Source organism: Helianthus annuus, chromosome 15 (assembly GCF_002127325.2).
Source record: "Helianthus annuus cultivar XRQ/B chromosome 15, HanXRQr2.0-SUNRISE, whole genome shotgun sequence".
NCBI lineage: Eukaryota > Viridiplantae > Streptophyta > Magnoliopsida > Asterales > Asteraceae > Helianthus > Helianthus annuus.
Genome location: NC_035447.2, coordinates 10980895 through 11051576, shown reverse-complemented (window position 1 = coordinate 11051576; position 70682 = coordinate 10980895). Strand labels below are relative to the sequence as shown.

At 38.5% G+C, this 70682-nt stretch overlaps 4 protein-coding genes and 1 long non-coding RNA gene across 9 annotated transcripts; 3 read left to right on the top strand and 2 right to left on the bottom strand.

The window, feature by feature from the left end:
* The first annotated feature begins 4150 nt into the window (after positions 1 to 4150).
* Positions 4151 to 11308, top strand: LOC110910602 (threonine--tRNA ligase, mitochondrial 1). Of its 2 annotated transcripts, none has more exons than XM_022155229.2 (19): positions 4151 to 4310; positions 4548 to 4689; positions 4786 to 5029; positions 5113 to 5172; positions 5788 to 5877; positions 6004 to 6078; positions 6403 to 6531; positions 6619 to 6708; positions 6799 to 6887; positions 6975 to 7158; positions 7233 to 7317; positions 7394 to 7488; positions 7570 to 7602; positions 7688 to 7774; positions 9033 to 9125; positions 9210 to 9524; positions 10259 to 10330; positions 10452 to 10523; positions 10971 to 11308. In XM_022155229.2, exons 2-19 carry the CDS (start codon positions 4574 to 4576, stop codon positions 11064 to 11066), a joined length of 2025 nt encoding a protein of 674 aa, XP_022010921.1. In that variant the 5' UTR covers positions 4151 to 4310; positions 4548 to 4573; the 3' UTR covers positions 11067 to 11308. The 2 variants fall into 2 exon arrangements, with proteins under 2 accessions (XP_022010921.1, XP_022010920.1); XM_022155228.2 differs by having other exon boundaries at positions 4153 to 4310; positions 4544 to 4689.
* Positions 11309 to 12042: 734 nt separating this feature from the next.
* LOC110910601 lies at positions 12043 to 13179 on the top strand. The gene is made up of 2 exons (XR_002576286.2): positions 12043 to 12428; positions 12873 to 13179. It is a non-coding gene; the product is annotated as an uncharacterized LOC110910601 (long non-coding RNA).
* A 3011-nt stretch (positions 13180 to 16190) lies between these two features.
* On the top strand, positions 16191 to 38369 carry LOC110910600 (lipid transfer-like protein VAS). Of its 3 annotated transcripts, XM_022155227.2 has the most exons (3): positions 16199 to 16253; positions 37739 to 38075; positions 38171 to 38369. In XM_022155227.2, exons 1-3 carry the CDS (start codon positions 16242 to 16244, stop codon positions 38185 to 38187), a joined length of 366 nt encoding a protein of 121 aa, XP_022010919.1. In that variant the 5' UTR covers positions 16199 to 16241; the 3' UTR covers positions 38188 to 38369. The 3 variants fall into 3 exon arrangements, with proteins under 3 accessions (XP_022010918.1, XP_022010917.1, XP_022010919.1); XM_022155226.2 differs by lacking the exon at positions 37739 to 38075 and having other exon boundaries at positions 16191 to 16590; XM_022155225.2 differs by lacking the exons at positions 37739 to 38075; positions 38171 to 38369 and adding an exon at positions 16686 to 16886 and having other exon boundaries at positions 16192 to 16590.
* LOC110910597 (sodium/hydrogen exchanger 8-like) lies at positions 17888 to 30277 on the bottom strand. The gene is made up of 23 exons (XM_022155219.2): positions 29920 to 30277; positions 26995 to 27045; positions 26811 to 26902; positions 26033 to 26110; positions 25799 to 25956; positions 25625 to 25726; positions 25438 to 25555; positions 25298 to 25350; positions 25150 to 25215; positions 23466 to 23510; positions 23274 to 23329; positions 22622 to 22806; positions 22461 to 22508; positions 21600 to 21707; positions 21247 to 21478; positions 20840 to 21142; positions 20028 to 20125; positions 19823 to 19954; positions 19525 to 19743; positions 19252 to 19458; positions 18900 to 19164; positions 18542 to 18819; positions 17888 to 18452 (listed from the first exon to the last, which is right to left on the bottom strand). Exons 1-23 carry the CDS (start codon positions 30074 to 30076, stop codon positions 18111 to 18113), a joined length of 3393 nt encoding a protein of 1130 aa, XP_022010911.1. The 5' UTR covers positions 30077 to 30277; the 3' UTR covers positions 17888 to 18110.
* Positions 38370 to 39679: 1310 nt separating the features above from the next.
* Positions 39680 to 63197, bottom strand: LOC110910599 (sodium/hydrogen exchanger 8-like). 2 transcript variants are annotated; one of them, XM_022155221.2, is made up of 23 exons: positions 62795 to 63197; positions 48846 to 48896; positions 48667 to 48758; positions 47433 to 47510; positions 47198 to 47355; positions 47024 to 47125; positions 46819 to 46936; positions 46679 to 46731; positions 46531 to 46596; positions 45268 to 45312; positions 45076 to 45131; positions 44425 to 44609; positions 44262 to 44309; positions 43362 to 43469; positions 43009 to 43240; positions 42620 to 42922; positions 41847 to 41944; positions 41642 to 41773; positions 41348 to 41566; positions 41075 to 41281; positions 40722 to 40986; positions 40362 to 40639; positions 39680 to 40241 (listed from the first exon to the last, which is right to left on the bottom strand). In XM_022155221.2, exons 1-23 carry the CDS (start codon positions 62949 to 62951, stop codon positions 39900 to 39902), a joined length of 3393 nt encoding a protein of 1130 aa, XP_022010913.1. In that variant the 5' UTR covers positions 62952 to 63197; the 3' UTR covers positions 39680 to 39899. The 2 variants fall into 2 exon arrangements, with proteins under 2 accessions (XP_022010913.1, XP_022010914.1); XM_022155222.2 differs by having other exon boundaries at positions 48667 to 48769; positions 62795 to 63108.
* Positions 63198 to 70682: the final 7485 nt, after the last annotated feature.

Sequence of the window (70682 nt, the reverse complement as noted above, 5' to 3'; positions counted from 1 at the left end):
GATTATTATAGATACTCCACATAATACAACTAAAGTACACAAATTATAGGATAGATTACATGTCAAGGTGCACAATCAATAGTTAAGTAAGGAGTGATAGATCGCAATTAGCAATCTTTTATTCCTTTGACTTCCAGAACGCGGGTTGTTACACATGTGTTATAACCTACATGTGTAAAGTGAATGCATGCACGAAAGTGCCACAAAATCATAAAGATGTATCTGAGAAAGTTAACGGTGTTACATGAAAATGGGAGTTGTCACACTTGTGGTTCACCATTAATAATCAACTATTTTTCTATTTGCCTCCGCAGTTCGACCCTGTATATCCGCCAGCCCTACCTTGGGACGTGAAGGAGCATGCGCCTGATATGGACATTCCAGACCTGCCACGGCCGCGTGGACCGCCCAGGTCGCCTCAGTGTAACAACCCGGCTTTTTAGAAAGTCAAAGTACAAGTCAAAGTCAAAGTCAGGTTGTTATTCAGATCTGTCTTTCTTGCTTAATTATTGCCTTGTACTCTCAAACTTTGATAATCGATATACGTTAGTAACGCTATTTTATGCTACGATTTGTTAATATGTGAAGTAACAATGCGATAAACGCAACTAAACGCTATTCTACTTAATGCTAATCACATCACTATCGCATCGCAACTCAAAACGCAGTTAATGGTATTGTTATGTGTGTGTGTTATTATGTGCTTTACTTGTGTGTGCCTTGTATATGTTTAAAGGTGTTATTCGCAAACGCAGTCGCAACGCAATCTCATCGCAAACTCTAAACGCAAATTTACTTACTTTTATGTTGTTATATGTTAGTTATGTTATTTGTGTAACTATTGTTTAATACTATCGCATCGCTTACTCGTAATTCGCTTAAACACAATGCAACGCTCAATGCACGAAACAAAAGTTGGAAAACTAACCCGCACGAGCCAACAGATCAAACGACCATTCAATCGAATGGGCATCCGACCGGATGACCATCCGATCAGATGGCCATCCGATCGAACGGTCGTCCGACCCACTTAAACCTACACCGCCTTTCAGCCTCTCACACTATAAATACCCACATATCACATCAACTATTCATTGATGTGACAGCTCCGTCCGACCCACACACTCTCAAGCTCTTTTCTCTTGATTCTTCGCAATTCTTGTAAGTTTTCTTCCTAAATCTTGTACTTCCATCTTCATTACACACTTTCTCATCATCTTCTCCATCAAATCTTACTTTTCACCATGAAATCACCTTATTTGAGCTACTTGAAGGTGACGTCATCTTGGTTTCTTATGAACACTGAAGTGTGACATCATCTCATCAAGAATCGCTCAGATCTAAAGGATTTCTACTCTATTTTACACAAGCCTCACAAGATTAAAAGAGTTGAAAGATGTTTTCATACTTTTCTTCCACATTCTTTTACACTCTTCCATGCAAAACCGATGGAATCTAGGCTCGTTTAGGTTCTCTACCCATTCTCTAGTGAAGAACCGGTCTGAGAATGGATTTCCACCTAAGAGACGACCGGTTGTCGGGTTGAACATGAAACTTCACCTTGAACAGTTGAGTCTCGGATCGAATGGGGTGATTCCCGTCCGATCGACTGAGTTGGACTTGGTACGGTTTCCGTTGTTTAACACGTCATCATACCGTCTCGGTTAAACCACAAAACTTTTCAACTTAGCTGATTTTACAAAGTTCTCAAACGAACAGTTGCTCGATCGAATAGCCGTCCGATCGGATGACCATCCGATCGAACGACTTTCGACCAGGTGACTTGTAAGTTCTACACTTAATCAATTTTGCAAACTTCAAAGAATATCAGCTTTTTAATCGAATAGCCATCCGATCGAACGGCCATCCGTCTGGATGACCATCCGATTGAATGACTTTATTTATACTACAACAAAAACTTCAAAAGTTCAACATTTTACAAATGCACTTCCTCAATCGAATGACCAACCGACCGAATGGTCATCCATCCGGACGGTCATCCGATCGAACCACCATCCGATCGCTTATCTCACTCGACGCATTGTTACACGTTGTTCAACGCTTACACTATCGTTCTGTGATCAGGCTAATCCCTCAAGCGCTCCCTTCAATCCAAGACTGTGTTTATTTATTAAACATGCTCTGTGAGTATACTCGATCCCTTTTTGCTTAACGCACTTTTGGGTGTTACATACGTTACCTATATCAAATCACATCGACACACAACGCAAACACTTTTATACGCTAACCGCTCTGCATGTTATACATGTTTTCGATGAATGCATGTATGTTATGTTTACACAGTGATTGTTGCCTGACACCTTAGCAACGATAGTACTATAGTGTGGACTCAGCACCTGTCGTGGACAGGGGTTGCTAAGGGTTCTACTTCACATGGTCACAGTGGTGATATTGTGTTGCGCATTCTACAACTCGCAATCATGTCGGTTGCATCTTTCATTGTCGATATCTTACTTGCTTCACATTTCTACGTGTTACATGCTGGTTATGCATAAATCGCTTTCGCTACTATATGCTATTAAACTTGTGTACTCACCTTTACACTATGTGTATTGACCCTATTTTAATGTATGTGATAGGTGGTTAGGATGCTATGTTTGCTGATCGTTATGGAATCAAGTTAGGTGGTCTAGAAACCCACGAATAAAATCCGTGTTGTCGGAACAATTATTTGTCTTTGAGAAACAATGTTTGTAATAACTATTTATGCTCTATATATTTATGGTATGTGAAATGAACGTTAAATATATTGTCACTAATAGTGTTATGGATTCTCTTGGACAAGCTGTTTTGCTCAGTGCCTCACCCCCGATATTTTCGCCATCGGTTGGGGTGTGACACACAGTTTCCACAACACTTTGTCCCCGGTCCAGCCTTAGGAGCAACAGTGTATCAGCAGTTACGACACGATGTTGACATCCTTACTAATACGGTCGGCACGATGTCGTATGCGCTGCAGTGGTTGGTTGAGGAGGCGCAGTAGCGTCGACATCGTGAGGGATTACCTCCCCGGCCGTAGCGTCCGCCTCCAAGACGGCATCAGCAGCAGCATGATCCGCAGCCAATGACGAGCGTGTTATTGTTTTTGTATTTTAGTATTCAGTTATATTTTATCTTTTGTTATGTATGTACAAACTTATGATGTATATATCATATTCAATCGTATTGAAACGGTATAATATATTTCAAACCGTACCTGAGTATTTCAAAATAATTAACGGTATGATATTTTAAACGATATAATATTCGAACCGCACCTGAGTTTATCAAACTCCGTTTTTAAACGATATAGTATTGAAACGGTATATATTCGAACCGTACCCGAGTATTTTAAAATAATTAACAGTATAATATTCGAACCGCACCCGAGTTTATGAAACTCCGGTATTGTCGTAAATTCTAAATGATATAGTATTGAAACGGTATAATATATTCGAACCATATCGAAGTTTTTCAAAAGATGTTAACGGTATAATATTTTAAACGATTTATTGTTCGAACCGGATGGGAATTTATAACACCAAATTACCAAATTCACAGATCTAAATTTTGTTGGGTTATATACGTTGCGAATAACTCTATCCGCAACATATATAAACCCTGACATTCCGTGCTGATTGTTGTCAAGTCAATATACTTCCACACACGCTGCGTATATAAGCCTTCTAAAAAAGAAAGTGTTATTATTATATTATTGTTATTATTATAGATATTTACAATCACTTGCCTATAAAAATGCAATCTCATCAATCAAGTAATAGAAGAACCATCACTAGTGCTCTAGTGGTGGTCACGGGTATTTAAGTTTCACCTATGGTGGGCTCGGGTGAGTTTTCCCCTTCAGGTCTCAAGTTCGAATCTGGGTGATAGGGGTTTCTCATTGAGATGTTTAAACTGGGAATCTATTGTGTGAGGGAGCTCTCTAGCGCGGACCCGGCTAAGACAACATATGCTAGATCTCCCAACATTCGCGAATAATTCACATCTTCTAAAAAAAAATCAATCAAGTAATAGATTTCTTTGTGCTCAAGTAATAGATTTCTTTGCCGCACGTTGATGTTGGTCGTATTTAAGGTTTAGTTATCCTATAGAATGGTGAATGTTATTTATATGCAACTTATTAGGGTTCAACCTACCCTGAGTTTTAAAAACACACGGAAAACAAGACCCAAAAACCCTCGCCCTAATTCATCAAACTGCACACCCTCACAACCCATCATATTCTTGTCACGCTGCCACTGTCTCCCGAACAACCCTCACGCCGGAATCAGTTGCCGACGATACAACAGGTATGCTCAGTTTTATTATTTCCGGTGTACGTGTTGGTTTACGTGTTTTGTCGAAATATAATAACGAACGAATCACATGAATCTTTCGTCTGGCATGTTTCATCGAACAATTCTGTTTCTTTATATCATGATATTCTATTTGTGTTATATATATAAAATATTGTATTTTATATATAAAATATTTAATTTATTTACTCTTCTTCTTCACGTTACTCATCTTCTTCACGTTGTAGCTAGGTTTACTTCCGTCACCGCAACAACAAATGGCTAAAGATGAAGCATATCTTCAATCAGTCATCCCTAAACGAATCCAACTGTTTGAATCTTACAAAGCTGAACAAATTGCACATCTCCGGTCAATTTCCGGTGACCCCATTAAGTAAGTTTTGATCTTGACGTTGTTTGACTGGTTTGTTCTTTCAAGCATTTTGTCCCAACCGTTGGTGTGCGTTATTTAATTGGGTTTGTTTGTTAGGGTTACATTGCCTGATCATGATGGGATTGTGAAGGAGGGAAAGAAGTGGGAAACAACTCCTTTGGATATAGCGAAGGAATTACCGAACCGTTTGGCGTCAAATGCTTTGATTTCTCAGGTGGATGGTGTGCTGTGGGACATGTCAAGGCCTTTGGAAGGTGATTGTCAGCTCAAGATATTCACTTTTGAGAGTGATGAGGGTCGCGATACGTTTTGGCATTCGAGTGCTCACATTCTTGGGCAGGTAATGATGTGAATGTGAATTTGGTATTTGGGGATTGAGGTGTGAATGGTGATGTTATTTGATTTGTTTTTGTTTTTCTTTAGGCTCTAGAGCAAACATATGGATGCAAGTTGTGTATTGGGCCATGCACTACAAGGGGAGAGGTATGTTTTTATCGTTTTCAAGGTTCTATAGCTATTAGGGTTGTAATAAGATTTTATATTGTATAGTGTAGATTGGTTGCTTAGACTGAGTGTAGTGGGGCAACCTTTTGAGTGGGCGTCTTGTGACACGTGGCGCCACGTCACATAAGAGGATTTTGACCAAAAAAGGGGGAGTGGGGCAACCTTGCTGGGTGGGGCGTCTTGCGACACGTGGATTGATATGGGGTATTATTTATAAAGGTTGGATTTTAAAAAATAAAAATAAAAAAGCTTGGCCAAACTATCCGTTGGCAACGGATACATTGTGGGAAAGTGTGAGAGTTGGGCGACGTGATTGAGTCGGGCAAGAGGGGGTCGCCACCCAAGTCGCCCCCGGGGGCGGTGTTCCAGGCGATACCAGGCGATCTGGGGGTGGGAGTCACCCCACTCCCCTCAGTCTTAGCCTGTGTAGATAGATGTATGAACATGCTTTTACTTCGTTTATGGTTGTGTTATTAGGTATAAAATTCACTAAAACCATTGCAGTTCTTGAGGTTTAATATTTTTGGTAGTTTTGTCTAATATGTAACGGTCTATGCAGTAACAATAGGTCTTATGAAATTGTTGTTGTAACAGGGTTTCTACTATGATGGTTTTTATGGTGAACTCGGCCTAAATGATGATCACTTTGATCGAATTGTTTCTGAAGCAAAGAAAGCTGTTACGGTACTTTATATCTCAATATATTACAAGTTGATTTTTAGTTTGTTATATACGAGATATATGTTTTTGTTGTTTCATGATTTCATCTATTACACATGCTAAAATAAAACGCTCTTATATTTTCTTTAGGAAAAACAACCTTTTGAACGAGTTGAAGTTTCACGAAAGCAAGCACTTGAGATGTTTTCTGAGAATAAGTTTAAGGTGAATTTCTATCTAACATATTTTGGAGTTTTAGGGGCTGTTTGGCTAAGCTTTTCAAAATGACTTATTTGCTTATTTGCTTTTCTAAAAAGCAAATAAGTCAATAAGCTGTTTTGAAAAGCTTTAAAATGGAGCTTTTCAAAATGACTTATTTGCTTATTTGCTTTTCAGAAGGCAAATAAGCAAATAAGTCATTTTGAAAAGCTTAGCCAAACAGCCCCTTATTATACTGATGAGTGCATTGGATTTTATTATTATTATTATTATTATTATTATTATTATTATTATTATTATTATTATTATTATTATTATTATTATTATTAGGTTGAGATCATTAGCGACCTACCTGAAGACAAGACTATCACAGTTTATAGGTGTGGGCCATTAGTTGATTTGTGTCGTGGACCCCACATACCAAATACGGCATTTGTCAAAGCAATTGCTTGCTTAAAGGTGGGGTTTGTTAAGATTAAATATTCCTCGGCAAATATGTATGACATTGTATGTATATTTATCTTTGTTTTTATAAATAAATATTAGGCTTCAGCGGCTTACTGGAGGGGAAACAAAGATCGTGAGAGCTTACAAAGAGTTTACGGGATATCTTATCCTGACCAAAAGCGTCTAAAGGTTATTTTGCTGAATGTTGAATTATTGTTTCAACGCATTATTAGTCTTTATGAATAATTATTTATTTATTTTGGGTGATATATATTTCAGGAATACATTGCCCTGCTAGAAGAAGCGAAAAAATATGACCACAGGGAATTGGGCAAGAAACAAGAGCTTTTCTTTTTCCATCCACTTAGGTTTTGGTTTTTTTTTTTTTTTTTAAAAAGTTTTATTTGCAATCTCTAGCTTGTCGTGCTAATTTCAGTTTATATGTTGCGTTTCAGCCCAGGAAGCTGCTTCTTTCTTCCCCATGGTACTCGAATAACCGAGAAATTAATGGCATTTATACGAACAGGGTACCGTAAACGAGGTTATCTGGAGGTTACCACCCCAAATATATACAACATGCAACTCTGGGAAACCTCAGGCCATGCTGCCAATTACAAGGAGAACATGTTTGTATTTGATGTAAGTAATTTTCATACATGTTATATTTAAACAATAATAAAAAAATAATGTTGTTGCATGTTATATTTATGCAGATAGAAAAACAAGAGTTTGGGCTTAAGCCAATGAATTGTCCAGGACATTGTTTGATATTCGATAACCGAGTTCGTTCTTACAGGGGTTAGTTTTATTATAATACCGTTGTTAAAACTATAAGGCGTCTATTACAACAACTCTCATGATTTCCATTTTACAGAACTTCCACTCCGTATAGCGGACTTTGGAGTTTTGCATCGCAATGAAGCGAGTGGTGCCTTGACTGGTTTGACCCGTGTTAGAAGATTTCAGCAGGTAATGCGATAGTATTTTTATCATTTTGTTATTGCTTATTGTTATTCTTACAATCTAAGCGTGTGTGTTTTCATGTCTTAGGATGATGCTCATATTTTTTGTAGAGAATCCCAGGTAAGATGGAATATATTCGATTAGCTAATACTTGTCGTCTAAGGCTTCTTTCTTGCATTTTTAAATTATAATTTAATTTTTACAGATAAAAGAGGAAGTGAAGAGTGTGTTAGAGTTCATCAACTACGCCTATGATGTATTTGGTTTCACCTTTGAACTAAAGCTATCAACAGTATGTGCATCCCATCCTATTTTAGTCATATTTTTTTACAATTTGTTTTATGTATAATTAGAGGGGGCAATCTTGACCCAAAGCCTTCTAAATGGGTTAGTTTGGGTTGCTTTTAAAATTATATGGGTTGGTTTGGGTGAGATATTTTAACTAAATGGGTCACAATGGGTCATTTGAAATTCCATCTTGTTATTTTCGGGTCAAAGCGGGTCGATAACATTAAAGAAATGGGTCGATGTGGGTTAGTGTCTTAAAAAAAGTGGCAGGTTTCGGGTCGGGACGGGGTTCGTACCGTTTCGACGCGAACCGTTTTGACGTGAATCGTTTCGTCCCGTACCGCTTCGACCCGTACCAGTTCGACCAGTACCGTTTCGACGCAAACCTTTTCGACACGTGCCGTTTTGATGCGAACCGTTTCGACCCGTACCGTTTCGAACCAAAGCGTTTCGACCCGAACCGTTTCGACCCGTACCGTTTCTACCAGTACCATTTCGACGTGAACCGTTTCGACCCGTACCGTTTCGACGCGAACCGTTCAAAATGTTTTTTAACGTGTACATTATAGTAAACAAAGTAGCATAAAATGTGGTTAAAGGACTCAATGCGACAAAAATAGGTTATCTAACAGACTTTGTAAATCTGGTTGATATCATTCATTTTATCATTTATATTCCCAGTTAGTATTGGCAGTTAATTAACTGCAGTTTGTGGCTTTTCGTTGCTTGGTGATGTTGTCAATGGTCATGGATTTCTAAATTCCTTTTGTAGCTTGGTGCTGAATTTACTGGTAGTTTCGACCCGTACCTTTTCGACCAGTACCGTTTCGACGCGAACCGTTTCGAAGCGAACCGTTTCGACTCGTACCATTTCGACGCGAACCGTTTCGACGCGTACCGTTTCGACGCGAACCGTTTCGACCAGTACCGTTTCGAACCGGACAAAATTGCCCCTTGATGTACAATCTCTTTAAAAAAACATTTTTAACCAACAAGACCCGAAACCCGTTCTGACCCGAAACCCGTTCTGACCCGAAACCCGTTCTGACCCGAACCCGTTCCGACCCGAACCCGTTCCGACCCGAACCCGTTTCGACCCGAACCCGTTTTGACCCGAACCAAAACAACCCCTTTTTTAATTGACCCGTTTTGACCCAAACCCGTTTTGACCCGAACCCGTTTTGACCCATGACCCAACCCGACCCAACCCGACCCGTTTGCCAGGTCTATGTATAATTAGTTGAAAAATTGTTTTATTATAGAGGCCAGAAAAATATCTTGGAGACATGGAAACATGGGATAAAGCCGAGAAAGCGCTTGAAGATGCATTGAATGAGTTTGGGAAACCATGGCATGTACGTCAAACACCAAATTTATTATAATTTTTAAGAATTTTATTTAAAACAGGATTTTAAGAATTTATTTAATTTTGTTGGTAGATCAATGAAGCAGATGGGGCATTTTACGGCCCGAAAATTGATATATCAGTTTCTGATGCAATGAAAAGGAAATTTCAATGCGCAACTTTACAATTGGACTTCCAACTCCCCCAACGCTTCAACTTAACATATTCCGCAGAAGACGAGACTAAAAGAGAGAGGCCTGTTATGATACACAGAGCTGTTCTAGGGTCGGTTGAACGAATGTTTGCTATTCTTTTGGAACACTACAAGGGAAAATGGCCTTTTTGGCTTAGCCCTCGTCAAGCAATTGTTTGCCCTACTTCTGACAAGTCCCAAGACTATGGACAACAGGTACTTCATTTTGGTTGTGCTTTACCAACTTGATTTTTTTTACCTGTTAAATAAGTCTTAACTCTTTTTTTATGTTATAATTAACAGCTTAACGCATTTTTTCCTATTTTTTTAAAGAGTTAAATGCCATTTTAGTCCCTGTGGTTTGGGTCATTTTGCCGTTTAGTCCAAATGTTTCATTTTTAACATGTGGGTCCAAAAAGGTTTCACCGTTGACATTTTAGTCCACTGGGTTAACTCCACCCATTTTTTCTGTTAACGAGAAGACCAATTCGGTCATTTTATATGGCTGAATTGCCCTTTTAGTTAACAGAATTACATACAAATTTACCGAATTGGCCTTCTCGTTAACAGAAAAAATGCATGAAGTTAACCCAGTGGACTAAAATGGCAACTGTGAAACCTTTTTGGACCCACAGGTTAAAAATGAAACATTTGGACTAAACTGACAAAATGATCCAAAACCATAGGGACTAAAATGACATTTAACACTTTTTTAAAAAGTGACAAAAAAATTGTTTGCGGGTCAGTTAACCACCTGTTACCTCGACTTGCCTATCTTGCCACCTTTTATCATCCACTTTCTTAAGTTTCCATTGGAATTTTTTTTGAGAATCATAGATAAATTACATGGCTATACCAAAACAATTGTCATTAAATTTTTTGGTTTTTTTTTTATAAATAAACGAGCTTTAAGATCATTGGTCTTTATTTTTTATGTATTAATCTGGCAGGTAAAGAGCCAGATTGATGAAGCTGGTTATTATGTTGATATTGACTCGTCTGATAGAACAATCCATAAAAAGGTATTTTGGAAATTCCTTTCACTTATGAAAAAACCTATTGTTGTGCTTATTGTTTTTTTTTTAACATATTCAGATAAAAAAGTTCATTGTGTGGTTATAGCTTATTATTTTTGTTATATAGATACGAGAAGCTCAGTTGGCACAATACAACTATATACTGGTTGTTGGTGAAGAGGAAGCCAATAATGGCAAGGTATGTATGTATATGTGTGTGTGTTGTGTGTGTGTGTCTTTTCAGATTATTAAATCTTGTAATGCAACTTAGTTGTATGTGTTGGACCAAAATACCCTTTCAGCATACAAGAAACCTGTGTTCTAAAAGCGCAATTTGTAATGTTTATTAGAGATATTATTATTATTATTATTATTATTATTATTATTATTGTTATTATTATTATTATTATTATTATTATTATTATTATTATTATTATTATTATATGTGGAGGTTACCCATTCGTCAGTTTTTAAGGGCACTCATAACTTATCGGTTAACTAAGTATAATAATCCCTATGTTTCCATATATACTATGGTAAAAGGTCTAAGAGCAGAAAGGATATCTTATATTGATGCTTTTTTTTTTTTTTTGTTATATTGTAGTTATACAAACAATTATATGACTTGACCAATATTTATTTGCAGGTAAGCGTGCGAGTGAGAGACAAGCAAGAACATTCAGTCAAGACAATTCCAGATCTCCTTAAACATTTCAAACAAGAAGTTGAAGCTTTTCATTAGTAATACCAAACATACGGAACACTTTTGAATGCTAGATTTTAAACGTACGATTGGATTTTGTAAAATTTTCACACTTGTCACAGAAATTTATGACTGTGATTGTTACAATGGTTATTTAGGAATATGCAAAATTAGTATGTAGAGTAGTATCTACAAAATGATTATGATTCGATAAACTTTAGCATGTAAAAACCAGTGTTTACAAAATCAGTTATTGATTGTAAGCTGACGCTTGAATTGTTTTTTTAGATCGACTCTTAATCCTAATCTACTCCTATTAACTATGGCTATATTTACACTTTGTATAATTTGAATTCTTCACCTCTAGAATACATAAGAGACACCTTACCACCAGGGGAATACCTGTCGGAAAAAAGCGGTTATTATGACTTTAAAGTGAACCAGATAATTGGTTCTTCAAGCTTTGTGTTATTCATTTTTTTTCTGAACGGACAACAAATGAAAAGCCCGGCTACTTGGGGTTACCCAATGACAAAAGACGACTTCATAAAAGGATTTATCTTATTAAAATAGTTGTCTTCAAACAGTTTCATAACTTCTTTGAAATCTAACATTTTCTTCAATCTTGGGGTTTGAAGCCACGAAATCAACCGAACATAAAATTATTGATATGGCTTACTCTAAATAGAACTGGGTGGGACTTGCATACGTCTAGATCAAGGGTTTAGCTTCACATGTTGACCAGTCTCTTTTTATAATGTTTTTAAAAGGTATTTATGTGATTATGTCACAACTTAAATTGATTGGGTGGTTATTTATACTACCTTATTAAGCAAACTAGGTTTTCTACACTTATAGTAATTTTACATTGTGTACACATTTTGAAGCAACATGTACAAGAGAGCCAAACTATTTTAGAGGGGGTAAACTTACGCATTGTCAAAAAATTTAAGACATTTAGGGGCATTTTAGGGATTTTAGCATCTTTGTAACCTATAATTAATTTCTTCTCTCTATATTTGTTTCCCATCCATGCCCCTCCTTCAGTTCTTCTCTTCAATCAGCGAATCTCTTGTTGCCCTTCCGTTCTCCGATTCAATATCTGCACCTCAGTGGTCTCTCTTTCAATGTTAATAACCCTGGAATTCCCTTATTCATAATCACCACCATTAAAATCCCCAATTGAATGTGAGATCCGTTTCAATTCCCCTCACCCTTTCTACCCCAAATCATTCCCAAATAAATTGTATTAAATCGCACCAGCACCAGCAACCGTAAGCGTTCCCTTCTCTTCTCTAACAAAAGCATCACCATCATGAAGAACAACCTGAAGAATCAAAATATCTTCATCTATGCAAACGTCATCGCTCAAAAGCGAACATCTGAATGTCAATTTCAAAGGTACGGTTACTCAATTGTTTCATCGCTTATGTCGATTATGTTGTGCTTTTGTTTTTGTTTCTGCTCCAACTAAACCCATGTCAATGTATTTTATCAAATTACACATACCCGGGTTTGGATTTTTTTCAATATTGCACTGTCCAAATCTCATGTGGAGTCGTCATTGTATTTCCAAAAGAAAGAAAAAAGTCTTTATACCTTTATTATATTTTTGGTGGCATTGGCTTAGATTTTTCTTTGGGTTAATTTTTATTTTTGTTGATGCATATATGGATGGATGCGGCTCGATTCGGTTCGGTTCGACTCGGCTCGGTTCGAGACCGAAGTTGACGACGTTCCTCTGTCGTACGACCCGACATTCACGATACGAGAACGAAGATAATGCGAGATGACCTCATCATGATGATGTCACTTACGAATATAAATTGAACTTTGTTTGTACAGGCACTAAATGTCACCAAGAATCATACTTCACGAAAGATAGATGTTTCGCAATATGAGTGTCACGAATAACCTATTCTTCGTGTCCATAGTTGTTCGCTGGAAAGGTCCATGAAGGACCCCTTGCTTCGTGGGCCTGACAGACTTTCGTGGCCCTGTAAGTTCTTCGTGGTGTTAGCTGGGTCTTGGCCTATAAATACCCACACATGTTAACCAGGTTCTGTGAGAGTGCATAGAGAGATAAGTAGTTTGTTCAAGAGTGTATGTACTGGGTCTCTCTACAAATCAATATAGTGAATCTTTGAAGTTATTTCTTTTGTTATATTGGTTGTGCTCTTTCTTTGGTTTGCATATACACTTGGATTCCGCACTCGTGTGTGTGTTAAACATTAAGGAAGTAGGTTATCTTGATCCTCCGAGAGGGACCTACAAGTGGTATCAGAGCTTTGGCTCTCTTCCTTGTTTAAAACCAAGCATATTGTTGTGTTTGAGCAAGTTGTGAAGCTTACTGGAAGTGTTCTTGAACTTAAAACAAGAAGCTTAAGTTTTTACAAGTAAAATAGGTTAAAACTTAGGAAAACCTTGTTGTTTGTAGATAATTTTTACAAAAACCTTGTTAAAACACATGGAGACATGTTAAAATATGGTTTTTCTTGAAATTTCTAGCAAAATTTTAGTTCGACATCTTTTCTGGTGAAGTGTTTTGGCCAGAAAAGTCACCAGAGTCTTATTGGTGAGATAAGATAATCTTAAGATTTGACTGAAAAGTGAATTTTGAATGATTGTTTTTTTACCAAATCTGGATAACCAGCTACCAACTTTCTGAAAATCAGAAACTAGATTCTTCTATGAAAGGAAAGATTTCACCTACCTTTTCACGAAAAACCAGTTCTGCGAACAACTACCATTCACGAAGAAACAAAAAACTTTTTCGTGAAAACCAATTCTTCGTGGCCAATTCTTCACGAAGAACATTATTTTAAAGTCTTTGAAGTTAAAACCCATTTTTCGTGATCTAGAGTTTTTCGTGAGACAATGAGACAACTTGAAGGTTTTTCGTGAAAGTTGAGACAACTTCAAGGTTTTTCGTGAACTTTGTTTGGTGCCCAAGGTTTTTCGTGAACCAAAGGACCTTCTATTGAACTTTTTCATGAATTGTGTTTCATGAAAAGGCATAGTGTTTCGTGACTACCATAGTGTTTCGTGGGAACTATTCTTCAGTTCTTCGTGGCCATCCTTTGTTGTTTTGTGTTGTGACATTCTTCGTGACTACCACTAGCAAACACTTTTGATTAAACAACTAAAATAGGTTCAAACCCGTGGGATTGGTCAAAGGACGCAAAATCTCTACAACAATTCGATTCTCCAACATGGGGTTAAGCACTTTTAGGATCTCAATCTTCAAATGCTCTTTCTCATCAAAGTAAACCTGACATGTCTTGGGTTCAGACTCTTATAGTGTCAAATAACCTTCCACCACCAAAAATCATTGGTAGGGGTGTTCAAAAAATCTGGATCCGAAATCGAATCCGAAATATCCGAAAATCCGTATCCGAAATATTTGAAATTTTGGATATCCGAAAATTTGGATATCCGAAAACCGGATAATCCGAATTTTCGGATTCGGATTCGGATATGAATTTCAAAAATTTCGGATAATCCGATTATCCGATATTCGAAACTAATTATTTTTTTTATAAATATATATAGTATATGAGCATTATATTTAGTTTGAAGTATTGTAAAAATTAGTAAAAAAGTAGTAAATAATTGTATTCGTGTGAATTTATGATTGTTTTTAATTTAAATGTTGGAAATTTGGAAAATCAAATATAGATTTAGTTTTAATCTATATACGAAACAGACTTTTTGATTTCTTTTTATAAATTCGCATATTCGTTTGGATATCCGAATCCGTATCCGAAATTTCGGATATCCGATTCGGATATCCGAAATTTCGGATACGGATTCGGATATCAATATTCACTATCCGAAATTTTCGGATATCTGGTTTTCGGATATCCGAAAACCGGACAATCCGATCTTGAACACCCCTAATTATTGGGCTAAATCTACTGTCAATTATGGTCCGACCTTAAAGTTGGGAAACGGTGATCAAACAAGAACTGCGTTTTATGCTGAAATTATCAAGAATGTCAATGACGGTGAATATTCGGGAAATGATGACAGTTCGGGATACGACAGTAGTTCATATGAAGATGTTACAAGTTCAAGCGAGGATGGAACCGAATATCCATCAAGGGAGGTTGTTAATTCTGAAGCAGATGGATTAATGTCTGAGGGTGAATCCAGTCAGGTAAGTGTTGACAACTCTGTTTGTTGTGAGTCTATTAAATGTGATAAATGTTCTGATTTAGAAGGTAAATTGTCTGAGTTAGGTGCTAAGTTGTCAGAGTTGGAAGGTAAATATGACATGACATTTGACGGGTAGTCCGTAGGTTTAGTCACTTTTGCCACTTTAGTCTAAATTTCAAACCTTTTAAATCTGGGTCTCTATGGTTTCACTTTTATTGCCATTTTGGTCCAAAAATGAAATCAGATATTTGGCTAATAAAATCCTGTTATTTTGTCCTTTTCCTCAGGGGCAAAATGGTCAATATAATTTTATTATAACACATTATTAATTAAATTAATGAAATCGGCTGATATTTTGCCATTCTGCCCCTGAGAAAAAGGACAAAATAACATGATTTTATTAGCCAAATATTAGCTGATTTCAGTTTTGGACCAAAATGGCAATAAAAGTGAAACCAAAGGGACCCAGATTTAAAAGGTTTGAGTTTTGGACTAAAGTGGCAAAAGTGACCAAACCTCATGGACCAAAATGGCAGTTTACCCTTTTTAATATTTCAAATTATTTTGTCATGTCTTGTCCATTTTATAAACCTGTAAAACCGTCCGGTCATGAAAAATCGCATATTAGTTAGGGGCGGATATAGAGTTTAGCAAGGGGTAACCTCTGTTGTCCCTTAACACTCCGTCGATAGTGTAAATTTTACAAATATTTGATTTTTTTTTAATTTTGTTATCCTTTAGATTTTTTTTAAATGTTAATTTTTTAAATCCGCAACTCATATTAGTAGTAATTACAGAAAATTAGAAAAACTGAATGAAATAGCACTCTATTGCGTCACCTAAACGTGATGCACCACCAACATGACAAAATCATTACATTTATAAAACAACTAATTAAATGAAATGTAACACACCACATACTCCCTACACGTATAATCCCACACCAACCCCACTAAAACACTCGTTCACACCTCTCTAGTCATTCTCTTATTTAACTTCACCAATAACCATTCATCTTATTAAACCAAAACACAAAACAATTCTACTTACACTCCAATGGCATCCAAGGCATATTTTCTCTTTGCACATTTGATTGTGTACTTGTTAGCTACAAAGACTTTGATCACATATGTTAATGCCGCAGGCGGCCCATGTGGAAAAACGCCTATTCAGTCAGCTGCCCTTAGCTTGAGCCCGTGTTTGACTGCGGGCGGGAATGCTAAAGTTAAGGTGCCACCCATGTGTTGTACCAAAGTTAACGCTTTGATCAATACCGCACCCAAGTGTCTATGTGCGGTATTGCTCTCACCGTTGGCTATAAAGGCTGGGATCAAGCCTGCAATCGCAATAAGCATCCCTAAGCGATGTAACATCAAAAGGAGGCCAGTCGGAAAGAAGTGTGGAAGTAAGTTATTATTTTTATTTCTATAACGCGAAGAGAACTAATAGTTTTGAAACTTTTAATATAGTTATGTGTTTATTTGTTTATTTTTATTGTAGGGTACATTGTGCCATGAAGATGATATATGATGCATGGGAGGAAAACTATGGGAGTTAAGATGGCATACTACGAATAAATTATTTATGGATAAAAGTTGTTAAACTTGTTATAAACGTACTTTTCATAGCATATATATGTACTTTTCTGTGTACGGAGTGCTTTAGTGGAATTTGAATAAAATCGTTTATGTTTTATTTCAATTCATCTTTCAAAAATCATGATGTGAAGATCGATAATACCTAGTGCCTTTGAGATATTCTTCTCCTTGCATGATTCGGTCACCCATGCATATCTAAAAGTCGATCACTCATAAACCCTACGACATCAAGCTTGTCGGCCACCACCTTGGTATCATGGCCTACTCAACCTTTTTAAAGACCCGAATTTAAAATCAAAGTATTTTATGTAAGAAAAATATTTTTTTTCTTAGAATCCTAACACGTGGTGATAACACAATATTAGTATGTCATTTCTAAAAGGTAGATAACACTACATTGTTTGTTCTCTTTGTCAAAACTTAAACAAACTTAACCATAAATCACATGTTGAAATCTAGATATTACCACATCATCACTATCTTTTACAAATTTTTATGACCAATATTTATATATATTAATAATGCATTTGTGTCTTAAAAACATAATAAAAAGTAAACATAATAATAGTACAAGATATGAAAATATATATTTGTTAATTATTTAAAGTTACATAATAAAAAATACTAAAAGTAAACTAGTACAAAATTATAAAATAAAGTTCACACCAAAATGGCTTATAAATAGCCGATATAGGGTCATAAAAATCATACGTCTATGGTCGATTCAATCGTAATCGTGGTGGTCGGAATGTCAACCGGTCTCCTGGTGGTCGTGGTTCACAATGGACAAACGACGTGCTTGGCCCGAATTAGATCCAAGAGAGTACAAGTGTTGTTGACGATGATGGTTGTGGCTACGATAACTATTTAAGATAAGAAGAAATAACGACGGTGATAATTTGCTTTGGAGTTTTCGATCGCACCTCACAAACTTCATGGAGACTGAAGGCATGGCTTGTTTACGGTGAGATGTGATACACGTAGTTGCGTGGGATAGTATGTCAATGTGAACGGTAGATACTTAAATAACACATAATTAAACTAGCGTAGGACTACAAATACAGATACACCTAATACATCGAATATGATCCTCGGATACATAAATACACATAATAAAATATGATTATATAAATAAAAAAATCTTTTGGTATGTGGTCCACCTCTAATCCTAGCTACTTGTTACATGGGCATAGTATTAGAATACATGGGACTACATATATTACAATGCTTCAGTTTTAACCACACTACAAAACAAATTTTATTGTACAACAAACAAACAAACAAACAGGCTGTGGAATAAACTAGGAATACATGAGAGAGAGAGAGGTTACGGAGCTCGGAACGAGAGTGTACTCGGTGAGTCGATTCTGACAATATGTTCATCCTCACCACCAGACTCGTCACTCGAGTAATCCATTTCATGACCATCATTTCTGTTGTCCGGGGCTACAAGAGATTCACTTCCCACGTTCACCGTTTTTCTCACTGTAGTAGACCCTTCTGATCTCACAGAAAGCAGGCCCCGCCTCTCGGTTGGTGGGACCCTTGGATAAGACTTGCTATGTGATGGCTTCTCCGTTGGTGGGACCCTTGGATAAGACTTGCTGTGTGATGGCTTCTCAGATCGTTTCACCCCTCCGTTATGCGGGCTATGTCTTTCGTTGGATATCTGATCATTAATCAAATATAATGCAGTCAGCCAATGGAGAACCGAAAAACCATAATACCATACAACGCTGCGAGATTTACGGGACATACCATGCTGCCATACATGCTTAGTTGCATTGCGCGTGCAGATAAGTTGTTATCAATCGCACTGGAATGTTGCCTGGACTTAAACGGGCCCTGTGGCCAACTCATTAGACCGCTATGTTCCCGGGCCGGGGACGGGTTATCCCCTCCCCCGCCATGTGATATTAACGAAGACGCCCTCCTCTGAAGGGTTCTAGTTCCTTCAAATCCACTAATCTCAAACATCATCACCCGTGACCTTGTCTCAACTACGTACGAGGTTGCATGGTGACAAAAGCTTCCGGCTTATAAAAAAAATACACACATTATAATTCGCCTTACGTAGTTTCAAACTTCAAACTATAAAAGGCTGCTTTTTTCGTACCTGCTGCTATTTCTGACACTCGGAAACTGCGGTCGCCATATGACGGGAATAGTGCAGCTGGTGCGGTAATAAGTTCTAATGTACCCTGCGTTTTAATGAATCCTTCTAATAACAGACCGATCATATTCTGAGGCAAATCAAAACTCTCTCCGCTTATATATGTGTTCATAGTTGATCTTTCTGCCACAAGGGTCCGTAGGTCATGCATCGTCATTTTCTCAAAGATTTGCGGGACCAAGAGTTTCGAGAGTATGATTGAGCTTTCCTGTTATGAAATTATTAAATTAGTATCATATAAAAATATAACGTTATGAATTATATCCGAAACGTGTACTTATAAGTTATAACATACCTGCCACAAAAAGTCATCAACTGCATCATCGGTTCCGAGCACCGACAGTATCTTTTCGGCTTCAATGAAGAAACCAAGAACCACAGAATCCGTAATAATGTCACACATGTAACGCTTTCCGGTCAGGACCTCGTATAAGCCCAGAGTACTTCCGTGTGCGAATGTTGGATGCAAGGAATACCTTTTTTTGATTTTCGTGCTATCCCACTGTCGAAAGATTCATAACAACTGAATACTTCATCACAAACTCTAGAACTTAACACTGTCAATTACCTTTACGACACCGTTAGATATCAGCCAGACGCCGTTTGCTTTGGAGTCCTCGCGGTATAGAGTCACTGCGCGTAGTTTCATCGTCTCCTTGGTGGACCCCGCGATTTTCTCACGCACGGTTGATGGAAGGGCTCCCAGTAGCGGATTGGCGCTAATTAGATCATGCGCTTTGGGAATCTTAACTAACGGAGGATTTCTTAAAAGTTTCTTCAAGTCGGTCTGCGTTAAAATCGGCGTAACTTATTTCGACACTACACACAAGGCTAACTAAACTACAAGATGTATTAGTGAGGAATACCTGGACACCATCATGAATATGAACCAATTCCTTCTCCTCTAATAATCCAGACTTCTCGAGATCTTGAACGTATTCGATTAGATGATTGAGCACCGAATATGTCACTTGCCTTGTTTTCAAAACACGTAAAACCTGTGGAAATTGTAGTGAGTGTAAGCTTACAAGTTTGGGGGTCTTAGAATGAGAGTTTGTGACTTTAACGAACCTGTGGAAAAGTAGTGCGAACGTCTTCCAGAAACTTTTTTGCTTCCTCTCCTTCGGTCTCACTCTCGTTAATTATTGCCAATGCAATTTCACTATCCCCTACAGTAGAGTTGCAGACATAATAAATTATAATATTAGTTCTTGTAGACGCTTAATATTGATGATGATGTAATATATAAAATCAAGAGTAAAGTGCATTTTACATCCTCTAAGTTTGAGTAAAATTGCAGACGCTATCCTTTAACAAACGAAATTACACTAGATAACCTTTATGTTACAATATCTCTTCATGCGGTGTCCTTTTGCCCTAACCCAGTTAGTTATTTATGTTAACTTTTAATATGTGTCACTCACATGAGGGTATAATGGTCATTTTCACTTAAAATATATCTTCCTCTTGAAGTTTCACGGATAATTAATATTTTTTGTTTTAGTTATCAAGTGAAAATGGCCATTATGCCCTCATGTGAGTGGCACGTGTTAAAGAGTTAACGGGAAAAATTAACTGGGTTAGACAAAAGGACGCCGCATGATGAGAAACTGTAACATAAAGAACATTCAGTGTAATTTCATTAGTTAGAGGACAACGCCTGCAATTTTGCTCAAACTTAAAGGACGTAAAATGCAATTTACCGTAAAATCAATCCAAACATGTTTTTTTTTTTTCTCATCAAAATTGTATACATTAGAATTTATGTATTTTTAAAATAAACAAGTACATATACATTTTCTTAAGACCCTTGCCTATACATAGATCAACCCATGCATATGCATGTAGCAATTTATATAAAGATGATGAAGAGTGAATGTTACCAATAAAGTCGTGTAGTTGCTGTCGCGCAATTCTATGGGCACGGAGAAAAGCAGCCGAAATGTAACATGCAGATTCCAACCTTTCAACTGTGAAGTAAGTTACAAGCTTGCGTGGAATCGTGGTTGATTGCAGAAACTTATAATAATTAGGGAAACGAACATTAGCTTTTAACCCATTCCAATCACATAGCGGTTGTGACGACACCAAATCAAGCGCTTCATCCACGGATTGCATCAAAATGTTTGCGGTAAACTGTGTGATCCTACCTTGCTCTAGCATCACCCAATAAGCAGCTTGTACACCTAACCAAAAAAAAAAAAAAAAAAAAAAAAAGAAACGGTTTAACCAATAAGATAAGGAGTACACAGTGGCAAATATATTAACACATAGAATGGTTATAGCCTACCGTTTAAAAAACGTATACGAATATCTGATAGATGCATGTGGTCCACATTGTTGTCATCCTCTAATGCAGTATGAGGGTGCATACGCTCTCCTTCAGAGTCTTGCAAGCTTGTGATGTATTTCTTGACGGTAGACCAATCAGCAGGTCCTAATTCCTCATCATCTACAAGATCACCGAAAGCTTCTAGCGCTTTACTCATCATTTCATACTTGGTGTACTCCAGTATACGTGTCTACCACAAAGATTAAAAGCGACTTAATTATAAAAACATGTTCAATATCAGATATTTTGAGTTTTAAAGACCATTGTTACAATATGCATGATTGCATATCATATATGGTTCATAAATGTACCTTAGCTGCTGACAGCTTATCCATTTGTAGCATCCGCAAAACAAATTGAGTAGTTGACCCGTTTATAATGAGTGTTAGAAACACAATTCCGCCGGTGAAGAACACAAACTGCATACATGAACAAAGTCACAAACAATGAGAATTACAATCATTCTATCAGTTTTTCTGTATAAAATTTACTGGTATTTTGACCCACTGCGCGTTGCGGCGTCGAAACTTAAAGTAACCCGAACTTATACCATCGAACATATGACCCGGCTCGTTTTCGAACAAAATTTATGTCAAGACGAAGACCGACTGAAAATTCACATGAAAATAAGCACGACATCGTATCATATTTGACCTGACTCATTACCGAAAAAATTACGTCGAAATGTAAACCAACTTGGATTTATAACAAAACGTGCTTAAAAATAAGCATGTAAGAAAATAGCCACGTTGTGGCGGAGTCGAAACATAAAGTAACTCGAATTTATACCGCCTAGTGAAAACATATTATATTTGACCTGACTCGTTTCCGAACAAACGTAGACCAACCAAAAAAATTCATAAAAAATAAGCACGAAAACGTATTATATTTGATCCACGAACATAAAAATAAGCACGTAAAACTAGAGGGCGTCAATGTGACATTTTACTAAGTTTTTAGAAAGCTAGGGGGGGTGTCAGTGGCAATGCTAAAAGTTGAAGGGTTGAAAACACACAAAAAAAAACCCTTGGGTTGGATGGCATTGTTGTAAATTTGGCAAAGAAAAATAACAAAAGATAGAGATTGTGTCTTAGGTACTATTCCTAAGACACCCTCTTTTGTCAAACGTAGCACCAGTGATATTACAACGTCAAGAAGCTAAAGAAGCGTACCAGGGTTCCTGTTTCACGACTTATGTATGATGATGTGTCACTAGATTGCTGAAAGAACAGCATTGGAATTAGTTAGTAAAAATAAGATTCTACATACGACGATTCATGGATTCAGGGCTCTCATCCATGATTTTTTTCTATAAGTATCAAGGATAACTTACCTTAACCGACAGAGAAAGTGACAACGCGACAGCACCTCTCAAACCGGACCACACAAGTACAGTAGCTTCTTTCCAGTCCAAGCCGTAACCGCAATAACTGAGCAAGGGATATAATGACCCAACCACTATGGCCCGTGAAACTTGTAGCAGCACGTATAGGAGGATGAGATACCCCCACACATTTTCTGTAACAGATACATGTGTTGACATGTAGGAGTGTGTTGTATAAGAGAAAAAATTAAAGAGTTAAATGTCATTTTAGTCTCTGTGGTTTGGGCCATTTTGCCAGTTTAGTCCAAAGGTTTCATTTTTAACCTGTGGGTCCAAAAATGTTTCACAGTTGCCATTTTAGTCCACTTGGTTAACTTCATCCATTTTTTCTGTTAACGAGAAGGCCAATTCGGTCATTTTATATGGCTGAATTGCCCTTTTAGTTGACAGAATTACATACAAAATGACCAAATTGGCCTTCTCGTTAACAGAAAAAATGGATGAAGTTAACCAAGTGGACTAAAATGGCAACTGTGAAACCTTTTTGGACCCACAGGTTAAAAATGAAACCTTTGGACTAAACTGGCAAAATGGCCCAAACCACAGGGACTAAAATGGCATTTAACTCAAAAATAAATTAACAAGAGAGATTAGAGCTTACCCTCGTGTTTAAGAATACTGTCACCTCCGAGTATACCTTCCGCTATCACTACTCCACTGCAATATGAATAGAAAAAAGAACTATTAAGTTAAGTATTTCTCATAGTTTAATCACAAATCATGACATTCCTCTGCTAGTAACTTTTCTCTCAAAATAGTGAAATACGGGAAGTTTTAATCTAGGAGAACATACCTCAAGATGAAGATCAGTGTATTAGCGATATATGCCACCATTTCCCTGAAGTTTAACATGAGCAAGGGCTAAAAGAGTATTACAAAGAAATGGTATTTTATAATTTTAATGCGTGTTGGTCGAAGAAGACAATAAATAGTATTAAACAGCTAGAACAAGTATTAGAGGTTTTGGTTCATAAGCTGTTGGTACCGGTTAGGGGTGTCGATGAGCCAAGCCACTCGTGAGCTACTTGAGATCGGTTAGCTAAAAGCTCAAATCGAGCCGAGCTTAAAGAAGCCCGAGCCTAAAAAAGCGTGTTTAATAAACGAGCCCGAGCTTCACTTATTGAGCTCGAGCCGACTCAGAGCCTAAACGAGCCTATCATTTATACAACTTGTGTGTAATATCTTATATGTATAATTGTGATAAAAAAAAACTAATAATATAAATTGATTTAAATACAAAAGTTAAAAATACAAATATATACAAAAAAGATGATGAACGTATATAAATTACTTAATAAATAATAACCAAGCTGACCTCCAGCTGAACTCGAGCTTGAAAAACTACTCACGACTGCCGAGATCGAGCTTAAACGGGCTCGGCTTGGCTCTATTAGACTATGGGCCCACGGGCTTAGTTAGGTTTATAGGGTTACTCGTAATCCCTATATAGTGTAACCTACTCATTCAATATAATCAATCAAGTCTTTTACCATCTTACATGGTATCAGAGCCAGCCTAGGCTCTATACCGTTTCCGCCGTGCCACGCACAAATATACAAACCCTAGCCGTCACCACCTGAGAAAAACCCTAGACAGGGCGGCGTGCCGCCACTGCCGCCCTCTCCGGTCTTTGTTCGTTTTCCGTTTCCGTTTTTTTCAGTTTTGTGTTCAAATAAAGTTTCGTCTTCGGTTCTAGATTCACCGGTCTTCTTACGGTCTCTTACCACACAGATGATACTACGGCTCATCCTGTTGATTTCGCATCTCCGTCAAGCCGCCCCTTGCCGCCGCCGCTCATTAGACTACGGTCTTCGCCGCGCCACCTGCAGGATTACGATCTGCCACCACGCCGCTACCAGCCGCTGCTGCACTACCGTATTGGTTGCCTCTTATAGGATTACGAGATCATTCAAAACTATGTATCGAAGATTATGGATTGAAGATTGCAAGATTATGGAATTTTGGCCGAAATCGAATACAGTTTTTTAGGGTTTATTATTGTTTTTGTTTTCAGTCTAAGCTTCTAGTTCCATCCGCTACGACTGCGGGGGAGTATTAGACTATGGGCCCACAGGCTTAGTTAGGTTTCTAGGGTTACTCGTAATCCCTTTATATTGTAACCTACTCATTCAATACAATCAATCAAGTCTTTTACCATCTTACAGGCTCGTTTACACCCCTAGTTCCAGTACTTTCGCATAGCCTTTATCACTAAGTTAAACAACAAGTACCATTTTCTGTGTTAGATGATTTAACAGTTTAGTGTATTTGCTGCAACGTTCTTTTCAATTCAACTATAAAGATAATAAGATAACTGAATGCAAGATTTTGCTAAACGTCGTTTCATTTAATAACTTGCAACTCTTTAAATCAGATCAAAGAGCTCTAAACTTAACAGATAAAGTTCCTTAGAATTCTGTGTTGTCCTATAGAGTTCAATCCCATCATTATAACAAGACAAGAAAGTAAAAAAATACCAGAAATGATGCAAGCTTTGTTGCCCTTCACCTTTGAAAGCCGTTCTAGCAACAGCAGCATAGAACCTGCTCGATTGTTTTGACGGATCAGATTCGTATATAACTATATATTCAGTTGATGGTAGACTATTCAAACATTTGAACTTACATTCCCAACGTCATCACTGTTAATACTCCAGATATATCAGCACCTTCTTGAGACTATCGCAACGGAGACACAAATTAGCTTATTATACAAAACGTATATAGGGAACAAATGTAGTTTCGCGAGTTTAAAAGGTAACATACCACGAAGTAAGCAAGGTAGCTCACAGCAAGAGTCAATGTAATTTCTATCACAGTATCGTTGAATATAAACCCAAGCCACAAATAAGACACCAGACCAAACGCGATACCCATTCCTACACTGGACCAAGGAAACTATTTTATCAATCAAATATAACCGCCATATTACAAATCGAAGGTAAAAACTTACGCTCCAAGAGATACTTGCAACAAGAACTTGATGATGGTACCCCAGCTGAACGTCGATCCCGTTACCATTCGGAAAAAAAGTGTATACACAACGATTGCCGTCCTGAACGTAAAGTACTAAACCTTAATTACGATGTCATAGAAACTTCTATAATATGTCACAGAAAATAGATACCCGTCATTCATTAATGATTCTCCTTCGATAATCGTACTCAGTTTTTTGCTTGCCCCGAGCTCTTTTAACAATGCAACTACGGCAACAGGATCGGTAGCGCTTAAAAGTCCTCCAAGAAGCAATGATGTTTTCCAACTCCAGTTATATGGAAAAATTAACTGCAGTTAAGCGTTTTAGATATTCTTAAGAACAGAACCCGATCAGAAAAACCAAAAGAGACGTGTGTAGGCAAACCTTCAATGCTGCGCCGAGAATGAATGTGGATATTAGAACCCCAGGCCCGGCAAGAAGTACCATTTGAGCCATACATTTCTGCAAAGACAAGAAGGTGGATTTTTTGTTTCTATTTTGAGAAAACAATAATTTAACATTAATTGTACATATCACAAAGCTAGGGGAGTAAACGAGCCAAGCTGCTTGTGAACTACTTGAGATCGGCTCACTAAAAGCTCCAATCAAGCCAAGCTTAAACGACCCCGAGCCTAAAAATAAGCTTGCTAAAGAAATGATCCGAGCTCAAGCTTCATTTTTCGAGCTCCAGTCGGCTTGTGAGCCTAAACGAGCCTGTTATCTATATAATTTTTATTTAATATACTATATATATATATATTTATATAATAATAATAATAATAATAATAATAATAATTATTATTATATATAAAGTTATGATAAAAGTAACAAGATAATATATATTATCATATATAATAGTTATAATAATTAAAATACATATGAATGATTAGTTTTAAATGAATAAAGTTAATTAACAGATAATAAACGAGCCAAGCTAGAGCTTTAAAAACTACTCACAAGCCGAGCTCAAGCTTAAAAATAAAGCTCGAAACGAGCCGAGTTCGAGCCTATTTGAGCTCAGGCTCGGCTCATTTACACCCCTACGACCCATGCCTTTTGCAAAGAGCTGCTTCCGTAACATAATGTTGCAAGGAAAAAACGACTGAATTGCGACAGATATATCAATGTGTGTCTAGTAAGAATACGAAGTCTAGAAGTCAACCTTTATCTGGTGCACCTCCATTGAAAATGAACTTTCAAAAAGAAGAGCAGGGAGAAAAACAGCTAACAGAAGATCAGGATCAATATTTGCCCCTACACATGAACTATATAAGTAATATAAAACAAAAACAAATGGATGTGCATAATTTCCAGTTCATCTTAACGAAAGGAGTTATTCAACTTACAGATCCGAATTCCATCGCCAACCTTTCCTAATCGATGGCTTGTTCCATATTCTGCGTTATTAAGATTTTTTACTTAGAAAAGAATAAAATAACAGAAAAGTATTGTGTAGCGCCTAGAAAAAGTTGTAACAGCATGTTTATTCTCTGCTTGAATTCATATTTTCACTTTTCTTTGAAATGCCAAAGCAGCATGAGTAATTTGTGCATTGAGTTGAGAACTCAGATTGAATCAAAAACTTTTTTCTTTGTTAAAAAACATCGAATTACTTCGACGTGTGAGTATATGCTCGTCAAGTGATGTGTAAAAGGCTATATCCAAGCAAAAGCTACCTACTTTCAAACTTTTATTAATACAAACTATGATTATATTTATGTGGAGTAAAATGCACGGATAGTCCCTGTGGTTTGGTGAAATTTCACCTTTAGTCCCCAACTTTTCAGAATTACACTCTTAGTCCCTGTGGTTTGACAAGTTGTTACTCGGATAGTCCCTCAAGCGGATGAAGGTTACTCGGATAGTCCCTGTGGTTTGATAAGTTGTTACTCGGATAGTCCTTGTCATTTCACACCCACTTAACCAGAAAAACTAACCTCCGTCCGCTTTGGGGACTATCCGAGTAACAACTTGTCAAACCACAGGGACTAAGAGTGTAATTTTGAAAAGTTGGGGACTAAAGGTGAAATTTCACCAAACCACAGGGACTATCTGTGCATATTACTCTATTATGTGCGTTGAGAAAGAGGCCATCATGTTGAGACAAATCTATTTATCTTTTTTCCAACAGAACACTATTATAAGATCTTGAACATAGACAGGTCTGCAAATATACATCCGTTACCCACTATTAACATTATAAATTTCTACACATAACATGGAATAATTTCACTTATATTTCCTAAGGGTGGGATTCGGTTACAAAGTCCGAATTTCCTAAAAAGTGTAAAAAGTTATAAAACACTATAATTTCAGCTTTAAACATATCTAAAACCTGCAAATAACAGATTGAAGAGTACTTAAACACCATATTCAGACCATAGTAGTCCATTAAAACCTCAAACACACAATCGTAGAACTATAAAATATAAAACACAACATACTAATCAACATAAAACACAATAATGTTTGTAATTCGACGATCAAAGCCTTATCAACCAAACCACAAAACACAACCCACATATATGATGTTTTAGTAATCTTCATTTTGTTATTTGTGGGTTTTGTGTGTGTTTTATGGTTAACATTTTGGTGTTCTATGACTTTTTACTCTTTTTAAGAAATATGGAGTTTGTAGCCAACTGCTAGCCATTTTCTAAAATAGAAATAGAAAGAATTATAGTTAAAAAGTAGAAAAAGCATATTGTATATTTGTATTCTTCCCATTCCATTAGTAATTTGGAATATTACAGGTATTCAACTTCAACTAGACAGTGGCCCACCTTTAACTTGTCTAGAGACAAAAGTTGACCCTTGGTACAACTTAAACTAGTCAAGCCCCTCCTCCATTTTTACAACTTAGAGATGTAAACAAGCCAAAACGCTCATGAGCTACTAGAGACTGACTTGCTAAAAATTCAAATCGAGCCGAGCTAAAGCCAGCCCAAGCTCCGCTTATCGAGCAATCTTTAACAAACTATTGGGTATACTTAGAGGTGTAAACAAGCCAAACCACTCATGAGCTACTCGAGACCAACTTGCTAAAAACTCAAATCAAGCCGAGCTAAAGCGAGCCTAAGCTCTACTTATCGAGCTCAAGCTGGATCTGGAGCCTAAACTTAGTTATATATTATTGAAGTCTATGGGGTTCCACTCTAAAACCAATTGGTGACAGAGGGAGTAACCCAAGATCTTATTAATACAACCGGAAGGTCTTATTCTTTCGATGTGGGATAGGGCTCCTCCAATACCCTCCCGCACGTGTAACCCGGTCTATCAAGAGGTGTACACGTGGCCTTAACCGGAGCTGACATAGAGCCGTGGCTCTGATACCATATTGAAGTCTATGGGGTTCCACTCTAAAACCAATTGGTGACAGAGGGAGTAACCCAAGATCTTATTAATACAACCGGAAGGTCTTATTCTTTCGATGTGGGATAGGGCTCCTCCAATATATATAAATTATAGCTTTAACCCTAAAGACTATATAAGGGCAAAACATGAAGAGCCAACGTAAAACATACAAATCCGAGAGAATAAAAATAAGGAAAAACAAATTTCCCTAAACAAAAAAATAAAAATCACTGTTCCTAAGGAACTACTTGAATTGTTATTATATATATAAATATAAATATAAATTACTAAATAATTTATATATATATTATCTATATATAATAACTAGGATCAAGATCAATCTAGGGAAAACCCTTCCGAGTTGTGAGAACTTAGAGAATTCGGTCTTCCGTTTTGCCCTCATTTTTTTCCCACCCTTATATTAAAATGTTAGAAAAGACTCCGGTAAAAAAAAATTAAAAAAAAAATTCGAAGGACGTAAAAAGTTGATAACATAGGTATAACGTCACTTTTTACAGCGTTTACGGCTGCCATAAATGAAAAGAAAAACTATTTTTTCTATTATTGTTTTTTTGGAAAAGTTATTTTTTTAGGATTTTTGGTAAAAAAAAATTAAAAAAACATTTCGTAAGACCGATTTCTCTAAGTTGTCACAACTCGTATAAGTTTTCATTTTACCCAAACTCATAATAACTATAAATGCATATAAATTAGTTAATAAATCATTAATGAGCTGAGCTTGAAAAACTACTTGCAATCCAACCTTTGAGCATTAGAAACAGAGTTAGAGCTAGTGAGTATACCAAAGCATGACTAAATTCATCATATGATTATAGAAAAAAAAAAAAAAAAAAAAAAAGACACATTCATAATTCAGATCCAAATAATGAAATGAAATCAACGTTATTAACACATACCTAATGATCCCAAGCCGATACCAATAACAAGCAGAGCAACTGTATACGGAACCCTAGTTCCTCTTAGCACATGTCTGGATGCGATCCCCAACACCAACGAAATCCCCACGAACAACACCGCGTCCGTCGGATTCGACGATTCACCCTCCGTCGCCATTGCCGCCGGAAAACGCAAATATATTCACGATTTCGCCGGAACACTCAAATAGATTCAGACAAAAGTGGAGGAGATTCTGTTGAATATAGATGGATAGTGTGATTGAAGTAAGACGAAGTGAAATTGAAGTGATTCGAGAATATTATTTTGAACGGTTTTTAAGTAGACTTATCGGAATATAGATTTATTAAGGTTACGTACAAAAATCTGATTTGGACATCGATTATTTATTTATTTGTTACTGCTAAATAAATTATTAGACATCAATCAGTAATGACGGTACTAAATTATTATTATTGTTATTTTATTGTACTAGATCAGATCAATTGGAAATTAAAAAGGTATTAGGTAATAAAGAATTTTTTTAAATAAATAAATACAACTACAAATAAATTTGATGGACGTCAAAGAGATAGTTGGGGGTGTCAGCGGCTAATAGCCGATAGTTTGAGGTGACAAAATCCAATAACACTAAATTAAATAATATAACAAAAAAAACTAAAAAATAAACTTGCAAAGCGCAAATATACGTAAGATTGGATGGTAGTTAAACAACCGCAAGTGAAACAACCTTCCACCCTTATGCCCGTTGTCTTGATGACGCCCACTCATGGCACCATGGCACAATGTTATGCGGGCTTGGCGCCAATAAAACAGTCTTTCTCTTACGCTCATATGAACATAACGCGTGAACTTATTGTTAGAAATAACCCGTTGATGTGGCCTTACGGATCATTTTGTAACATTACCAATATGACATAACTAATCCCTTTAGGTACCTTTAATAGTGAATGTAAAGAGTTTCCATAACTAACCATCACTTATGATCATTATATATTGATCATTGGTATTGATAAAAAAACGTATAAAAAACTCCTTAAGAACACCAACACTAAAATTCTCTCTAATGTGATCCATCAACCCAAGGTACCATAACGGGAATCATGGCCTTATCTTCGTCTTCAAAGATGACCACTCCCACAAGTAAGTGTCTCTAACTTGGTATCTATATTTACGTTATGATTGAATAAACATGATTAGGTTCTATATTTTGACCCATGTTTATAGATATAATCAACATGTGGTATCAGAGCAATGTTGATTATATCAGGTTGATCATATAAATCGATTTGTTGCCATGTTTTATGTTTCATGATCTTCTGACCTGCAAGTTGATTTAGAAGTTAAATCATGTAAGTCAATTTGTTAATAATATCACGAGCTCTTTTGAACAATTCAAATAACTGGCAATCATGATGTAATGGCTTTCTTATGGAAGTAAAATATATTCATTTTCAAATGATTCATTCTGACACTCTTGATAACCGAAAATATATGGCATACAATCCAAAACAAAGAATTGTCATTTTAACTATATTTACATCATCTTGAATTGCAATTGATGGTGATTTTAATTAGTGACATATTTTTAATTGTGTTTTGTCTATTGGGTTTCACAATACTCTATTGCAATTCTTTATTCAATGTGATTAATTAGTGAATTAATGGTATATTAATTTTATATTTATGGTATATTAATTTTATAAATGCATGAATCAATTCTATTAATTCTCACATAAATAATTTTAGTCTAAGCAACGTTTTAGTTGCATTTCATGAATTGAATGCATGAATCAATTCTATTAATTCTCACATAAATAATTGATTGGAATGATTTTTCTTATGAATTATTAAATACTAATATATATCTGTCTTCATTCACGATTATGATTATTGGCAATTTTAGTTCATATATATGAACTATGTGTGTTGAACCTTAATTGATGGGTTTAGATTGCTATGATGTGTTTTATATACGGTTAATTGATCAGTCATTATATTTAAAATTTAGTGCCTTGCCTTATGTCGATGGCTATCAAAACTAAATTGTATATATTTGTTGGTGTGAATCATATCTCCAATTTCGCATGGCTCATTTAATTTATGAAATTAATTAATTGGCTTTTTTGTATGATCCACAAAAATTATATATTAAGCTTTCGCATGTGATATTTTGTATAAATTATTTCTGCATAAATTTTCGCATAACGTTTATACGAATTCGCATACCTTATGTTAACTTTTGGAAGCCTTATTTTATTTGGTTTCGGATGACCATAACTTGCGAATGGCCCAACTTTAATTTATGTCATTTTATGTTATTATGTGTATTATTGGATAATGAACCCAACAACTAATTGTTTAATGACATACATAATGAATTATTAGCCTAATTTACATAAATATTTCATTTCTGGCCCAAAGGTGTTATGTTATATTTATGTGTTTTACCTTATTGTGTATGTATGTTCATCATGATACATGAATTTTGGTCAAAGCCAAAGCGAAGCCAGAGTTCATGTAGAACACTAAAGACGATCTATTATTTATATCGTTCATAATGCTGAATTTTGGTCAAAGCCAAAGCGAAACCAAAATTTAGGTAGAACATTAAGCCGAGGTTTATTATTTTATATCGTTCATAATGCGTGAATTTTGGTCAAAGCCAAAGCGAAGCCAAAATTCAGGCAGAACATTAAGTTGGTTTTATTTATTTATGTTCATAATACATGAAATTTGGTCAAAGCCAAAGCGAAGCCAAATTTCATGTAGAACAATAAGTCAGTCTATTATGTATGTTCATAATGCATAAATTTTGGTCAAAGCCAAAGCGAAGCCAGATTTATTATAGAACATCAAGACAATTTGTTATTTATGTACGTTCATAATGTCTGAATTTTGGTCAAAGCCAAAGCGAAGCCAAAATTCATGTAGAATCTTAAATTAGTCTGTTATTTTGGTGTTATAGTAGACTATATCTTCAATATAATAATTTGTGTGTGCCTTACTTGATTACCCCATAATGTAAATCACTCCAAGCTTCTTCTTAGGTTTGTATCTCATCTATTTCATCCACTCTAATTTCAAAACCTAAAATGTTTTGCTTACTAAAGAGTTTCTACAAAATTTGCTCTTGTTATTTTGTTGATTATTTCTTAAGATATGATAATCCTACTGCTCTTTTCTGATAAAAGTTTTCCAGAAGACAACTAGAGTATGACTAGTGGGATAAGTCAACCATTATATCTTTTATGATAATCAAGAACTAACTTAATTATTGCTATCATGTGAGCTATTCTAGATTCTAAATTTCCGAAGACTAATTTGTTTTTTTTTTTGGAAGAATCAAAATAACTCCTAAGATGCATGCATTACTCTAGATTCTTACTATAAAGTTAGTGGCATATGCGAGTACATCATGGTGTACAATACCATGACCTATAATTTAAAGGTTTGCACATGGAAATCAGTACACTTTTCCGGTGCATTACATATAACTTTTCCACCAATACCATAAATTGCCTTAAGAATCAACTATACCACTCAAGAGTACCAAAGGAAAACGAGTTTGTTGATTAGCAGCATATGTACAGGAAAAGGAATGCATGAAACTGGAAAATTAGATTTTGTTCATCTCACCGCCACTAAACCTTAAAGGAGGATGCTTTTAAGATTCAGCGATAGTGTACAAGTACTATTTCCAGCTATAAGTTTCTTCAAAAGGAAAGTCTCGCTGCAAATTTGTGTCATTAAACCAGGCATGAGCATCGAGACTATCCATTATTCAATGGAACAGCTGGCTAAGATAAGTAGTCAGAAATTTATGATATTTAAGTCTGCTAATGATGATATTCCAATCAACACATGACGAGTTGACTCTAGTTCTTTGTGTTTCCTTACCAGAAATCAACAAATAATTAATATGAGAGTTAGTGGCAAAATTTTATGTTAAGACTATAAGAACCATAATAAACTGTTTTATAATTAGGCTTTATGATACCTTATATATTCTGTAGATTATTCAGAATTTAGTATCAATAAGAAAGCTACATTATGACAGTTGTGAGGTTTGCATGGTTAAAACAAAGTCACTCTTACCTTAAACTCTCATATTATTTGTGGTGGCATTGGCTTAGATTTTTCTTTGGGTTAATTTTTATTTTTGTTGATGCATATATGGGTGGATGCGGCTCGATTCGGTTCAGTTCGACTCGGCTCAGTTCGAGACCGAAGTTAACGACGTTCCTCCGTCATACGACCCGACATTCGCGATACGAGAACGAAGATAATGAGAGATGACATCATCATGATGATGTCACTTACGAATATAAATTGAACTTTGTTTGTACAGGTACTAAATGTCACCAAGAATCATACTTCACGAAAGATAGATGTTTCGCAATATGAGTGTCACGAAGAACCTATTCTTCGTGACCATAGTTGTTCGCTGGAAAGGTCCATGAAGGACCCCTTGCTTCGTGGGCCTGACAGACTTTCGTGGCCCTGTAAGTTCTTCGTGGTGTTAGCTGGGTCTTGGCCTATAAATACCCACACATGTTAACCAGGTTCTGTGAGAGTGCATAGAGAGATAAGTACTTTGTTCAAGAGTGCATGTACTGGATCTCTTTACAAATCAATATAGTGAATCTTTGAAGTTATTTCTTTTGTTATATTGGTTGTGCTCTTGCTTTGGTTTGCATATACACTTGGATTCCGCACTCGTGTGTGTGTTAAACATTAAGGAAGTAGGTTATCTTGATCCTCCGAGAGAGACTTACAAGTGGTATCAGAGCTTTGGCTCTCTTCCTTGTTTAAAACCAAGCATATTGTTTTGTTTGAGCAAGTTGTGAAGCTTACTGGAAGTGTTCTTGAACTTAAAACAAGAAGCTTAAGTTTTTACAAGTAAAATAGGTTAAAACTTAGGAAAACCTTGTTGTTTGTAGATAATTTTTACAAAAACCTTGTTAAAACACATGGAGACATGTTAAAATATGGTTTTTCTTGAAATTTCTAGCAAAATTTTAGTTCGACATCTTTTCTGGTGAAGTGTTTTGGCCGGAAAAGTCACCAGAGTCTTATTGGTGAGATAAGATAATCTTAAGATTTGACTGAAAAGTGAATTTCGAATGATTGTTTTTTTACCAAATCTGGATAACCAGCTACCAACTTTCTGAAAATCAGAAACTAGATTCTTCTATGAAAGGAAAGATTTCACCTACTTTTTCACGAAAAACCAGTTCTGCGAACAACTACCATTCACGAAGAAACAAAGAACTTTTTCGTGAAAACCAATTCTTCGTGGCCAATTCTTCACGAAGAACATTATTTTGAAGTCTTTGAAGTTAAAACCAATTTTTCGTGATCTAGAGTTTTTCGTGAGACAATGAGACAACTTGAAGGTTTTTCATGAAAGTTGAGACAACTTCAAGGTTTTTCGTGAACTTTGTTTGGTGCCCAAGGTTTTTCGTGAACCAAAGGACCTTCTATTGAACTTTTTCATGAATTGTGTTTCATGAAAAGGCATAGTGTTTCGTGACTACCATACTGTTTTGTGGGAACTATTCTTCAATTCTTCGTGGCCATCCTTTGTTGTTTTGTGTTGTGACATTCTTCGTGACTACCACTAGTAAACACTTTTGATTAAACAACTAAAATGGGTTCAAACCCGTGGGATTGGTCAAAGAACGTAAAATCTCTACAACAATTCGATTCTCCAACATGGGGTTAAGCACTTTTAGGATCTCAATCTTCAAATGCTCTTTCTCATCAAAGTAAACCTGACATGTCTTGGGTTCGGACTCTTATAGTGTCAAATAACCTTCCACCACCAAAAATCGATTATTGATTTATTGGGCTAAATCTACTGTCAATTGTGGTCCGACCTTACAGTTGGGAAACGGTGATCAAACAAGAACTGCGTTTTATGCTGTAATTATCAAGAATGTCAAAGACGGTGAATATTCGGGAAATGATGACAGTTCGGGATACGACAGTAGTTCATATGAAGATGTTACAAGTTCAAGCGAGGATGGAACCGAATATATCAAGGGAGGTTGTTAATTCTGAGGCAGATGGATTAATGTCTGAGAGTGTTGACAACTCTGTTTGTTGTGAGTCTGTTAAATGCGATAAATGTTCTGATTTAGAAGGTAAACTGTCTGAGTTAGGTGCTAAGTTGTCAGAGTTGGAAGGTAAATACGACGTAACATTTGACGGGTAGTCCGCAGGTTTAGTCACTTTTGCCACTTTAGTCTAAAATTCAAACCTTTTAAATCTGGGTCTCTATGGTTTCACTTTTATTGCCATTTTGGTCCAAAAATGAAATCAGCTGATATTTGGCTAATAAAATCCTGTTATTTTGTCCTTTTCCTCAGGGGCAAAACGGTCAATGTAATTTTATTATAACACATTATTAATTAAATTAATGAAATCGGCTGATATTTTGCTATTTTGCCCCTGAGAAAAAGAACAAAATAACATGATTTTATTAGCCAAATATTAGCTTATTTCAGTTTTGGACCAAAATGGCAATAAAAGTGAAATCACAGGGACCCAGATTTAAAAGGTTTGAGTTTTAAACTAAAATGGCAAAAGTGAACAAACCTCATGGACCAAAATGACAGTTTACCCTTTTTAATATTTCAAATTATTTTGTCATGTCTTGTCCATTTTATAAACCTGTAAAACCGTCCGGTCATGAAAAATCGCATATTAGTTAGGGGCGGATATAGAGTTTAGCAAGGGGTAACCTCTGTTGTCCCTTAACACTCCGTCGGTAATGTAAATTTTACAAATATTTGATTTTTTTTTTAATTTTGTTATCCTTTAGATTTTTTTTTAAATGTTGATTTTTTCCGCCACTCATATTAGTAGTAATTACAGAAAATTAGAAAAACTGAATGAAATAGCACTCTATTGCGTCACCTAAACGTGATGCACCACCAACATGACAAAATCATTACCTTTATAAAACAACTAATTAAATGAAATGTAACACACCACATACTCCCTACACGTATAATCCCACACCAACCCCACTAACACACTCTAGTCATTCTCTTATTTAACTTCACCAATAACCATTCATCTTATTAAACCAAAACACAAAACAATTCTACTTACACTCAATGGCATTAGGGCTGTAAACGAACCGAACGTTCAGCGAACAGTTCGTGAATCGTTCGGCGGGAAGTTCGTTTATGTTCGTTTATTTAATAAACGAACGAACATGAACAAGAAATTCCGTTCGATTAGTTAAATGAACGGACATGAACAAAGGTCTCGTTCGTTCAATTGTGTTCGTGAACGTTCGGTAAGGTGTTCGTGAACATTCGTTCATTTGCGTTCGTTTATGTTCGTATGTTCGTGTTTTAAATAAAGATTTTTATACCTTCATATATTTTATCCATACTTTTTATACTATTAAACTTTTATTTATATCATTACCCTAACAATTAAACTAGGAAACCCTTTTTCACCTTGTTTATAATTATGCACAATTTCCCTTTCTTTTCTCATTATTTACATCGACGAATATGATCTACCTCTATTCCACAATAAGGGATTCAAGTTCTAGTGCTATTCTCTGGGCTATCCACCTTTATCCTTCATCGCGTTCGCCAAATTTATTTGTGTTCGCTTGTGTTCGTGAACCGTTCGTGAACACGCTCATTTCCTTAATGAACGAACACGAACATAAAATCTCGTTCGGTAAGTGTTCATGAACCGTTCGTGAACACATTTATTTCCTTAACGAACGAACACGAACATGGCCTCGTTCGTGTTCGTTCGGTTCGTTTACAGCCCTAAATGGCATCCAAGGCATATTTTCTCTTTGCACATATGATTGTGTACTTGTTAGCTACAAAGACTTTGATCACAAATGTTAATGCCGCAGGCGGCCCATGTGGAAAAACGCCTATTCAGTCAGCTGCCCTTAGCTTGAGCCCGTGTTTGACTGCGGGCGGGAATGCTAAAGCTAAGGTGCCACCCATGTGTTGTACCAAAGTTAACGCTTTGATCAATACCGCACCCAAGTGCCTATGTGCGGTATTGCTCTCACCGTTGGCTATAAAGGCTGGGATCAAGCCTGCAATCGCAATAAGCATCCCTAAGCGATGTAACATCAAAAGGAGGCCAGTTGGAAAGAAGTGTGGAAGTAAGTTATTATTTTTATTTCTATAACGCGAAGAGAACTAATAGTTTTGAAACTTTTAATATAGTTATGTGTTTATTTGTTTATTTTTATTGTAGGGTACATTGTGCCATGAAGATGATATGATGCATGGGAGGAAAACTATGGGAGTTAAGATGGCATACTACGAATAAATTATTTATGGATAAAAGTTGTTAAACTTGTTATACACGTACTTTTCATAGCATATATATGTACTTTTCTGTGTACGGAGTGCTTTAGTGGAATTTGAATAAAATCGTTCATGTTTTATTTCAATTCATCTTTCAAAAATCATGATGTGAAGATCGATAATACCTAGTGCCTTTGAGATATTCTTCTCCTTGCATGATTCGGTCACCCATGCATATCTAAAAGTCGATCACTCGTAAACCCTACGACATCAAGCTTGTCGGCCACCACCTTGGTATCATGGCCTGCTCAACCTTTTTAAAGACCCGAATTTAAAATCAAAGTATTTTATGTAAGAAAAATATTTTTTTTTTCTTAGAATCCTAACACGTGGTGATAACACAATTTTAGTATGTCATTTCTAAAAGGTAGATAACACTACATTGTTTGTTCTCTTTGTCAAAACTTAAAACTTAAACAAAGTTAACCATAAATCACGTGTTGAAATCTAGATATTACCACATCATCACTATCTTTTACAAATTTTTATGACCAATATTTATATATATTAATAATGCATTTATGTCTTAAAAACATAATAAAAAGTAAACATAATAATGGTACAAGATATGAAAATATATTTTTGTTAATTATTTAAAGTTACATAATAAAAAATACTAAAAGTAAACTAGTACAAAATTATAAAATAAAGCTCACACCAAAATGGCTTATAAATAGCCGATATAGGGTCATAAAAATCATACGTCTATGGTCGATTCAATCGTAATCGTGGTGGTCGGAATGTCAACCGGTCTCCTGGTGGTCGTGGTTCACAATGGACCAACGACGTGCTTGGACCGAATTAGATCCAAGAGAGTACAAGTGTTGATGATGATGATGATGATGATGGTTGTGGCTACGATAACTATTTAAGATAAGAAGAAATAACGACGGTGATAATTTGCTTTGGAGTTTTCGATCGCACCTCACAAACTTCATGGAGAGTGAAGGCATGGCTTGTTTACGGTGAGATGTGATACACGTAGTTGCGAGGAAGCAGGAGAAAGAGGAGAGTAGGGATTGGTACATAACCGCTATAAATTGTTGCTTTTAGAAGGTTTTAGTGAATTTAAACGGCTGAGAATCAAAGTTGAAGACTTTGAATGGTCAGGATTATCCAAGAAAAACAGTTGCATTTTTTTTTTTTGAACGGCTAATTTCTTTAATCCTTTGTCGTGAGACTTGAACCCAAGACCTTCCCCTTCCCAACCTAGGTATTTTTAAAGGCTTTGTCTTTGCCAATGGACCATCACCCCATTGGTAAACAGGAGCATTAGTGTGGGATAGTATGTCAATGTGAACGGTAGATACTTAAATAACACATAATAAAACCACTAGCGTAGGACTACAAATACAGATACACCTAATACGTCGAATATGATCCTCGGATACATAAATAACACATAATAAAATATGACTATATAAATAAAAAATCTTTTGGTATGTGGTCCACCTCTAATCCTAGCTACTTGTTACATGGGCATAGTATTAGAATACATGGGACTACATATATTACAATTCTTCAGTTTTAACCACACTACAAAACAAATTTTATTGTACAACAAACAAACAAACAGGCTGTGGAATAATAAACTAGGAGTACATGAGAGAGAGAGGTTACGGAGCTCGGAACGAGAGTGTACTCGGTGAGTCGATTCTGACAATATGTTCATCCTCACCACCAGACTCGTCACTCGAGTAATCCATTTCATGACCATCATTTCTGTTGTCCGGGACTACAAGAGATTCACTTCCCACGTTCACCGTTTTTCTCACTGTAGTAGACCCTTCTGATCTCACAGAAAGCAGGCCCCGCCTCTCGGTTGGTGGGACCCTTGGATAAGACTTGCTATGTGATGGCTTCTCGGTTGGTGGGACCCTTGGATAAGACTTGCTGTGTGATGGCTTCTCAGATCGTTTCGCCCCTCCGTTATGCGGGCTGTGTCTTTCGTTGGATATCTGATCATTAATCAAATATAATGCAGTCAGCCAATGGAAAACCGGAAAACCATAATACCATACCTCTACAAGACTACAACGCTGCGAGATTTTTTTAAAGATGAAGAATACGGGACATACCATGCTGCCGTACATGCTTAGTTGCATTGCGCGTGCAGATAAGTTGTTATCAATCGCACTGGAATGTTGCCTGGACTTAAAAGGGCCTTGTGGCCAACTCATTAGACCGCTATGTTCCCGGGCCGGGGACGGGTTATCCCCCGCCCCGCCATGTGATATTAACGAAGACGCCCTCCTCTGAAGGGTTCTAGTTCCTTCAAATCCACTAATCTCAAACATCATCACCCGTGACCTTGTCTCAACTACGTACGAGGTTGCATGGTGACAAAAGCTTCCGGCTTATCAAAAAAATAAGCACATTATAATTCGCCTTACGTAGTTTCAAAGTTCAAACAATAAAAGCCTGCTTTTTTTTCGTACCTGCTGCTATTTCTGACACTCGGAAACTGCGGTCGCCATATGACGGGAATAGTGCAGCTGGTGCGGTAATAAGTTCTAACGTACCCTGCGTTTTAATGAATCCTTCTAATAACAGACCGATCATATTCTGAGGCAAATCAAAACTCTCTCCGCTTATATACGTGTTCATAGTTGATCTTTCTGCCACAAGAGTCCGTAGGTCATGCATCGTCATTTTCTCAAAGATTTGCGGGACCAAGAGTTTCGAGAGTATGATTGAGCTTTCCTGTTATGAAAATATTAAGTTAGTATCATATCAAAAATATAACGTTATGAATTATATCCAAAACGTGTAGTTATAAGTTATAACATACCTGCCACAAAAAGTCATCAACTGCATCATCGGTTCCGAGCACCGACAATATCTTTTCGGCTTCAATGAAGAAACCAAGAACCACAGAATCAGTAATAATGTCACACATGTAACGCTTTCCGGTCAGGACCTCGTATAAGCCCAGAGTACTTCCGTGTGCGAACGTTGGATGCAACGAATACCTTTTTTTGATTTTCGTGCTATCCCACTGTCGAAAGATTCAAAACAACTGAATACTTCATCACAAACTCTAGAACTTAACACTGTCAATTACCTTTACGACACCGTTAGATATCAGCCAGACGCCGTTTGCTTTGGAGTCCTCGCGGTATAGAGTCACTGCGCGTAGTTTCATCGTCTCCTTGGTGGACCCCGCGATTTTCTCACGCACGGTTGATGGAAGGGCTCCCAGTAGCGGATTGGCGCTAATTAAATCATGCGCTTTGGGAATCTTAACTAACGGAGGATTTCTTAAAAGTTTCTTCAAGTCGGTCTGCGTTAAAATCGGCATAACTTATTTGGGCACTTCACACAAGGCTAAACTACAAGACGTATTTGTGAGGAATACCTGGACACCATCATGAATATGAACCAATTCCTTCTCCTCTAATAATCCAGACTTCTCGAGATCTTGAACGTATTCGATTAGATGATTGAGCACCGAATATGTCACTTGCCTTGTTTTCAAAACACGTAAAACCTGTGGAAATTGTAGCGAGTGTAAGCTTACAAGTTTGGGGGTCTTAGAATGAGAGTTTGTGACTTTAACGAACCTGTGGAAAAGTAGTGCGAACGTCTTCCAGAAACTTTTTTGCTTCCTCTCCTTCGGTCTCACTCTCGTTAATTATTGCCAATGCAATTTCACTATCCCCTACAGTAGAGTTGCAGACATAATAAATAACAATATTAGTTCTTGTAGAAGCTTAATATTAATGATGATGATGATGATGATGATGATGTAATATATAAAATCAAGAGTAAATTGCATTTTACATCCTCTAAGTTTGAGTTAAATTGCAGACGCTATCCTTTAACAAACGAAATTACACTAGATGTCCTTTATGTTACAATATCTCATCATGCGGTGTCCTTTTGCCCTAACCCAGTTAGTTATTTATGTTAACTTTTAATATGTGTCACTCACATGAGGGTATAATGGTCATTTTCACTTAAAATATATCTTCCTCTTGAAGTTTCACGGATAATTAATATTTTTTGTTTTAGTTATCAAGTGAAAATGGCCATTATGCCCTCATGTGAGTGGCACGTGTTGAAGAGTTAACGGGAAAAATTAACTGGGTTAGAGCAAAAGGACGCCGCATGATGAGAAACTGTAACATAAAGGACATTCAGTGTAATTTCATTAGTTAGAGGACAACGCCTGCAATTTTGCTCAAACTTAAAGGACGTAAAATGCAATTTACCCTAAAATCAATCCAAACATGTTTTTTTTTTCTCATCAAAATTGTAAACATTAGAATTTATTTTTAAACATCTATCAATACGCTAGTTTCTTTATATAAAGATGATGAAGAGTGAATGTTACCAATAAAGTCGTGTAGTTGCTGTCGCGCAATTCTATGGGCACGGAGAAAAGCAGCCGAAATGTAACATGCAGATTCCAACCTTTCAACTGTGAAGTAAGTTACAAGCTTGCGTGGAATCGTGGTTGATTGCAGAAACTTATAATAATTAGGGAAACGAACATTAGCTTTTAACCCATTCCAATCACATAGCGGTTGTGACGACACCAAATCAAGCGCTTCATCCACGGATTGCATCAAAATGTTTGCGGTAAACTGTGTGATCCTACCTTGCTCTAGCATCACCCAATAAGCAGCTTGTACACCTAAACAAAAAAAAAAACGGTTTAACCAATAAGATAAAGAGTACACATTGGCAAATATATTAACACATAGAACGGTTATGGCCTACCGTTTAAAAAACGTATACGTATATCTGATAGATGCATGTGGTCCACATTGTTGCCATCCTCTAATGAAGTATGAGGGTGCATACGCTCTCCTTCAGAGTCTTGCAAGCTTGTGATGTATTTCTTGACGGTAGACCAATCAGCAGGTCCTAATTCCTCATCATCTACAAGATCACCGAAAGCTTCTAGCGCTTTGCTCATCATTTCATACTTGGTGTACTCCAGTATACGCGTCTACCACAAAGATTAAAAGCCACTTAATTATAAAAACATGTTCAATATCGGAGATTTTGAGTTTTAAAGACCATTGTTACAATATGCATAATTGCATATCGTATATGGTTCATAAATGTACCTTAGCTGCTGACAGCTTATCCATTTGTAGCATCCGCAAAACAAATTGAGTAGTTGACCCGTTTATAATGAGTGTTAGAAACACAATTCCGCCGGTGAAGAACACAAACTGCATACACGAACAAAGTCACAAACAATGAGAATTACAATCATTCTATCAGTTTTTCTGTATAAAATTTACTGGTATTTTGACCCACTGTGCGTTGCGGTGGCGATGAAACTTAAAGTAACCCGAGTTTATACCATCGAACATTTGACCCGGTTTGTTTTCGAACAAAATTTACGACAAGACGAAGACCAACTGAAAACTCACATGAAAATAAGCACGACATCGTATTATATTTGACATGACTCGTTACCGAAAAAATTCACGTCGAAATGTAAACCAACTTGGATTTATAACGAAACGTGCTTAAAAATAAGCATGTAAGAAAATAGCCACGTTGTGGCGGAGTCGAAACGTAAAGTAACTCGAACTTATACAGCCTAGTGAAAACGTATTATATTTGACCCGACTCGTTTCCGAACAAAACGTAGACCAACCAAAAACATTCATAAAAAAAAAGCACGAAAACGTATTATATTTGATCCAAGAAAATAAAAATAAGCACGTAAAACTAGAGGGCGTCAATGTGACATTTTACTAAGTTTTTAGAAAGCTGAGGGGGTGTCAGTGGCAATGCTAAAAGTTGAAGGGTTGAAAACACACAAAAAAAACCCTTGGGTTGGATGGCAATGTTGTAAATTTGGCAAAGAAAAACAATAAAAAATAGAGATTGTGTCTTAGGTACTATTCCAAAGACACCCTCTTTTGTTATATTAATTATTAATAATTAATAATTTGAGAATGTCAAACGTAGCGCCAGTGATATTACAATGTCAAGAAGCTAAAGAAGCATACCAGGGTTCCTGTTTCACGACTTATGTATGATGACGTGTCACTAGATTGCTGAAAGAACAGCAATGGAATTAGTTAGTATAAATAAGATTCTACATATGACGACGATTCATGGATTCAGGGCTCTTATCCATGATTTTTTCTACAAGTATCAAGGATAACTTACCTTAACCGACAGAGAAAGTGACAACGCGACAGCGCCTCTCAAACCGGACCACACAAGTACAGTAGCTTCTTTCCAGTCCAAGCCGTAACCGCAATAACTGAGCAAGGGATATAATGACCCAACCACTATGGCCCGTGAGAGTTGTAGCAGCACGTATAGGAGGATGAGATACCCCCACACATTTTCTGTAACAGATACATGTGTTGACATGTAGGAGTGTGTTGTATAAGAGAAAAAATAAAGAGTTAAATGCCATTTTAGTCCCTGTGGTTTGGGCCATTTTGCCAGTTTAGTCCAAAGGTTTCATTTTTAACCTGTGGGTCCAAAAAGGTTTCACAGTTGCCATTTTAGTCCACTGGGTTAACTTCATCCATTTTTTCTGTTAACGAGAAGGCCAATTCGGTCATTTTATATGGCTGAATTGCCCTTTTAGTTAACAGAATTACATACAAAATGACCAAATTGGCCTTCTCGTTAACAGAAAAAATGGATGAAGTTAACCAAGTGGACTAAAATGGCAACTGTGAAACCTTTTTGGACCCACAGGTTAAAAATGAAACCTTTGGACTAAACTGGCAAAATGGCCCAAACCACAGGGACTAAAATGGCATTTAACTCAAAAATAAATTAACAAGAGAGATTAGAGCTTACCCTCGTGTTTAAGTATACTGTCACCTCCGAGTATACCTTCAGCTATCACTACTCCACTGCAATATGAATAGAAAAAAGAAATATTAAGTCAAGTATTTCTCATAGTTTAATCACAAATCATGACATTCCTCCGCTAGTAACTTTTCTCTCAAAATAGTGAAATACGGGAAGTTTTAATCTAGGAGAACATACCTCAAGATGAAGATCAGTGTATTAGCGATATATGCCACCATTTCCCTGAAGTTTAACATGAGCAAGGGCTAAAAGAGTATTACAAAGAAATGGTATTTTATTGCGTGTTGGTCGAAGAAGACGATAAATAGTATTAAACAGCTAGAACAAGTATTAGAGGTTTTGGTTCATAAGCTGTTGGTACCAGTTAGGGGTGTCGATGAGCCAAGCCACTCGTGAGCTACTTGAGATCGGCTAGCTAAAAGCTCAAATCGAGCCGAGCTTAAAGAAGCCGGAGCCTAAAAAAGTGTGTTTAATAAACGAGCCCGAGCTTCACTTATTGAGCTCGAGCCGGCTCAGAGCCTAAACGAGCCTATCATTTATATAATTATGATTAAAAAAACTAATAATATAAATTAATTTATATATAAAAGTTAAAAATACAAATATATACAAAAAAGATGATAAACGTATATAAATTACTCAATAAATAATAACCAACGCCCCGCTTGCGGTGTGCACATATAATGTATATATGTGTGGGCCCTCGGGGGCAAAAGTGAAATTGCACTAATTTTAACGTTATTTTACTAATTTCGTGAAAATAACGCTAAAAGCGGCGGACGGTTAATCACGCATCATATGGTGGCATTGATAGCCGAAAGACAAAAGGGTACATGCACTAATCGGCCTTTGTCCCGATTGTTGAGTGTTATGTGCCTTATGTCCAAGGCTTGATGCAAAACTACTATCGAACCGGGGGTCTCACTGGAAGCAGCCTCTCTATTCCTACGGGGTAGAGGTAAGGCTGTCTACATCTTACCCTCCTCAGATCCTACCTTAGCTTTGCTATTGGTGGGATTTACTGAGTATGATGATTTTGATGATGATGATGAATAAATAATAACCAAGCTGAACTCGAGCTTGAAAAACTACTCAAGACTGCCAAGATCGAGCTTAAACGGGCTCAGCTCGGCTCGTTTACACCCCTAGTTCCAGTACTTTCGCATAGCCTTTATCACTAAGTTAAACAAGTACCATTTTCTGTGTTAGATGATTAACAGTTTAGTGTATTTGCTGCAACGTTCTTTTCAATTCAACTATAAAGATAATAAGGTAACTGAACGCAAGATTTTGCTAAACTTCGTTTCATTTAATAATTTGCAACTCTTTAAATCAGATCAAAGAGCTCTAAACTTAACAGATAAAGTTCCTGAGAATTCTGTGTTGTCCTATAGAGTTCAATCCCATCATTATAACAAGACAAGAAAGTAAAAAAAATACCAGAAATGATGCAAGCTTTGTTGCCCTTCACCTTTGAAAGCCGTTCTAGCAACAGCAGCATAGAACCTGCTCGATTGTTTTGCCTGATCAGATTCGTATATAACTATATATTCAGTTGATGCTAGACTATTGAAACATTTGAACTTACATTCCCAACGTCATCACTGTTAATACTCCAGATATATCAGCACCTTCTTGAGACTATCGCAACGGAGACACAAATTAGCTTATTATACAAAACGTATATAGGGAACAAATGTAGTTTTGCGAGTTTAAAAGGTAACATACCACGAAGTAAGCAAGGTAGCTCACAGCAAGAGTCAATGTAATTTCTATCACAGTATCGTTGAATATAAACCCGAGCCACAAGTAAGACACCAGACCAAACGCGATACCCATTCCTACACTGGACCAAGGAAACTATTTTATCAATCAAATATAACCGTCATATTACAAATCAAAGTCATATTACAAATCAAAGGTAAATACTTACGCTCCAAGAGATACTTGCGACAAGAACTTGATGATGGTACCCCAGCTGAACGTCGATCCCGTTACCATTCGGAAAAAAAGTGTATACACAACGATTGCCGTCCTGAACGTAAAGTACTAAACCTTAATTCCGATGTCATAGAAACTTCTATAATATGTCACAGAAAATAGATACCCGTCATTCATTAATGATTCTCCTTCGATAATCGTACTCAGTTTTTTGCTTGCACCGAGCTCTTTTAACAATGCAACTACGGCAACAGGATCGGTAGCGCTTAAAAGTCCTCCAAGAAGCAATGATGTTTTCCAACTCCAGTTATATGGAAAAATTAACTGCAGTTAAGCGTTTTAGATATTCTTAAGAAACAGAACCCGATCAGAAAAAGCAAAAGAGACGTGTGTAAGCAAACCTTCAATGCTGCGCCGAGAATGAATGTGGATATTAGAACCCCAGGCCCGGCAAGAAGTACCATTTGAGCCATACATTTCTGCAAAGACAAAAAGGTGGATTTTTTTGTTTCTATTTTGAGAAAACAATAATTTAACATTGACTGTACATATCACAAAGCTAGGGGAGTAAACGAGCCAAGCTGCTTGTGAACTACTTGAGATCGGCTCACTAAAAGCTCCAATCGAGCCAAGCTTAAACAACTCCGCGCCCAAAAATAAGCTTGCTAAAGAAACGATCCCGAGCTCAAGCTTCATTTTTCGAGCTCCAGCCGGCTTGTGAGCCTAAACGAGCCTGTTATCTATATAATTTTTATTTATGGAAAATTGGTATTTAATAAACCAACCTTTAACCAGTTGGTAAATAATAATCCAACCTACAGAATGGTATATAATAATCCTACCTATCAATATGTTGGTACTCAATGAACTTCCGTTAATTTTTTTTAACTGAAGTTAGTTTTTATGTTTTATTTATTACACAAACAGTCCCTGTAATTGTAATTTACTAGTTTTAACTATTTTATGAAACAAAAAAAAACAAACGAAAATCCTCCTTTTCCTCGATTTGAGGTTTATAAAATAGTTAAAACTAGTAAATTACAACTACAGGGACTGTTTGTGTAATAAATAAAACTTAAAAATTAACTTCAGTTAAAAAAAATTAACGAAAGTTTATTGAGTACCAACATGTTGATAGGTAGGATTATTATATACCAGTTCTGTAGGTTGGATTATTATTTACCAACTGGTTAAAGCTTGGTTTATTAAATACCAATTTTCCTTTATTTAATATACTAAATATATATTTATATAATAATTATTATTATTATTATTATATATAAAGTTATGATAAAAGTAACAAAATAATATATATTATCATATATAATAGTTATAATAATTAAAATACATATGAATGATTAGTTACAAATGAATAAAGTTAATTAACAGATAATAAACGAGCCAGGCTAGAGCTTTAGAAACTACTCACGAGCCGAGCTCAAGCTTAAAAAATAAAGCTCGAAACGAGCCGAGTTCGAGCCTATTTGAGCTCAGGCTCGGCTCATTTACACCCCTACGACCCATGCCTTTTGCAAAGAGCTGCTTCCGTAACATAATGTTGCAAGGAAAAAACAACTGAATTGCGATTGATATATCAATGTGTGTCTAGTAAGAATACGAAGTCTAGAAGTCAACCTTTATCTGGTGCACCTCCATTGAAAATGAACTTTCAAAAAGAAGAGCAGGGAGAAAAACAGCTAACAGAAGATCAGGATCAATATTTGCCCCTACACATGAACTATATAAGTAATATAAAACAAAAACAAATGGATGTGCATAACTTCCAGTTTAACGAAAGGAGTTATTCAACTTACAAATCCGAATTCCATCGCCAACCTTTCCTAATCGATGGCTTGTTCCATATTCTGCGTTATTAAGATTTTTTACTTAGAAAAGAATAAAATAACAGAAAAATATTGTGTAGCGCCTAACATCCAAAACATGTGGAATAAGTCCCCTTAAATTCAACAAGCACATGTGTATCTCTCAAATCTCTAATTAAACATTTCAATGACAATTCCACAGATAGAAAAGTTATAACAGCATGCTTATTCTCTGCTTGAATTCATATTTTCACTTTTCTTTGAGAACTCAGATTGAATCAAAAACTTTTTTCTTCGTTAAAAAACATCTAATTACTTCGACGTGTGAGTATATGCTCGTCAAGTGATGTGTAAAAGGCTATCTCCAAGCAAAAGCTACCTACTTTCAAACTTTTATTAATACAAACTATGATTATATTATGTGCCTTGCGAAAGAGGCCATCATGTTGAGACAAATCTATTTATCTTTTTTCCAACAGAACACTATTATAATATCTTGAACATAGCCAGGTCTGCAAATACACATCCGTTATCCACTATTAACATTATAAATTTCTACACATAACATGGAATAATTTCACTTATATTTTCTAAAATAGAAATAGGAGGATTATAGTTACAAAGTAGAAAAAGCATGTTGTATATTTGTATTCTTCCCATTCCATTAGTAATTTGGAATATTACAGGTATTCAACTTCAACTAGACAGTGGCCCACCTTTAACTTGTCTAGAGAGAAGTTGACCCTTGGTACAACTTAAACTAGTCAAGCCCCTCCTCCATTTTTACAACTTAGAGGTGTAAACAAGCCAAAACGCTCATGAGCTACTAGAGACCGACTTGCTAAAAATTCAAATCGAGCAGAGCTAAAGCCAGCAAAAGCTCCACTTATCGAGCAATCTTTAACAAACTATTGGGTATATGAAGAAACACAGGTCTAATTAGAGAGTTAATTAGATTGATTTATGTTCCTTTCATGATGGTTAATCTTCTTAAGGATATTTGAGCTCCGACTTGGTAATCAATCCTGCAAAACAGAACACCGTTACTCGTTAAGAGGGGAATGTGGGGGTTTCCCTCTTAACCAGGCTCCGGCGTGAGAATAAGCGACTGCTTTGAGAGTAATTAAGAGCTAAGAGTGAGAGTAGAGGGAATAGAATGTTTAACCTGTGGAATGAGGTCTCTATTTATAGCCGGAGAGGTGTAAGGGGTTATGGGCTGATGGGCCTTGGGCCGGAAGTGGACAACAAAACGGATATGCTCTTTGTCCCACTGGCGTCGACCGCTTAGTGGCTTCTAGACGTTTACCGGTGCTGGCGCACCTTGATTGGAGCCACATGTCATTGTTGTCGGCCTTGTTGTCCTTCTGTCATCAGCAGACAAGTGGAGATCGTGGGACAGTTGTCTCCGTCCTCTGATTGGTGCCACGTAGGCGTCCTTGTGTACTTCTCGTCAGGCGATCGTGGCGCACGATTGACCAGAGCCTGCTAGACGCTCATTGGCTCCTTTTACTGCCACTTGTACCTTATGTACCACTGTAGGTAGCTGTGCGCTTCCCTACTGGGTGGCTCTTGTTGGACAGCAAACTAATCCGCGCGGGGTTAGTATGCTCATTTGTTCCATTGTTTTATGCTAAGTGCTGATATCTGAGCCTCTTGTGGGCCTTGTCTCGCGCGGGATAAACTAAACCGTGTGTAGGCCGCGCGTGGATATTATTAATAAGTTTTCTGAAATAAGGAGTATGGTCTCGCGCGCAACCTGGGCGGAGGTTTGCGCGGCGTTTTGGGACCATACCCCTTCAAGTCCCCCCAGTCCAGTGCTGCACCATGCGCAACGCAAGTGGTTGGAGCTCTGGACTTAATAAAAATAAGAGGAATAAGTGTAATAGGGGAAATGTTCTTTTGATCCTGATTGGTGTGGCGCATGTGAAAAATGTTGTTTTCCATTGCGCAGGCACCAAGGCAGGTCTTTAGGGAATATTGTTTGTCTGATCAGGCGCGCAAGTTATTGGAGGTGACGTTTAGCTTGCGCGGCGCATGTAACTTTTACATGAAGTTACTTGTTATTTTTATGGCGGGAAACTTCGAAATTTGAAATTCTGACAAGTTGGTTGTATAAGTCGCTGAGTGCGACGTTTGAGTTGACCACTGGCACGGGTGTCATCATGCCGTCTGCGGCGGTTGCACTTCGTGTCAGGAGAGTGAGGCCCACGCGCGCGTGGCAACCGTCACCCCTGGTTTCCCGCTTGACGTGGCAGCTTCTCATTGGTTAGCCTAGCGGCGAAAGCGGCACGGTTACCCATCGCATTAAATGCGATGGGTATATATATCCGAAGAGAGGTGAGAGATTCTCACTTCTCTTCGTTGCCTTCTTACTCTCTCTCAAACTTCTCTTTGAATCTTCAAAGTTGGTTCTTCATATCTTCAAGATTTCTGCAAATCTTCAAGTTTTTCTTCGAGTTTTTTCCAGATTTGTTCTTTGATACAATGAGTGAGGAGCATCAGGAAGTTGCTGTCGAGGAAGGTCCAGTTCCTGTCCTCAAGTGGGATCTAGGGCTTTTTGAACAGATCGTTCGGAGCTTTCGATTCCCACCGGAGTGGGATGCCCGGTATCCGGCTCAGGGCCAGACCTCGGCTGATGCACCACCTGGGTACATTACCCTGTATGAAGATTTCTTCCTTCAGGGTAACTTCAGATTACCAGCTACAAACTTCCTGGGGAATATTCTTCATTACTACAACTTCCATCTGTCACAGATGAGTCCACCTGGGATGGTTAGGGTTCGTCATTTCGAATTCCTATGCCGATCTCATGGCATCGAACCATCGGTAGAGAAGTTTCGGGCTTTCTACCAGTTGCAGAGGACGATGGGTTTTTTCTCGTTTGCAAGCCGGGGTGCGGCGAAGAAGATTCTGCTAAACCCCCCGAAGAGTTTCCACGACTGGAAACCCAAGTTCTTCTTCATCCGTGAAGAAGTATTGCCGATTGCTATGCCCTTTAGGGATTGGACTGAAGCAATACCCAAGGAAGACCTACCGATTCCGAAGAATGCTCGATGGTATCAGCAGTTGACTCCAACCCCAAATCGGGTGTTTGGGGAAAACGTTTTGGTCGCGGCTAAGATGAGTGACCAGTGGTTACCCAGCAGCAGGGAGGTTCCGGTGTTGAAGATCGGTGATCAAGGTTTGTTATCTCTTTGTTTTTTTTTTTTTTTTTTTTTTTTTTTTTTTTTTTTTTTTGAAGTAGCTTGCTTTAATTGTTACTTACTTATGTTCATGTTTAGAGGCGCAACTCTATCAAGCTGCCTTCACATTTGGTGGTTCCATGGGCGTGCGCCCATTGCGCGATGATGAAGAAAGCTGGTATGACCAGATTAAGGGCAACTTCATGTTTCCGGTTGAAGGTGCCTTTGCTTCGCCGCCAACCGCTACTGAAGGTGCGTAATATCCTAAACCTCGTCCTTTGCGCTCTGTGACTTCTGCTGGGAAAGAGATTCTCTATCTTTCCAGCGAGGAGTCAGTAGGGTCTTCCAATGGCGAGCTAAGTTCGTGGTCTAAAATCTTTGCAGGTGTGTTGCGCGACCTGGGGATTGACCCAGAAGAGAGGAAGAAGAAACCCTCGAAGAAGAAGAAGACGAAGGTAGATGCTGAAGTGACCAGCAAGGACACTGGCCCTAGTCGCGCAACCGCTGCTGCTGATAAAGGTACTCTTCACCTCCGGCAAAGTGACTTAGGCGATTTTGTTATAGTCAGTGACTCACTTGAAGGCTTACCGCGCACAGCTAAATCAAAAACTTGAGCAGGCGGTTCAAAGAGCTCTGGGAGCGCGGGTTCTCGTAACCCTGATGCTGGCGCGACCCCTGAAGATGATGAGGCGGAGGAAGAAGATGCTGCTGCCCGACTGATTGGCAGGAAGAGAGGTAGGAGCGAAACCACGGCTGGTGTGGCTTCCGCGCCTACTGCTGTTGTGCTTCCCGTGGTTGGGAAAACGAGCAACTTGCGCTCGTTGTATAAATTTTCTCCGGGTATGTTCTTTGCTTCTCTTCTTAATACTTTTCTCTTTGCTTAAATGTACTTGCATTATTTTTGCAGAGATCAAGAAAAAGACCCCTGAGAAGGGTGTCACGTTCAGTGAGGCTGCGTCGAAGAGGCCGAAGATTACCATCAATCTTCTGATGCTGCTGCTCAGGACGCCGCGAAGGCTGCTGAGGCTCAGCGAAAGGCGCAGGAGAATCAGAAGAGAGAGGAAGAAAAGAAGAAGAAGATTGAGGAGGAGAAGAGGAGGAAGGATGAAGTAGAGAGGAAGAGGAAGGAGGAGGAGGAGAGAAAGAGGAAGGCTGAGGAGGAGAGGGTGGCCGAAGCGGCGAAGAGGAGGGCCCTGGAGGAGTTAGAAAAGAAGAAGGCTATGGAACAGCCTGTTAATGTCCAAGGGCCTGAGGTCACAAAATCTACCCACCCCGCGCATGTCCTTACTTCTAAGGGGTCAGGACGTTTCTCCTCTAGCGGCGCGAGCTCTGGTGGAGCTGGGGGTTATAACCCAAATGTGGTTGGGGCGAAGGACACCGTTGGCGATATCTACTATAAAACTTACAATGAATAAGAACGCGGCGATGCTCCTCACCAAGCCCCTTGGAGCTTAAAGCAAAAAGATACATTTCATGAATTTGCCCCTTGCCGCGAGTGGTTTTTTGAATTCGTTTACCCCTGCAGAGGTCAACCGGCAAAGGGCGAAACCCCATGAAATGTTATATCGCACCTTTATACTTGAAGAGGCCAACGCTCGTGCTGCCAACCACCAGATAGTTCGCGAATGGCGAACAATGGTTAGAGAGCGCGCCGACTGGGAGGGTTATCGTGAGCGCTCGTTAAAACGCATTGCTGAGTTTGAAAAGTCCAAGGCTGCTCTTGATGAGGAGAGAGCCAAATTTGAAGCCGATAAGAAGGCCGAAGAATGGGGCCGCGAAGGCCTGCAAAAGAAACTCCATAATGTTGAAGAGCAACTGGCCAAGGAGAAGGTCGAGTTCAAACGTATCTGCGCCCAAGACAACGAGCGCGCCTATGCGGCTCGACAGAAGATAGTTGATCTTGAGGCTAAAGTTGCTGACTTGACATCGAAGGTAGAGGAGGCGCATGGAGAGAAAACTGCCAAGCAGCAGATGGAGGTTAGTTTATTTGTTTTCATTTATTCTTGCTATGTTAACAAACCGTCCTAAGTTGTTTTGTCGGCTTCCAGGTTGAGTTATCTGAGGCCAAGGTGCAGCTGTCTAGCAAGGACAGAGATCTCCACGCCAAGGACGTTGAGATTGCGGAGCTCAAACGTCGCTTGAACGAGCAAATCGATAGATGTGAGTCGTTGGAGATCGATCTGGAGGCCGAGAGGGTTAAGGCTGCTACAGCTGAGGAGGCGCGTGCTGTCAGCATTGCCGCGCTTAACGTGGCTCAGACCAACTACTCCGAGGCCAAAGGCATCGTTGACACGCTTGTCTCGGAGGCTGAATGGATGCGCACGCGTGGAGTAGCGCTGGTAAGTTTGTACTTCTGTCTTTTATGATTCCATCTGGTTAAGGGTTGTCCTTAACGCTTTTCTTTTGTGGAAGGTTGCCAACTCCATCTTAAATGCTGGCGAGCTCGATCGCGCCGTTGCTGCTCTCACGGATGCGGCGCGTGCGGTGGGTCATCGGGGAGGTTACTTGGAATGTGCCAGTCACGTTGAGCAGGTGCTAGGGCAAGAATTTGATGTAAGCCATTGCTCGGTGACTGAACGTGCTGATGCTGCGCTTGCACATGCTGAAAACTCGTATGACAACCTTACCTTGCCTATCATGGATCTGGTTGTGGAATCTTTGAAAAGAGACGACTGGTGCCAGCGTCTTAAAGCAGTCCTCGACCCACCAGTTACCGTCGAACTATCCGATGAAGAACCAGCTGGTGATGACGGTGGAGATGGTGATGATGATGGCAATGATGACGATGGTGAGGATGACGGAGATGATGATGGTGATCGACGCGATGAATAGAATAGGTTGTTGAATAGGTTGTTGATAGGCGTTTGTGCCTTGTAACTGTCTTTTGCAACTTGATTGTAAATGCTGCGCAGTTGCGCAAGTTTATTATATGGATCGTTTTCGTTTTTTCCGTTGCAATTATTGCATTGCTGTTAAAACTTAGGTTAAATTAGCTCGAATAAATGGAAGTGTCTTTTAAGTAAAAGGTGACCGCCCGGTCTCGCGCTTTGTTCGCGGAGGACCTTGGAGGCGGTTCTTGTCAACAAATTTTTAAAATGCTAAAGTGTTTTCGCGCTAATCAAAAGTTTAGCATGCATTTGTAACGAAAAAATGTAATAGAAAAACATGTCGTATGTTTTCATTAAGTCTGGAATGGGCGCATAGGCCTTCATACATTAATTGTTAATGGCGTATAGCTGTCATAGGAAAATTACATATAACATTTGCGCAGTTGTTGCGCGTTCCATGTTCGTGGTAAGATGTGGCCATCTAGGGTGCGTAACTTGTAAGCTCCTTTGCCCAGGACCTCGTGGATCAGGTATGGGCCTTCCCATTTAGGTGCCAACTTTCCTGGACGTTCCGCATTTGACGCTTCATTGTCGCGGAAGACGTATTCCCCTGGGGTGAAGGTGCAGATGCGGACCCTTGTGTTGTAGTACCTTTCTAGCTGGGTCTTGTACTTGGCCTCTTTGATTCGCGCGATTTCGCGCCTTTCTTCTAACAAGTCCAACTCAAGGCGTCTTTCCGCTTCATTGTCAATTGAGTTGACCGCTGTCATGCGTGGTGAGGGTAGGCCAATCTCCGCCGGGATAACCGCCTCTGAGCCATAAACCAAGCTAAAGGGGGTCTCGCCGGTACTTGTTTTTGGCATGGTTCGATGAGCCCATAAGATGCTCGGGAGCTCATCAACCCATCCTCGTCGCCTTGTCCCCAATCTGGCCTTTATTCCCTCGACAATGCATTTGTTCACGCTTTCCACTTGTCCGTTGCCTTGGGGGTGCGCAACAGATGTGAAAGTGTGTTCGATTTTCATCTCCTTCATCCACTTCTTGAGATCTTTCGATGCAAAGTTGGTGCCATTGTCTGTTACAATCTTGAGCGGGAGGCCAAATCTGCATATGATGTGCTCCCAGATGAACTTGCGCACAATCATAGCTGTGGTGGATGCAAGGGCTTTGGCCTCCACCCACTTTGTGAAGTAATCGACAGCCACTATGATGAATTTTACGGCGCCGGGAGCATCCGGGAAGGGTCCCACCATGTCAATTCCCCACTGCTGGAAGGGCCATGCAGTGGATACAGGGATAAGATCGTTCTTAGGGCGCAGTGTTTTTGGAGAATGCCTCTGGCAAGAGTCACATTTGCGGATCTCCTTCAGCGCGTCTACATGCATACCAGGCCAGTAGTAACCGGCGCTCATGATCTTTGCGACAACCATCCGTGGCCCGGAGTGAATGCCGCAGATCCCCTCATGGATCTCCCTTATCAGGTAGTTCGCATCCTGGGGGTCCACACAGCGCAGTAGTGGCCCCAGGAAGGACTTTCGGTACAAAATACCGCCGTTCATTTCATATTGTAGGGCCTTGTTTTGGATCTTCCTCGCTTCCGCTTTGTTTTCAGAGAGTACCCCTTCTTGCAAGTATTGGATTATCGGGGTCATCCATGAAGGTTGGCCCGTTTCGATGACGTTCACTTGTCGCAGCAGCACCGATGGATTCTTGAGTACCTCTATCCTTACATCCTTGGCAAGATGTTGAAAGGAGGTCGAGGCAAGCTTGCTCAAGGCATCAGCTGGCTTGTTTTCGGAGCGATTGATGTGTATAACCTTGTGAGATTTGAATTGTTGGAGCAATTCTTTCGCTTGTTCCAGATACAAAGCCATAACTTCTCCCTTCGCGTCGTATATGCCGTTTACTTGGCTGGCTATCAGGAGTGAGTCAACGTGTGCGCGCAAGCTTTTGGCTCCCATTCTGATGGCGAGGCGTAAGCCTGCCAGAAAAGCTTCGTACTCAGCCTCGTTGTTGGTGTTTTTGAAGTCCAACTTAATGGCGTAAGTAAACTCGTGATTCTCTGGGCTCACTAGGCGCAATCCTGCTCCCGCGCCATCTTCATTTGATGCCCCGTCGGTGTAAAGCATCCAAGTTTCATCTGTTGCATCTTTCTCGGGAGTCTCTATCAGCTCGCACTCTTTGATTTTATCGGCCGGCACTTCTGTGATGAAGTCGGCTAGGACCTGACCCTTAATGGCTGGTCTTGGCCTGTACACGATGTTATGGCCTCGCAGTTCAATGGCCCATTTTGCCAACCTTCCTGATGTCTCAGGCTTCTGTAGTATAGTGCCAATGTGGAAATTTGTAAGCACAGTTATCACATGGCCTGTGAAGTATCGGCGCAGCCTTCTGGAGGCGTGTAATAGCGCAAGAACCAGCTTCTCCATTGTGGAATATCTTGTTTCTGGGTCAGTGAGTACCCTGCTGAAATAGTAGATCGGGGTTTGTACTCCGTTTCTGTCGACCAATAATACTGACCCTACTGCCTTATCCGAGGAGGACAAGTACAGTACGAGGGGCTCTTTTTCAAACGGTGCCGTCAGGGTAGGGAGTTCAATTAGACACGCTTTCATCTGTTGAAAAGTTGTTTCTGCCTCCGGTGTCCACTTGAACTCCTGTTTCTTCACGCAGTTGCGCAACGTACTGATGAAGAGATACGACTTTGCGGCGTGGTTGGAGAGAAAACGATTAAGCGCGGCCAGCCGGCCGGCCAGTCGTTGCATTTCCTTGATGTTTCGCGGTGAGGGCATTCGTTCTATAGCTTGTACTTTCTCTGGATTCACCTTGAAACCGCCGTTTGTGACAATGAAGCCTAAAAACTTCCCTTCTTCCATGCCAAAAGAACACTTGGCTGGATTTAGCTTCATATTTACGCTGCGCAATGAGTTGAACGTTTTCTCGATGTCTTTCAACATTTGGTCCTCCTCGGGACTTTTAACCACTAGATCATCGATATAAACCTCAATATGCTTTCCGATGTCACCTGCAAAGGTCTTATCCATCAAGCGTTGATATGTCGCGCCTGCATTCTTCAGACCAAAAGGCATCTTTGTGTAGCAGAAGATTCCAAGACCAGTTCTGAACGCTGTCTTGTCTTCATCCTCTAGCTTCATCTGAACTTGATGGTATCCTTTGTAGCAATCCAAAAAGCACTTCCATCGGTATGGCGCGAGAGAATCTATTTTTTTATCGATCTCAGGCAAGGAATAGCAATCCTTTGGGCACGCCTTGTTGAGATCGGTGTAATCTACGCACATGCGCCATCCGCCGTTTGACTTTTCGACCATCACTGGGTTCGCAACCCAACTCTGATATCTTACCTCTCGCAAGATCCCGGCTTTAAGCAGCTCACATACTTGCTCGTTCATTGCTTTTGTCTTATCTGCTCCTAGGCTGCGCCTTCTTTGAACCTTTGGCTCGACAGAGGGGTACGTGTTTAAGCAATGCTCGGTGATGTTGCGCGGGACACCGGTCATGTCTGCCGGGGTCCAGGCAAATATATCCATGTTTCGAAACAGCAGTTGCTTTAGACGTGTTCTAATGTCTGACGAAATGGCGTGGCCAATTGTCACAGTCTGCTCTGGGTACTTTCGGTTTAAAACCCATTTCTCTGGCTCGGTCGTGGAGACCTTCGCCGCCTTTGTTGGGCGCAGCTCTTCAGTTGACATTACTTCTTTCTTGGCATATATGATTGCTACTCTTGTCTTGGTTGGGAAACCTATCGCAGAATGAGGCGTTGAAGTCACCATGTTTAGCTCGCCTTGTGTTTCCCTACCAATAAGCACATCATGCCTCGATTTCACTGGCATTACCATGAAGTTCACATTTGTTGTTCTTGAGTGTTTCCCGTCAGAGAGCGTGACGGGGAAACTGATCTGTCCGAGAGGAAAAACCATCTCGTTGCAAAACCCAGACAAAGGATAATCGACTGGCTCGAGTCGCGCTTTATCCTCCTCATCCAACTGATTGAAACACTGTTCGTAGATGATGTCGGCCGTACTTCCCGGGTCTATGAATATGTAGTCAGTTTCATAATGCCCGATTATACGGGTAATGACGACGGGACGTGTGGCGCGAGGTCCGCCGCGCACTACCGGAAATATAACTTGTTGCTCTTGCCAAGAAGGTTCATAAGGGCGTTTGCCTTTCTCTTTCGCGCTATACCTGGGTCCGTTGACCATGTGAGTCTCTAGTCGTCGGACCTTTTTGTGGTTTCCTTCGTCGTGGCGCTGGAGTTGACGGGTTTCTTTGCGTACATTCTTCACTAAATGACTTAGCTTACCGCTTTTGAGCGCTCTCTCGATTTCTTGGCGCAAGCTATAACAGTCGTCGGTCAGGTGCCCTGAATCTTTGTGAAAATCGCAGTACAAGTTGGGGTCTTGCCCTTTCTTGTTTGTCATTGGCCTGGGAGCCTTGAAATCGATATTCTCCGTCATCAATACCTCCTTTGGCGTTTTTGTGAGCGGAGTCCAGTGTTTGTTACGATTGTCGTCTCTGACCGCCCTCTTGTAACCAATTCGGTCAATCGTTTCTCGCGCATCTTCTCTGTAGCGCGGCCTGTCGTCGCGGCCTCTTGGTCTCTCAGACTTCCAGTCAGTACTCTTGTATTTGTTACGCTTGTTGTTGTTGTCGCGCGTACTTCCTCTTGAGAATCGATCCTCAGGGTAGTAGCCCTTTCCACCAGCAAGGGACTCCTCAGTCTGTGCGACGATTTTTGCGGCTTCCATTAGTTTATCCCACTCCTTTGGCATTCCATCTTTGCCTGTGATGGTTCGAATGAGACTATCGCAGCGTATAGCCTTTTTGAAGTGACAGCGCATGAGTTGCTCACTGACGCCGCCTATTTCCAGACATTCTTTGTTAAAACGCGTGATGAAGTCCTCCAGACCTTCACCATCTCTTCGCCAAATATCTTCTACTTCGGCTGTGTCGCGTTGGTAGCAACGTTGTTGGCTAAAGTAGCTCAAGAATTGCGTCTTGAAATCTGTCCATGACTTAATCTTCCCAGGCGGAAGGCTGTCAACCAGGCGCGAGCCGCCTCGGTAAGAGTTTGAATGAACAGGTGGCACCACATGGGCATGTTCCAACCTCCCATACAGCCCACACTCGTGAACGTTCTGACGTGATCGTCTGGATCAGTCAATCCATTGAATTTCCCGACAGTCGGGGGAAGCTTCTCTCGTGAAAGCGGCGCGAGTGCAATTTTCGGGATAAACTTGGAGTGCTCCGCAGCTTCCGCTGGTCGGTATGCCAGGCGGAAATCTCTTTCAGCTTCTTCAGTGTAGCCAATGTGTTGTCTTGGCTTGTAGTACTCATGGTTTTTTGGTAAACGATTAAAGACTGACGATTCCTCGTCACCTTCCCATGTGGGATCATACGGGTCCGTTTCTTCCCATTCGTTGTTCATGTTGCGCGGCGTGAGCCGGCTGTGAACAGGGCCTCGTTGAAGGTTCGACGGATAGTCGTAGTAACTATCCGTTTCCCCTCTTGTATCGCGCGTGTCTTGTACGCTTAAACGTCTTGTAGGGGGAGGCCTGTTGATTCTGCCTTGTATATTGGCTGGTGGGGGCATTTGGCGCACCCCCTGACTCTGAGGGGTGACCAAGGACGGTTCTGTCGTCAAAACTACTTGCTGCGCGATCAGCAATTGGTATGCTGCATTGATGGTGGCGATGTTCTTGGCATACCACGAGGCTGGGGTTTCGCCTTCTGGTAAGCCAAGTAATGCAGATACATTTTGAGGTGGCGCTGTGTTCGAAGGTCCTTCTCCGTTGTTCCCTGGGGTGACCACTTGGGTGATGCGAGTGAAGCTCCCGCGCGGACCCCCAGTGTTGTTGATTTCAACTTCGCCGATTTCTTCAATTTGTTGGGCTTGGAAGTTTTGGATTCCTTCACCCAACGCCGTGTTAGAGTTGGTTCCGAAACCGAACTCTGGGATGATTCCTTGACCAGTCATAGTCGAAGGATGAAAAAGATGTCAAAGGCTCAAATAAAAGAAGATGAAGGTGGTTATAGAAAAAATCGGTGGGCGCCAATGAAGAAACACAGGTCTAATTAGAGAGTTAATTAGATTGATTTATGTTCCTTTCATGATGGTTAATCTTCTTAAGGATATTTGAGCTCCGACTTGGTAATCAATCCTGCAAAACAGAACACCGTTACTCGTTAAGATGGGAATGTGGGGGTTTCCCTCTTAACCAGGCTCCGGCGTGAGAATAAGCGACTGCTTTGAGAGTAATTAAGAGCTAAGAGTGAGAGTAGAGGGAATAGAATGTTTAACCTGTGGAATGAGGTCTCTATTTATAGCCGGAGAGGTGTAAGGGGTTATGGGCTGATGGGCCTTGGGCCGGAAGTGGACAACAAAACGGATATGCTCTTTGTCCCACTGGCGTCGACCGCTTAGTGGCTTCTAGACGTTTACCGGTGCTGGCGCACCTTGATTGGAGCCACGTGTCATTGTTGTCGGCCTTGTTGTCCTTCTGTCATCAGCAGACAAGTGGAGATCGTGGGACAGTTGTCTCCGTCCTCTGATTGGTGCCACGTAGGCGTCCTTGTGTACTTCTCGTCAGGCGATCGTGGCGCACGATTGACCAGAGCCTGCTAGACGCTCATTGGCTCCTTTTACTGCCACTTGTACCTTATGTACCACTGTAGGTAGCTGTGCGCTTCCCTACTGGGTGGCTCTTGTTGGACAGCAAACTAATCCGCGCGGGGTTAGTATGCTCATGTGTTCCATTGTTTTATGCTAAGTGCTGATATCTGAGCCTCTTGTGGGCCTTGTCTCGCGCGGGATAAACTAAACCGTGTGTAGGCCGCGCGTGGATATTATTAATGAGTATTCTGAAATAAGGAGTATGGTCTCGCGCGCAACCTGGGCGGAGGTTTGCGCGGCTTTTTGGGACCATACCCCTTCAGTATACTTAGAGGTGTAAACAAGCCAAACCACTTATGTGCTACTCGAGACCAACTTGCTAAAAACTCAAATCAAGCCGAGCTAAAGCGAGCCCGAGCTCAAGCTGAATCTGGAGCCTAAACTTAGTTATATATAAATTATAGCTTTAACCCTAAAGACTATAAAAGGGCAAAACATGAAGAGCCAACGTAAAACATACAAATCCGAGAGAATAAAAATAAGGAAAAAACAAATTTCCCTAAACAAAAAAATAAAAATCACTGTTCCTAAGGAACTACTTGAATTGTTATTATATATAAATATAAATATAAATATAAATATAAATATAAATATAAATTACTAAATAATTTATATATATTATCTATATATAATAACTAGGATCAAGATCAATCCAGGGAAAACCCTTCCGAGTTGTGAGAACTTAGAGAATTCGGTCTTCCGTTTTGCCCTCATTTTTTTTCCGACCCTTATATTAAAATGTTAGAAAAGACTGCGGTAAAAAAAAATTAAAAAAAATTCGAAGGGGTGTTTTTCGGCCCTTAGCGGCCATAAAAAGTTGATAACATAGGTATAACGTCACTTTTTACAGCGTTTACAGCTGCCATAAATGAAAAGAAAAACTATTTTTTCTATTATTGTTTTTTTGGAAAAGTTATTTTTTTAGGATTTTTGGTAAAAAAATAATTAAAAAAACATTTCGTAAGACCGATTTCTCTAAGTTATCACAACTCGTATAAGTTTTCATTTTACCCAAACTCATAATAACTATAAATGCATATAAATTAGTTAATAAATCATTAATGAGCTGAGCTTGAAAAACTACTAGCAATCCAACCTTTGAGCATTAGAAACAGAGTTAGAGCTAGTGAGTATACCAAAGCATGACTAAATTCATCATGATTATAGAAAAAAAAAAAGACACATTCATAATTCAGATCCAAATAATGAAATGAAATCAACGTTATTAACACATACCTAATGATCCCAAGCCGATACCAATAACAAGCAGAGCAACTGTATACGGAACCCTAGTTCCTCTTAGCACATGTCTGGATGCGATCCCCAACACCAACGAAATCCCCACGAACAACACCGCGTCCGTCGGATTCGACGATTCACCCTCCGTCGCCATTGCCGCCGGAAAACGCAAATATATTCACGATTTCGCCGGAACACTCAAATAGATTCAGACAAAAGTGGAGGAGATTCAGTTGAATATAGATAGATAGATAGTGTGATTGAAGTAAGACGAAGTGAAATTGAAGTGATTCGAGAATATTTTTTTGAACGGTTTTTAAGTAGACTTATCGGAATAGATTTATTAAGGTTACGTACAAAAATCTGATTTGGACATCGATTATTTATTTATTTGTTGATTTAGACATCAATCACTAATGGCGGTACTAAATTATTATTAATTGTCATTTTATTGTGTACTAGATCAGATCGATTGGAAATTAAAAAGGTACTTTTTTTTTTAACGGCAAATTTGGAGGACCACTGGAGTATCATCGTGCCACCAGCAGAACCATCTGATCATATTCATCTCCGCTAGACAATAATGCCTATACACCAATTCAGGAGGAAACTCAATAAATCTGGGAAAACCCCCTTTGTGGGAATCGAACCCATGACCTAATGGTCATAAACCTTATCCCACCACCAATACCACTAGGCTATAATACCATGGGTAAATTAAAAAGGTACTAAGTAGACTTTTTTTAAATAAATAAATGAACTAAAAAATAAACTTGCAAAAAAACACACTAAGTGTTAAGTTAGGGGTGACAGACGTCAAAGTGATAGTTGAGGGCGGCAGTGGCTAATAGCCGATAGTTTGATGTGACAAAATCCAATAACCCTAAATTAAATAATATAACAAAAAACTAAAAAAATAAACTTGCAAAGCGTAAATATATACAAGATTGGATGGTAGTTAAACAACTGCAAGTGAAACAAGCTTCCACCCTTATGCCCGTTGTCTTGATGACGCCCACTCACGGCACCGTGGCACAATGTATGCGGGCTTTGCGCCAATAAAACAGTCTTTCTCTTACGCTCATATGAACATAACGTGTGAACTTATAAGAAATTACTTATTTTTTCACATAATAAAATTATTTTTATAAAATATACATACCAACTTATATTCTATTGATTTTTTTTTTTTTTTTGTAAATATCTTTGTCATAGTTGATGATAAGTTTTTATCTAGCATAAGTCCACATGTAAAACTCAGTCCCTATATTTTTTTAGTATAGCTTAGGGTGGGTGGAGTGGGATCGGTGAGTGGAGCGGGCAGGGAGAGTTTGCCATGTGGGGAGGTGTTGCCGGCCTTGTTTCGGTGAGTTTTGAGTGCTTGGGCAGTGACTACTCATCGAGTGTTTAAGTGAGTGTTCTAGAAATAAAAAATATATATTAAAAAAAGAGTGGGTGTTTGACCATTACTAGTGTTTGAGTGGAAAATGGGGAGTGGAGTTAGGGGTGTTCAAAAAACTCGTGGCTCGCAGCTCGCTCGAAACTCGCTCGAAAAAAGCTCGAAGAAAGCTCGGCTCGAAATTGGCTCGGTTGTTAACGAGCTAGCTCGGCTCGGCTCGGTTTGTAAACGAGCCGAGCTCGAGCTTGGTCTGGCTCGGCTCGTGAGCTCGTGAGCTGGCTCGATAAGGTTTAAATCCTTCATTTTTTTGTCCCACATCGCTTAGAAAACAAAAACTAAGAGAGTATTTCTCCTATAAAAGAAGGTAAAGACAATGTACAAAGTGAATTAACTATTTATACTTGCATATTTAGCCATATGGTTAAACTAAATGGCAATTATGGCCCTTGGTCTATGAAGAAATTCATTTTTAAGGGCTTTTTAAGTAGTAAATTTTGTGGTTTTTTTGTTAGATCGAGCCGAGCCGAGCTAGCTCGAATTCTAATCGAGTTGAGCTCGAGCCTCAAATCTCAGTTCGATTCAAAATTCGAGCTCGAGCCGAGCCAGCTCGAATCGAGTTCGAGCCGAGCTCGAGCTGGGTCTAGCTCGGCTCGACTCAGCTCGTTTACAGCCCTAAGTGGAGTGGAGTGGGGACTTGACATGGCATGACATTAGGCTAGAGGGTATGGTGACATTCCATCCTTGGAGGACCATCCGCCACGTAGGCGCCACGTCATAGTCCTCCCAAGGATGGTCACTAGAGGGTGTGGGAGGATGATCCTACCCCACCAGTTTTTTTATTTTTTTTTTAATTTCTATGCCCTATGTACAAGTATTGAAGCCTAATGTACAAGTCCCTAACACAAACAAATAAACAACAAAGGGGGCCCACCATTGGAGGATCGTCGCCACCGTCTAAACTTCGACGTTGAAGACAGGACGTGATGGAGGACGGGGGGGGGGGGGGATTGGGTCGACGCCTGCGCCGGTGGAGGACGGACCGTCCTCAACATCCATACCGTGCAACCTTATTGGTTAGGGAATAACTTTACCACTCACCATTTAGTGATCATTTATGTGGTGTGGTCTGGAAATCCGTACATAAGGTGGCGAACCGAGATTGCGATGTGAGTGGAGTCTGGCAATAAGTACGGGAGGGTTGAGATGTCACACACACAAACAATATTATTTGTATATTTTTTTCTAAATAAATAGTGGCTTGTAACGTGGATGTTTGGTGTTAGAAGAAAAATGATTTTGTACGGAAGTTTAAAATCATTAGTGTCGTGTTGAGGTGGAGATTTGTAGAGTTGTGTGATGTGGATGGTCTAATGAAAGCATGTTTTATGTTTTCTTTTTATGGCTAAACTAAGCAACTAAACAAATTCAAACTTTACTTCTGTAAGTCAAAAGAGACAATGAAAGATACTTAAAAGCCAATGTTTTGTAGAGAAGATGAGTGTGATTTTATACAAATAGCAAGTTTAAAAATGTAATAAAGTGGATACAAATGAAAATTCAACCACTGTCACTTAATTAATCAGAAAAGCAGCAATCAATTACATGACTTACATCAGAATATATACTAAGAAATCAGGTGATTTGGTGGGTGAAATTGAAGTCCACTGAATGATTTACTTTTTAGTGAGAATCCAAATACACTTGTATCAATTATTTGTGATTACATACACATCAATTAATAAATGATGAAATTGTTATTTTATCATACCAAAACAGGATCAATACAAGATACAAGATTGGAAATTAAAACTTTTCAAGATTAAGTACATCACTTGTAACTTCTTTCCTATAAGCAAATTATTTCTTTGACTAAATCTTACCAGCTTATATTTTATTAGGCCATCCGTAGTCATAAAGCCCCTTGTGGGGCGTTATGCGACACGTGTCGTGCCACGTCACACGGGGGCTTTATGGGGCGTTATATCACTAGAGCCCGTAGTCATAAAGCTCCTACCCATCATTACCTATTTAATAATTTTCAACTTTATTAATTAATATAAAAAAAATTGCTTGTTTCTGATTGGTGGAATTTTGGAAAGGAACAAGAGTAACGGCGCCATCACCATCGCGCCTCCTCCATTTTTTCCAGCGATGGCGCCCTCCGTGGCGGTGTGCCGGCGCTATGCCGGCGCGAAGAGGCATACCGCCCCATGCCATGCCGCCCACTACACATCCCCTTAGAAAAAAGTAAATATTGTAATTAAAAAAGATGGTATATAGAATAAAGTCACATGTAAAACAGAATCCTTGCATATTCTCATTAATGAGAGCATAATTAGTGTTTTCTTGGCTAAACTAATCAATTAAACAAATCCAAATTTTATTTTTCTAGGACAGCGAGCTTAGACACTCTCTAAAACTACTACTAAATCTACATCAATATTCATCATGTGACTAGTATCATTCTTAAATACATATATGTTCTTTGGTTAAACAACTTGATAGCTAGACTACAAACTCTTTAATTAAAAGCCAATGTTTGAGATAAAAGTAAAGTCGTGGTTTTGTACAAAGAGCAATGACTAGGTTTGAAATAGCAAAAATGCAAAGATGGGTAGAATCATAGAAACGACGGACCTACGGCCCTTTCTCAAATGTTGTGCTTGATTTTCCTTTCCTATAAATGTCACTCTTCATCACACTTAATAGTTAACTCTTGTAAAGTGAAAAAAAATGGTAATATATCTTTCATTTTTCTTGCATGAACCCTACGATAATATACATTTGGTTACTTGATCTTACATGCACATTATCAATATTAACAATTCGTTGGTAGCAGCTATTAAATCGATTCGGTGGTAGCAACGGTCTTGTTGTTGTTGATCACAACCCCGATCACTACAACCTGGTGCTGCCGTTTCAGAATCAATCGCCAATGCCGTCAAACACTTGACAATCTAAAGATAATGACAAACCTCTTAACTTGATGAACCACTGATACCAACTGTTGGAAATGAGACCTTCTTCAACTTAATCAAACTAAAGATTTAACAAGAAAAAACTATTTAATTAAAATTGAAGGTATATAAACCCTAAACCCTAAACCTATAATCTCTATTTATATTGAACAACCCCTTGAAGAAAAAGTAACCTGCCCTTATAAGGAAATCAAATAAAATAAAACTAGTATAAATTATTAATCTTTCTACTGAAATAAAATACAAATAAAAATAAACCATTTAAATTCTCCAACTTTTGAGTAGTGACAAGATTACTTCCAACAACAACCTACTATCGGTAGTAACTCCTTATTTGTAGGAAGCCTTATCATACAAAATTGACTTTTACCCTTTTGTAACATCAATTGTAAATATCAATTTTCCTAAGGGTTTGAAACCCATTCAAGTAGTTTGATGTATATACTTGATATTATTTGCCTTTATTACAAGTTGGGTAGTGTGAAAAGAGAAACCTAAATCAATTTTAAAACCTGTTTAAATCTTCTATATTCAATCGTGGTTTACTTTCTTTGAGCTCCTTGTGTGATGTTTGTCAAATCGCACGTTGTGCATTTGCTCTCCAACTGACGTGAAAATCTCCAGTCTCGATCTTAAATCTTGAACGAATTTTTGATTGAGTAATGTTGACTTACAACTTGAGCTTATGAGCTATTTTTGAAGTTAGGTAGATGTTTTTCTGACTAACACTACCGAATATATGTATCAATGAACAAAATAAGGTGATCTATATAGACACAATATGTATTTTACATAATCATGCTGTTCAATGTATTACAAACCATGTATTGCATTACATATGTATAAGTAATAAGGATGTTATCCATCTACAAATCTATACTAAAGAGTTATATATTTAAGAATGATACTAGCCATATGTTTTTAACCATACCAACAACATTCAAAATAGTTGATCTTTGAAGATGAGACATTGTTTGTGTTTTCTCATGCATCTAGTTATACTATTAGCCGTTATATGCTGTTCAATTTATTAACCAATGAAGTCCTCGATGATATATTGGTATGCATCAACTTCTTCTAATAGTTGTTCCATGATTGTAGTAATTAACTTTGTAATGGTGGTACCCACTATTCCACTAACAACCCTTTCTTTAGTATGTTTAGTTCACAATTCTGGTAAAAAGTAGATCATCAACCATTCATACAAAAATTAAGAATTAAAGATAACAAATGTATATTATCCTTTCGGTGTTTTATATTGATTCAAGAGAACCCCGTATTTTTTTGGGTGGGTGATGGGGGGTAGGGGTGGGGTGAGGTGGGGTGGGGGTGGATGTTTAGGTTTTGAGTGGTGGTATAGTGGGTTTAGATTTTAGATTGTTGGACACTTGTCACTCTATAATGTCTTCTTATACTTCTTACTTTTAGGAGCCTTTGTAGAATAACTTAACCCCACAGAAAAATGTAAAAAATAGTGTTCATGATGGCATGATCTACCATTTTTACATAGTGAGTTTATTTTTAGGAGCCTTTGTACACTTTTTATATTTTGGAGTTTTTGTATTTGATTCTAAACCCTTTTTCGTGAAGTATAGAGATGATGTGAGTATCGAGTTTTAGTACATTGTAAGAATTAAATGCAACTAGATGTACACTCCTGTCGCGTTGCGGCGGGGGCTCAGAAGCGTCGAAAAACCATCAAAGTGTTTCAGCATAAGAAAACATGCAGTTAGTCAAGTCTTTTAGATGGTAAATTGAAATCATATTCTTCGAGCAACGTAGGATAAAGCTAAGCAATTTTATTTGGTATATAAAAGCATAATTTAAGTTAGCAACCTTAACAATAGTAATTTATTTATTTTTAAGTTTGTAGTGTCCAAAGAAAAACGACATGATATCATTTTTTCCTTGAAAGGCATATAATACAGAATATCAATATTGATTTGTGTTTGAATACTACAATATTTGTCCTTTTAATACATGGATAACAAATTTCCAAATCTATCCCTTCGTCTTCCCTACACAGTACCATCTTGCCAATATGTTAATCTTCTTTATTGTTACTCTGCCAACAAACCACCTTCTAAAATTCAATATCAAAAGAAAAAGTGCAAAGTTAATATCTAAGAATTTGCAGTAATCGAAAGTAACTAAACAGAGTAATCAAATCAATTGCAACTAAAGTAAAAAAAAATCAAAACGAACAAAGTAAATCGACTATTCTGGTGGTGTGTCTACACAACAGCAAATTGATCATAAACATTCAAACAAATAAATGAAATTGACATATCTCTAAAATTTGCAATCCAAAAATTTAATTGTGTAAGTCTCAGAACGATGTCATCATAGACTGTACAATAAGGATTCTAAGCAAGCAACGAACCCCTTTCATATCGTCCGAGAAGGAAATCGGCCGGCAGCAAACCCTCGTGTATGAACAAAAGTACCGGACCACTATACAGACCCAAAACGATAGCGCCTATAATGTCGGCGAACGCGGCCAACTTTACGACATCTCTGATGATACCATCATCATCATCATCATCATCGACACCGTACAAACCTACCGCCATCCAATTGACGGCCAGAGCTTCCGAAAACAGAAACCCTCTATGCTATTCTCTATGGAATCCCCTATCTGTTTCTCTCTTTACAAGAAGAGAGTTAGAGTAACTCCCATTCCTCAATGATGAAAGTATCAAACCCGTCGCCATAGACGGTCGGAACCGCCGGCAACGAAGACGACGAAAACCCCAAAGGGAACCCATTGTCTGCCTCTCTTCTCGACAAATAACACATGGTCGCCGACCGTCGACAGCAGAACGACAAACTTTTAGTGCGAGAAGGAGGCAACGGTTTTTAGAGGGAGAAAGTGACGGTTAGATAAAGGTAACATGCAAACAAATAACCTATATGACAGCACAAAGTACAATTTGCATAAACAATTCAGAAACCAACCCAAAGCTTTTATAAACCTCTCAACAGGGCCGGCCCTGAGAATTCATGTACCCTGTTCGAGCTCGAAAAAAGTGCCCTTAGGTCTTAACTAAATAAAAAAAATTAACTAGTTTTTCATACAACTTTGAACCGTTGACAAAAATATAGCATTCGATAAACAATGCAATTAACAAAGTACAAAATATAGTATTCGAATGAATGACATACCGTAAAAACTAATAAGCTAATAGCTAACCAATGATTCGTGAAGCTCTCCTTGCATTCTTGACAGCAAATTGGTGAATCAACTTTTCACAATTTATATCATCTAAGACTTCGTTCTCAATAGCAATCATCGCCAACCCACTAAGTCTTTCTTGGGACATTGAAGATCGTAGGTAAGATTTCAATAAGATTTCATATAAATCAGCAAGTGGAACTAATAATGATAGATGAGATATTTCTTGGTTACTTCCTAATTAAAAAATAGAAGTATGTTATTGCTAACCTTTATCCTACACCGCCCTGCAAGTGATTTTTAGGTGCAGAAGCACTGAAGCAGCAGAATGAT

What these genes read in the sequence shown, in the direction of transcription:
- LOC110910602 (XM_022155229.2), top strand. Translation starts at nt 4,574, where the DNA reads ATGGCTAAAGATGAAGCATATCTTCAATCAGTCATCCCTAAACGAATC. An exon ending in AAGCAATTGCTTGCTTAAAG is followed by an intron (nt 6,532 to 6,618) that starts GTGGGGTTTGTT and finishes AATAAATATTAG; the next exon opens with GCTTCAGCGGCTTACTGGAG. An exon ending in ATAGAACAATCCATAAAAAG is followed by an intron (nt 10,331 to 10,451) that starts GTATTTTGGAAA and finishes TTTGTTATATAG; the next exon opens with ATACGAGAAGCTCAGTTGGC.
- LOC110910600 (XM_022155226.2), top strand. Translation starts at nt 16,242, where the DNA reads ATGGCATCCAAGGCATATTTTCTCTTTGCACATTTGATTGTGTACTTG.
- LOC110910597 (XM_022155219.2), bottom strand. Translation starts at nt 30,076, where the DNA reads ATGGCGACGGAGGGTGAATCGTCGAATCCGACGGACGCGGTGTTGTTC. An exon ending in TGGCGATGGAATTCGGATCT is followed by an intron (nt 26,903 to 26,994) that starts GTAAGTTGAATA and finishes GTTCATGTGTAG; the next exon opens with GGGCAAATATTGATCCTGAT. An exon ending in TGGAGGTGCACCAGATAAAG is followed by an intron (nt 26,111 to 26,810) that starts GTTGACTTCTAG and finishes TTGTCTTTGCAG; the next exon opens with AAATGTATGGCTCAAATGGT.
- LOC110910599 (XM_022155221.2), bottom strand. Translation starts at nt 62,951, where the DNA reads ATGGCGACGGAGGGTGAATCGTCGAATCCGACGGACGCGGTGTTGTTC. An exon ending in TATCGGCTTGGGATCATTAG is followed by an intron (nt 48,897 to 62,794) that starts GTATGTGTTAAT and finishes TTAATAACGCAG; the next exon opens with AATATGGAACAAGCCATCGA. An exon ending in AGTGTCAGAAATAGCAGCAG is followed by an intron (nt 40,640 to 40,721) that starts GTACGAAAAAAA and finishes TTTTTTGATAAG; the next exon opens with CCGGAAGCTTTTGTCACCAT.